The sequence below is a fragment of the Capricornis sumatraensis genome, chromosome X, assembly GCF_032405125.1.
Source record: "Capricornis sumatraensis isolate serow.1 chromosome X, serow.2, whole genome shotgun sequence".
In the NCBI taxonomy this organism is placed as follows: Eukaryota; Metazoa; Chordata; class Mammalia; order Artiodactyla; family Bovidae; genus Capricornis; species Capricornis sumatraensis.
This window is the reverse complement of record NC_091092.1, coordinates 34652449-34724537: the sequence shown is the minus strand read 5'-3', so window position 1 is coordinate 34724537 and position 72089 is coordinate 34652449. Positions and strand designations below refer to the sequence as shown.

The following is a 72089-nucleotide window of genomic DNA, read 5'->3' as shown; positions in this document are numbered from 1 at the left end:
CGTGTGGTGAGCAGAGAGAGTTTGGACTCGCTAACAGTTATACACTCCTTCCTGCCAGAAACAGCTACATAAAATTGATGGCTCCAAGGGCAAGGCTCACCCCACCTCCTTTCACTCAAGGTAATTCTCTTCTGAATCTATTTTATTTATTTGGACAATCACTTATAACTTCATTTGCAAAAAGTATTCTAGTGTTAAAGGCTTCCCTGGTGGCTCAGTGGTAAAGAATCTGACTGTCAATGAAGGAGATGTAGGTTTGATTCCAGGGTTGGGAAGATCCCCTGGAGAAGGAACTGGCAACCCACTCCAGTATTCTTGCCTGCAAGATCCCATGGACAAAGGAGTCTGGGGTGCTAAAGTCCACGGGTGCAAAGAGTTGAACATGACTGACAGCACACCTGGCACACACATTCTAGTGCTAAACCTTTGCTGTTTCCCTCAGTAGATAACTACATAGTTTACTTTCCACAGAAGCCAGCTGTCATTGAGGTATGGTGATCACTCTCAACATTCCTCTCACCTTATCTACATCTCAAGACTTGAGGCTCTTAGTATGTATCCCTTTTCCTCCTCAAGGCTAATGCCATTACTCATGGTTGATCCCATATCTTTCTCATTTCCTCTGAGTCTTCGTGCCATCAAATTTCCTCTTTCCTATTAGGTTGCTGCTGCTGCTGCTTCCAAGTCGCTTCAGTCATGTCCGACTTTGTGCGACCCCATAGATGGCAGCCCACCAGGCTCCCCTGTCCCTGGGATTCTCCAGGCAAGAACACTGGCATGGTTGCCATTTCCTTCTCCAATACATGATTAAACCATATTAAATTGCTGTTTGGGACATTTACCAATAGTGGAATATTGGCAATTTCATATGGTTCAGACTAATATAGCTTTTTTCTTTCCCTCTCTAAATTTTCCTTCTCCTCCACCAAAAACAATAACAACAACAACAAAAATCCTTGGACAGGTTAGAGTAACCTCTCCATGGATTATGGTTTTTCTAACTTCACACCTCTATGTGTCCCTAAATAGAAAACCTAGATTATCATACCCCAGATATATCTGCCTTTGGTGTTCACATCTCCCAACTGACAATGCACCCAAGTATTTGCCAAGGGTCTGGCATGTTTATGAAATTTTTGTTCACTCATTCCACAAATATTTTATGAATATCTACACTGTTGCAGACACTATTCTAAGCACTTGGAAAATCAGTGAACAAAACAAAGATCTTTGTTCTGTTAGAGCCTATATTCTAGCAGGTGTGGGAGGAAGGGAACATGCAATAAACATAATTAGTAAGATAACCAAATAGCATGTTAGAAAGTGAAAGATGCCAGAGGTAAAAAGACAAAATAGAGAAGGGAAGGGAGATGGGGAGTACTAAGTGGAAAAGTTATAATTTATTTGTTAAAGTATAGTTGATTTAGAATATTGTTAAAGTGTACAGCATAGTAATTCATTGTTTTGTTTTTTACAAATTATATTCCATTATGGGTTATAAGATTACTCAAAAGCTTCCTGTGCCATATAGTAAATTCTTGTTGCATACCTGTTTTATGTATAGTAATTTGTCCCTTCTCCCATGCCCCTAATTTGTCCCTTCTCCCCTTCCTCTCCCCTTTGGTAACCATAAATTTGTAAGTCCATTTCTGTTTTGTATATAGATTCATTTGCATTATCTTCTAGATTCCACGTATGTCATATCATATAGCATTTGTCTGGCTTACTTCACTTAGTATGATCATCTCTAGGTCCATCCATGTTACTGCAAATGGCAATATTTCATTCTTTTATTCCATTATATGTATACCACATCTTCTTAATCTAATCATCTGTTGATGGACACTTGGGTTGCTTCCATGTCCTGGTTATTGTAAATAATGCTTCTATAAACATAGGGGTGCATGTATCTTTTCAAATTAGTGTTTTTGTTTTCTCTGGATATTATCTCCAGGAGTGGAATTGCTGAATTATGCAGTTGTTGTATTTTTAGGTTTATTTTATTTTATTTTTTTGCCATGCCACATGGCTTGCGGGATTTAATTCCCTGACCAGGAATTGAACCCAGGCCACTGCAGTGAAAGTACTATGTACTAACCACTGGACCACCAGAGAGTTTCCTATTTTTAGTTTTTTAAGTAGACTCCATACTATTTTCCATAGTGGCTGCACCAATTTACATTCCCAACAATGTGTGAGGGTTCTCTTTTCTCTACATCCTCTCCAACATTTGTTATTTGTAGACTTTTTGATCATAAACACCCTGACCAGTGTGAGGTGTTAACTCATTGTGGTTTTGATTTGCACTTCTCTAATAACAAGTGATGTTGAGCATCTTTTCAGGTGCTTGCTAGCCATGTGTATGTCAAAACATTGTAATTTTTAATGTGGTGGCTATAGTAGGTCTTACTGAGAAAGTGGCTACTAAGTGAAGACTTTAACGGAGTGAAGGACAGCCATGGAGATATCAGGGGGAAGTGTTTCAGGTAGAGTAAAGAGCAAGTACAATGATCCTGAGGCAGGAAAGCTAATGGGGCAAGAGAATAAAGTAGTAGGATATGAGGAAATAAAGGTAAGAGGGATCCTAATTGTGTAGGGCTTTTGTATTTGTTATACTGTTGTTGTTCAGTCACTCAGTCATGTCTGACTCTTTGTGACCACGTGGACTGCAGCACACCAGGCTTCCCTGTCCTTCACTACACTACCTCCAGGAGTTTGCTCAAACTCATGTCCATAGAGTTGGTGATGCCATCCAACCATCTCATCCTCTGTCCCCCCTTCTCCTCTTGCCCTCAGTCTTTCCCAGCATCAGAGTCTTTTCCAATGAGTTGGCTCTTCACATCACGTGACCAAATTATTTGAGCTTCAGCTTCAGCATCAGTCCTTCCAATGAGTATTCAGGGTTGATTTCCTTTAGGATTGACTGGTTTGATCTCCTTGCTGTCCAAGGGACTCTCAAGAGTCTTTTCAGCACCACAGGTCAAAAGCATCAAACTGCCTAGAAACAAATTGTCCTAAAATTTTGTTTTTTAAAACAAAACACAGGAATTCAAGAGTGGCATGGTTGGCAGGTTCTGGCTCTGAGGTTTTGTCGTGTAGAATCCTCTTCCAAGGTGGCTTATTCATGTGGTGGATTGGGAAGTTGGTACTTGTTTTGGGTTGGAGAGGAGGAGATGAGAAGGGGAGGACTCAGTCTTTTGCCGCATGGGTCTCTCTAAATGCTGTTTGAGAATCCTTATGACATGGCAGCTGGCTTCCTCCAGAGCAACCAATCCAAGAGAGAGCAAGGCAGAAATCACAGTGCCCCTTATGACCTAGCCTTTATGATACACTGTCACTCCGACTGTATTCTATCAGTTACACAGATCAGCCCTAGTTCATTGTAGATGAGACTACCCAAGCATGTGAAGAGCAAGAGGTAAAGATTCAGTTCAGTTCAGTCACTCAGTCATGTCCAACTCTTTGCGACCCCATGAACCGCAGCACGCCAGGCCTCCCTGTACATCACCAACTCTCAGAGATCACTCAAACTCATGTCCATCGATTCGGTGATGCCATCCAGCCATATCATCCTCGGTCGTCCCCTTCTCCTCCTGCCCCCAATCCCTCCCATCATCAGAGTCTTTTCCAATGAGTCAACTCTTCGCATGAGGTGGCCAAAGTATTGGAGTTTCAGCTTTAGCATCAGTCCTTCCAAAGAACACCCAGGACTGATCTCCTTTAGAATGGACTGGTTGGATCTCTTTGCAGTCCAAGGGGCTCTCAGGAGTCTTCTCCAACACCACAGTTCAAAAGCATCAATTCTTCGGTGCTCAGCTTTCTTCACAGTCCAACTCTCACATCCATATATGACCACTGGAAAAATCATAGCCTTGACTAGTTGGACCTTTGTTGGCAAAGTAATATCTCTGCTTTTGAATATGCTATCTAGGTTGGTCATAACTTTTCTTCCAAGGAGTAAGCATCTTTTAATTTCCTGGCTGCAATCACCATCTACAGTGATTTTGGAGCTCCCCAAAATAAAGTCTGCCACTGTTTTCACTGTTTTCCCATCTATTTCCCAAGAAGTGAATAGACCAGATGCCATGATCTTAGTGTTCTGAATGTTGAGCTTTAAGCCAACTTTTTCACTCTCCTCTTTCACTTTCATCAAGAGGCTTTTTAGTTCCTCTTCACTTTCTGCCATAAGGGTGGTGTCAACTGCATATCTGAGGTTATTGCTATTTCTCCTGGCAATCTTGATTCCAGCTTGTGCTTCTTCTAGCCCAGGGTTTCTCATGATGTACTCTCCATATAAGTTAAATAAGCAGGGTGACAATATACAGCCTTGATGTACTCCTTTTCCTATTTGGAACCAGTCTGTTGTTCCATGTCCTCGATTACTGGATATCATCTTAGTGGCTGGTTACCACAGACTTTGTAGGCCATTATAAATCTGTGGTTTTTACTTTGCATGAAACAGGGAACCATTAGAGGGATGTGAGCAGAAAAATGACAATAATCTGACTTCTCAGGATGATACTTTCAAGAAAGATAAAAGGATCATTTGAGGATGCAGGTGATACTTAATGATCTTTCCCTTGACATGAAACATTTTCATTCAGAACTTCTCAACTTACTACACTAACCTGTAAGGGAGCCCATGTTTGTGAAACATGATTCATCTGAGAGTCTAATTCATCTGTCGTTCCTACAGCATATTTGTTGGTCCCTAACAGAAGCAGAAGATATTAAAAAGAGGTAGCAAGAATACACAGAAAAACTATACCAAAAAAAGATCTTAATGGCCCAGATAACCACGATGATGTGATCACTCCCCTAGAGCCAGACAACCTGGAGTGCAAAGTCAAGTGGGCCTTAGGAAGCATCACGACGAACAAAGCTAGTGGAGGTGATGGAATTCCAGCTGAGCTATTTCAAATCCTAAAAGATGATGCTGTGAAAGTGCTGTACTTAATATGCCAGCAAATTTGGAAAACTCAGCAGTGGCCACAAGACTGGAAAAGGTCACTTTTTCTTTCCATTCCTGAAGAAAAGTGATGTCAAAGAATGGTCAAACTACCACAAAATTGCACTCATCTCACTCATCTCATGCTAACAAAGTAATGCTCAAAATTCTCCAAGCCAGGCTTCAACAGTACATGAACTGAGAATTTCAGATGTTCAAGCTGGATTTAGAACAGGCAGAGGAACCAGAGATCAAATTGCCCAAATCCACTGGATCATAGAAAAGTAAGAAAATTTCAGAAGTAGATGTTTATCTACTTCTGATTCATTGACTACGCCAAAGCCTTTGACTGTGTGGATTACAACAAACTGTGGAAAATTCTGAAAGAGATGGGAATACTGTACCACCTGACCTGCCTCTTGAGAAATCTGTATGCAGGTCAAGAAGCAACAGTTAGAACCAGACATGAAACAACGGACTGGTTTCAAATTGGGAAAGGAGTATGTCAAGGCTGTATATTGTCACCTTGCTTATTTAACTTATATGCAGAGTACATCATGTGAAATGCCCGACTGGATGAGGCACAAGCTGGAATCAAGATTGCTGGGAGAAATATCAGTAACCTCAGATATGCAGATGAAGCCACCTTTGTGGCAGAAAGCGAAGAGTAACTAAACAGCCTCTTGGTGAAGGTGAAAGAGGAAATGAAAAAGCTGGCTTAAAACTCAACGTTCATGGTCCCATCACTTCATGGCAAATAGATGAGGAAACAATGGAAACAGTGGCAGACTTTATTTTCTTGGGCTCCAAAATCACTGCAGATGGTGACTGCAGCCATGAAATTAAAAGACGCTTGCTCCTTGAAAGAAAAGTTATGACAAACCTAGACAGCATATTAAAAAGCAGAGACATTACTTTGCCAACAAAGGTCCATCTAGTCAAAGCTATGGTTTTTCCAGTAGTCAAGTGTGGATGTGAGTTGGACCATAAAGAAAGCTGAGCACCGAAGAATTGATGCTTTTGAACTGTGGTGTTGGAGAAGACTCCTGAGAGTCCCTTGGGCTGCAAGGAGATCCAACCAGTCCATACTAAAGGAAATCAGTCCTGAATATTCATTGCAAGGACTGATGCTGAAGCTGAAACTGAAGCTCAGTACTTTGTCCACCTGATGTGAAGAACTGACTCATTGGAAAAGTCCTTGATATGGGGAAAAATTGAAAGCAGGAAGAGAAGAGGATGATAGAGAATGATATGGTTGGATGGCATCATCGACTCAATGGACATGAGTTTGAGCAAGCTCCTGGAGTTGGTGATGGACAGGGAAGCTTGACGTGCTGCAGTCCATGGGGTCGCAAAGCGTTGGATACGACTGAGCGACTGAACTGAACGACATATTTGCAATAAGTCTAGGCTATGATCAGGAATTTATATGCATAGATTTCTTTTGTTTTTTCATCCTTTGGCTTTCCTTCTTCCTTGTTCATTTTCCCTTCATCTCCCAATCCCTTTCTCACTCCCGTTGAAACCATTTACCTCAGACCGGGACTTGAACCCATATGCTGGTATTTAAACCCAGCCAAAACCCAAGGAACCTTGTTTCAGGACCTAATGAAACTCAGGTTCTTGATGTCTCATCGCAGAAAGAATTCCGTGCGAGATACAAGTAATAGGTAAGAAGCCGATTTATTCAGATTCAGAGAGAAGCACACTCCACGGGCAGAGTTTGGGCCATTGCAGATAGGGAGTGCAGCCACAAAATGTGTCTTGGTTAGTTTTTCTGGGCTGGGTATGTTAATGAGTGGGAAGATTATTCCAGCTATTTTGGGGAAGGGGAAGAGATTTCTAGGAATTGGGCCACGGCCCACTTCTTGGTCTCATGGAATTGTCATGGCACCTCTGGGTGTGTCATTTAGTTTGCTGATTGAGGATCAGTCTAGTTGAACTCAACAGTTCTGCCATCTTAGACCCATTTGATTCTAATCAGTTTATGTTCTCTAATCAGCCTCTTTCAAAGGCTGTGCCCTGCCCCTTTCCCTCCTGTTACACTATTGAATGTCTTTCTTTTTCTTTTCACCTTTAGTTCTTGAACACAGGTCATGTTCTACTCCCAGTTCCCTTGTTTATTAGTTGTGTGCTATTGGGGCATCTCTGGGCCTCAATTTCCTCTCTTAAAATTGGTTTACCATGAGAATGCCTACCTTAAAGGATTGTCAAAATTACAACAAAGAAGTAGTCACACGCCAAGCACGTTAAGTGGTCTCCAGCAAGAACTGGACATGTTCACTCTCTTTATCTTTTCAGTCTTTTAGCTCTGTTACTCCTTCACTCCAGGGCTCAGCAGGTAAAAACCGTGGGAAAAATACCTCGAGGCCAAAAGAGGAAACACTGGAGCTGGGGGCGGGGACTACGAGGTGTCCAGTGCGCGTGCGCGCCCTCTCTGTCAGGTTCTGGTTTCCAGGCGGTCGGGGCGGGGGGGGGGGAGGGGCAGGTGGGGTAAATAGGGCTTCGTTTGTGACGGTTGCCCCCGGTAGCCTGAGGGAGTGGCGGGACCTCGGCGGAGCCGCAGGCGGGCTGGCTCAGCGCAAATCGAGGGCTGGAGGGGTAAGTTAGAAAATGGCGGAGGGGGAAGAAGGAGGGGCTTCACTGAGCGGGAGGCTGGCCTCGCGGCGGGGGCGGAGGCCCGAAGACTTTGAGGGGCTCGGCGGCGCGGCTGGGGCGGGAGACAGACGGGCTGCGCCGCGTGCCTTGTCTCTTTGAGGCCGTGGCTTGGAGGCACTTTGGATTCCCCGACTCGTGGTTGCTCTGGGCGGTGGGCGGGCGAGTGAGGGAAAGGAAGGGACTTCCGTTTCCTTCTAGGCTGGGGCCTGGCCGCCGAGAGGAGTTGGCACTTCCAGATTGGGGCTTGGGCCGCCCCTCCTCCAGGACCCTCCCCTCAGCACCGCGCGGGGCGCCTCGGGCGATCTAGGCCGGCTCTCCTGGCGCGGTGGGTACTGCCCGGGCGGGCTTCCGCCTCCCTCCCCTTTCCTTCTCTCCCCTCCCCTCTCCTTCTCTCTTCCCTTCTCTTCTCCCCTCCTTCTCCTTGGGCCCCGCGCTGCGAGGGAGGGCAGGAGGGCAGCCCCTGCCAGGCGCGAGTGGCCCGCTCGGGGTTCGTGCCCAGGCTCCCGGGACTGGCGAAGAAAGGCATGGGTGGCTTCAGGCCGCCTGCGTGCCTCCTCAAACCCCGTGACCCCTAAGGTAAAACGAGTCGAAGAACTTTTTTAAAAAAATGATCTAAGGGGACCCCCCCGCCCCCCTCCATCTGATGCCTGTGCCAGGGTATGGAGCTGGGTGGAGTGTGTCTGGTAAGAGCATGTGAACAGAAAGAATAGAAGCCAAAGACCTTCCGGAAGAGGAAATTAGCTAGTAATTCTTTCCAACCTTTGTCACCTCCCCAGCATATTCTGTGAGTAAAACAAAATTCAGTCTAACTTTCAGTTTCATTATTTTAACTCCATAATACACTTTATTGTTTTCTCATCGGGAGGAGGGAGAGTGGTTATTGCTGACACTAAGCAATAGCCCTCTCCACCTCCAAAAAAGGAAAAACGTCAATCAAAGCTTTTAAAAAACCTATCAAATTTTAATAATCTACTATTTTTTTCAGATATAATTGCATCACTACTTATGTCACAAATGTGCTACCATGATAGTTGATGGTAGAAAAATTTACTCTTGTAAGGTCGGAGGTTTCTATAGTGTTTCTTTTTTTTCTCTCTTTTTTTACTTAACATTTGTTATATCCAGTTCAAGAGAATACTGTGACAGCCATCTTAGAATTATCACACTTTAGAACTGGAAGGGGTCTTAGTCCACCCATGATATTTACAAAAGCAAAAACTAAGGCATAGGAAGATTTCATGGCTTGCCTAATGCTAGTCGATTCCTTGCTGTTGCTCTTTCTGTGCAACTGCTCCACTTAGCCTCCAATCAAGAAAATGAAGATGTATTCAGTGAACATTTCTGAAGCATATACCACTTTGTGCCATACAACTGTGCTACCTACTTAAAGTGTATTTAACATGCTTATGAAGCCAGTGCTTGTGGTATTTTTCTTCATCATTCAAGAAGTTAAAAAGATTTATACATACACACATCTAGATGTATGTGCTCAGAAAAGTTATTGAAGGATGTACAAAACAAATGTTAACAGTGGTTACTTCTGGAGGTTGGAGGGAGGCTTTTTATTTTGCACCTCACATGTGACCTAATGTACTGTTTGAAATTCTCACCGTGAACAAGTATTGATTTTAAAGCTAAAAACAAGTTTTAAAGTTTGCACACATATATGTATATCAGTATAAACAAGTATCAATGGTATGTGTATATATATTTATATACCCATATGTATTTATGTATCAGTGATTTGTAAAATCTAGAGAGGTTCATGTCAGTCCAACTGGCAAAGCAGGCCTGATTATCTGATGCTCATATTTCATCTTTGGTTTTCTCCTATTGCTGCTAATGTAAGACGGTAACAGTGTATTTTATTAGTCTTTATATAGTTTTGGAAAATGTGCTAAGCTTTTAATTATTGAATAATTAACAAATTATAGCATTCAGGATATCAAATTTGACACAAAAAATTCTGAACTTCGAAATCTTTGTAAAAATCATATAAAAAAATTAAGACAGTAAAGGTCGCTGGTGATTAGTAGTTCAGCTCTTTTGTTTTTATTACCAGGTTAAGACACAAGAAAAAAAAAAGTGAATTGCCCAAGGTCATATATCTAATTATTAACAGAGCTTGGACTAGAGTCTAGGTCCTAGTCCAGTGTACCTTGTACTACACCTGTAATTTTATTGCTTTCTAGTGCGTTCGATGACTCCAACGAGGTGGGGGAGAAGGGAATACTGACTAAAAGTCAGGTCCATTTCACTAGATAAGAATTACTGTAATTAATGACTCAGTTAACTTGTATAGAGCTTGAAATATTTAACTAACATAAATGTTCCCCTTGTATTTGGTTGTAAACATTAACTTGTATAGTTCTTGAAATATTTTACTAACATAAATGTTCCCTTGTATTTATTTGGTTATAAACATTAACTCATTTAATAAATCGTTTGTTTATATTATAAATGCTTAGAGACTCCAAGTGTGAAATAATGATATTTTCCTGTTTTTGTTTGGTCCCATATTTAAATCTGGTAGTTGGTACTAACAGATTTTAAAAAAATGCTAATTTATTAAAAAAAAAAAAAACTTACTGAGCACCTACAATATATGCCAGGTATTGTACTATGTGGTAGAATCCTAAAGATGAATATAGCAAAATAGATGCCCTTGTTCTCTTGAGGATGGGAGATTATCATGAGCTGTCATGTCTCAAACTTTGTGGTCTAATCTGGTAATAGTATTACAGAATGTAATCTGTAGCACTGTTTAAGGTCATTGTGTGAGTAGATTTGAGGAGATTAAAAACAGTAGTGGTAAAATAAATTGATCCTGAGTTGAACAAATATTATTTTCACATCTTAGAGGTCATGTGGTACGGTGGAAAGAGCCTTAGATCGAAAGCCTGAGTTCCTATGTTGACTTTGTTTCTGATTAGCTGAAGGATTGTGAGCGAATCATTCAACCTCGTTGCCTCCATGTTTCTTTTTCATAAATTTTAAAGTATATTTGTTCCACTTAATTCAAAGCATGAAAAGAGCATTTGGAATATTATATAAGAGAAATGTATCTGCCGTAAGAACTTGAGGCCAAACTTAAGTTATATGTTTATCTACTCTGCATATACTTAATAGGTTGTCCTTTATGTGATAAAAGCATATTTATGTCCATTTTGTAGAACTTGGCATGGACTTTTATTTTTAATTATGATATAGTTGTAGCTGTGCTGTTTGATGTATTTGGGGATTTGATTTGGTATAATTGGTACCCAGTCTTTGTTATGGATACATGTGATTCACTGTCGTTCTGATCTGCTTCTATAATATGGGTTGTGGTAAAAAGTGAGGTTTACCTGCATTGACTGGGAATAGCTTGAACTCAGATGGTCAGACAGAGGTTGAACTGAGTGAGTTAAAGCTAATGTCCTAAACTGGGCAAAGCTGGTGCCACTGTGTTTTCTCTGGTATATCTGTAAATACTTATATATGGTTTGAACTTTTATGCTTATTCCTGTAATGACTTTGTTGACCTCATAACACAGACTTCTCAGCATTTATTGCTATGTGATGTGCCTTTTGTGGCTCCACCTAATTTTTCAAGCCTTGAAGGGCACAGAGCCAAACATTTTTTACCTTACTGGACTACCCTTTCTACAAATAATCCCAATAGTAATTTCCTTATACCTTTCATTATTGTTTAGTTGCTCAGTCATGTCTGACTCTTTGCAACCGGATGGACTGTAGCCTGCCAGGCTTCTCTGTCCATAAAAGTCTCCAGACAAGAATACTGGAGTTGGTGGCCATCCATTCCCTTCTTCAGGGGATCTTCCTGACCCGGTGATCGAACCCACGTCTCCTGCATTGGCAGGTGAATTCTTTACCATTGAGCCACCAGAGAAGCCTCCTTATACCTAGATTGGTCATAATCACTGGGTTTGCATTTTTTCCCTGGTGGCTCAGATGGTAAAACATCTGCGTACAATGCGGGAGACCCGGGTTCAATCCCTGGGTCGGGAAGATCCCCTGGAGAAGGAAATGGCAACCCACTCCAGAATTCTTGCCTGGAGAATCCCATGGAGGGAGGAGCCTGGTAGCTAGTCTATGGGGTCACAAAGAGTCAGACATGACTGAGCGACTTCACTTTCACTTTCACTGGCCACATGATCCTTGATGAGTAACAACCAGTCAGAAAATCACTGTTTCCCAATATTTCAAATGGGTGTAGGATGTGTAGGTTAAATTAGCTACCACACATGAAAAAACTGTAGATTGTAAAGCACATTACATATTTTAGTTATTATAGGAGGTAACATGGTAAAAGAGGATGGGCTGTGGAATCACACAAGTTCCTGGTTAAATTCTGACCTTTGAAACAAATAGGATTAGAAACTTAGTCTCAATTCAGCATGTTTTAGTAGATTAGAGAAAATGCATATAGTTAAAATGATGGGATAGAGGGAAATGAAACTTGGTCTATAGTGTTTAAAACACATAGAGCATTCATTAAATATGTTGTACTGTTTTAATGTGGCTTGTAGTCACTGTAGCAACGTTTCCTTCATTTTGTGTCCTTTTTTAACTCAATCCCAGTGGAAGACAAACCTACTAAATGTTTGCTTAGAGACAACAGTAGGTTTTAGAAAGAGTACAATATTTTTGCTGGGGAAAAAGAAAAGATGTTGCCCTTTATCAAGGACTTATTTCGGCACTTGCTTGTGATCCCAACATGATCATGGAAGAGAATACTTAATCCTGAGAAAGACTTAGGGTAGTTACTACCCATTCACCAAGTCATTTATTAAAAGAACCTCAGAACGGCATTTGTGGAACCATCTGATTTTTTCCAGTACCGCATCCTGATCACTTTATCAGCATAAGTTATCTGAGCAAGTATCAGATAGAATAAGTTCTGGTTTCTGTGGCCTTCATCAAATCATTTAATTTCCTTATGCTTTAATTTCTTTATCTGAAAATGAAAAAGTGATTTCTACTTTCCTGCTTAGCACAAATATAAGTAAATTATGTTGAATAAGTTTTGCCTTTGGATATCAACAAATATAATGATTTTACTTTTCCATGTTCTTGATTCTGAGCTGCCCTTTTGTAAAAATTATTTCAGGGAAATTTTTGGCTGAAGATCAGGGGAGACTGCTTTCTTACCAGTGCCCCAAATTATTTTCTTAAGGTATTAAGTGAACAAGTTTAGAACTCTAGCAGTAGATATCACTCAGACATTTTTCAGTGAAATCTTTTCTTTTCAACTCAAGTTAACAATAAGCAATCAGGTATCATTATTACTAATGTTTCTCAGTCTTCTCTGCTAGTAATTTACTGCTACCCAGGCAGTGGACCAAAAGACATGTGTTCATAGCCAACCACTTGTACATAACCTGGTTACTGCTTTTATCTCTGGGAGTTGACCTGTATCCTCTTTTTTTTTTTTTTTTTGGCTTTGCCACAGCATGGAGGATCTTAGTTCCCCAACCAGGGTCAAACTTTGCCATCTGCCATGGGAGCCTGGACTCTTTAACCACTGGACCACCAGGGAAGGACCCTTTTATTTTTAACTTGATAATTGACAGTAATATTACAAAGTAGCAAGTTGACAAATTCTCAGAATAGGCAAAAAGATAAGGACCTAAGAATACATTCTTCCCTCTCCTTGTTATAAGTTATAAAAATTATTTTATGTGAAAAAAGAGCCAAAACCTTGCAATAGCAGGCCCCACTAATGATAGCTTACCATGCCATTTTATTCACAGATGAAGGAAACATTGTCATATGGCAGATAGCCAAATAACACCCCCAGCCTGCTGGGCACAATTGTATAAAGGACCTTGACTAATCAAGAGTCCAACGGTTTTTTTCTTTTTTCTTTTTGCTTTTTTCTTTTAATTAGAATCTATTTGCTGGATCAAATTTAGAAAATTAAGAAAACCATAAAGAAGAAAATTAAAGTCAGTAATCCCAGTACCCAGAGATAACCACAGTAGAGTTTTAATATGTAGTTTAGCCTGCTGCTGCTGCTGCTGCTAAGTCACTTCAGTCGTGTCCAACTCTATGTGACCCCATAGACAGCAGCCCACCAGGCTCCCCCATCCCTGGGATTCTCCAGACAAGAACACTGGAGTGGGTTGCCATTTCCTTTTCCAATGCATGAAAGTGAAAAGTGAAAGTGAAGTCCAACTCTTAGCGACCCCATGGACTGCAGCCTACCGGGCTCCTCCATCCATAGGATTTTCCAGGCAAGAGTAATTTAGCCTAAATCTTTATATATTGCTCAGTCGTGTCCATCTCTTTGCGACCCCATGGACTGTAGCCTGCCAGTCTCCTCTGTCCATGGAATTCTCCAGACCAGAATACTGGAGTGGATAGCCATTCCCTTCTCCAGGGTATCTTCCCAACCCAGGGATTGAACCTAGGTCTCCCTCATTGCAGGCGAATTCTTTACTAACTGAGCCACCAGGGAAGCCCCTTATATATTGGTATTTTTTATAATTGGGATTATACTAGACAATATTGTTTTATAACCAGCTTTTTTCACTTAATACAACATCATGAACACATATTTTTGTCCTTTAGTAGTGTCAGGCGAGTGTATGCTTCTCAGTTCTTGTCTCATCACAATGATTTGGAGTGATAGACATTAAAGCCCTCGGCGCGTCACAGCTCTTGGGTGTTGAACAAACTGTGTCATAGCTCTTAGACAAAGCAGTGTTACAGCTCTATTTTATTTAGAAGATAGCAGGAGAATCCATCCTCGAAGAAGAGAGTGGAGGAGCATGCGCGTGGGGGTGGGGTAGTGAGAGAATGAGAAAGAGTGTACGCAGGTGGGGGGGCAGGAGGGGGGTGGAGCGCCAGAGAGCACTTGGCTCCTCCTTTTATATGTCTTCTTCCCCCTGGGCCTGCACTATGCAAATTGGGCTCAGCCAGGAGTGCTGTTCTACCTGAAGTCCTTACTCTGGTCCTCCTCAAACCTTTCTTTGACCTTCCTTTGTTCTATTTTCACGGGCTTTTCCCTTCCTTGTCTTTTAGCCACTGCCATTTTGGACTCCTTTTCCCTATTCTAACTACCTAACATTAGTATTCTACAACCTAAGTTTTTAAAGGTTGCCTAGTATCTATATTAACAAAGTGTTGTTCTCTTTTGTTGGAAATGAGTTTTTTTTAATTAATATTGCTGTATTGAACATCCTCATATACATATTTTTTTAAAACATCCTTGATCATTTCCTTAGTGTTAATGCTTTAGTACTAGGATGGCTGGTTCAGAAAGTAACCATATATTTAAAACTTTTAGAGTGTATTGTCAGATTGCTCTCTAGAAAAGGTGTACCAGTTTTTAGTTCCACCAACAAGAATGACTGTTGTACTTTATCTTCTCATCCACTGGATTTTTATTGTTAGTGATGGCAATCTCTGCCAGAACATACAAAAATGATATCTTTTGAAATGTTTATTTCTTTGATCACTCATGATATTTAACATTTTTGCATGTTTGTTGGCCATTAGTATTTGCTACTTGTAAATTTGTTTTCTGCTGAGATGTTCTTTTTTTTTTCCATAGGTTAATACAAGCTTTCAAGCTTTAAGACTATTCCTAGTCGAAAACAAGATAGATAAAAAACAAGTGGTGATAGGACACACTGCTGTGTGAGATCACTTTAATATTGATGTTAAAAACAAACAGGAACTTCCCTGGTGGCCCAGTGGTTAAGACTCCACAATCGCGATGCAGGGGGGCAGAGGTTCAATCCCAGGTCAGGAACCTAAGATCCTGCATGTCACACAGTATTGCCAACATTTTAAAAACTGCAAATGAACAGGAGGACATTAAGTTCAACATATTTTATAATAGTAAAAAATTGTTAGCTTTAGAAAAGCCTGGCAGTGAAGGTGCATAACTGTGTGTGTATATATTAACATTTGTGTTTTTTAAAATGCTGTAACACATCTCTGGAGGAATGTGGGAGAAACTGGTAAGAGTGATTGCTTCTAGGAAGGGAACTGGAGGTTTAAGGTACAGGCGTGGAATGGATGCAACTTTTGTACCTCTCGAATTTGATCATGTGTGTATTTTCTCTTTTTAAAAATATACATCTAAAATTCATGTTCAGCAATATGAAATTGTGAGGTTATGATACATTCATATAGTCAGATACTAGTCATCCAGTTAAAATAATGTTCTAATCTATATAAAAATTAATGTGGAGAGATGCTTATGATATATTTTTAAGTAGAAAAAAGAAAATTATAAAAATACCATATAAGTCCTCTTTAGAAATATTTATAATGTGCATTTATACATGTACACAGAAAAGGGTCTTAAAGGATAAACATATTAAAGTATTCACAGTCTGAATAATAGGCTTCTTTTTTCTCTTTTAAAAAGGAAAACCCTTGTTTGTATTAAATATTGGATTGGTATCCATCATGAGATTTTGTCTTTCTGCCTATTCTGATTTTAGCATAGATTTTTTAATCTATGAATAGACTCTGAATAAGCATAAACAGTATTAATCTATGCTGTGGATCTACAGTTTGGGCTATAGATGGTTTGTTTTTGAATCAAAGACTTGATTAACAAGCGCTATAAATTGTCTTAAGTACTGAACAGTTTTCAGAAAAATGGAAGAGGGGATACTAGTGATTTTGAACCTTCTTATGATCTTAAGTGAATTCTTGAGCCCCAAATCTGTGTATTCTTCATTCAAAAAAAAAAAACAAAAACATTCTTTGAGGGAGCACAGTCCCATGATTTATTGAAGAAAAGATGACAGAATACCTTACTGTGGGTCCATTCTGAGAGAACTATACCTGCAGAGTTAATTATTATAAACAGTTTGGCAAAGATTGGCGGTCTGGGCTCAAATTTAAGTATTACTATGACTTTCTAAAATTAAGTGTAGAACATGTAATTGATACTCCCTTTGTTGATTCTCAGCATGGCCTTTCAGGTATTTACAGAAGTAGGCTTCATGATCAAGCATATATTGTAGTCAGCAGTATTAATAAATTGATGTTATTGACTGAGCTTATGGGCTAAGTGCTCCTTAATGCCATTCAGTTATTTGAGTGGCTCAAATGGCAACGCATTCCAGTGTTCTTGCCTGGAGAATCCCAGGGATGGAGGAGCCTGGTGGGCTGCCGTCTATGGCGTCGCACAGAGTTGGACACAACTGAAGTGACTTAGCAGCAGTGCTTAATTTTAGGGAGAGAACTTTTGATTTTATTGAATGTAATTAACCTCAAAAATGTTCTGTTGACCATTTATTTAACTTAAATGAAACTATGCTTCATGGTTTGAAGAACCTAGTAATATAAATTAACACTTTGACTAAAAGTTGAATTTTTGTGTAAATGTATCATAGTATAAAAACTGAATTTTAAAAATCTGTTTTTAAAAAATATACCCCTTTTGTTGAAGGGAAGTAGATTTTTAAAATTCAGCTTTTTAATATTATGTTGTATTTATGTAGATACCTTTTTTTAGACACTACAATTTTGTAAATCAAAATGCTGTTTCTAAACAGGGAACTAATACTTTAAGATCATTATAAGAGGGATTGACCTCCACTGGGTTAGGGAGAATGTTGCTAGTTTGATGAGATCTCTATCCTGGATCTTCTATAGGAGCAAGAAACAACTGATGAAAAAAATCTTAAAATATTTCTACACATAATGAGGAAAGAGAGAATCTTAAGATAAATTTTAAATTATGATGGTGTTTTGGGTTAGCACGTATAAGATTTTTATTATATTACTATGAAAAATTTTATGAATCTTATATTTTTGAAATGTGATTTGAGTCGTACTGTTTACATAATATGCATATATTTCCTATTTTGGTCACATTTCCTGATCACAGTGGCATATTAACAATTTTTACTAACAGTGATTTCAAGAGTCCATTGGAGGTGGTGAGTAGAATGTGGAATAGTGCCAGCTGTGACCAAATAGAGGTGGTTCAACATTCATTCTTTTGCTCAACATTGATTAAGCACTACTGTGTCACTCATTGCTTTAGGAATTGGGAATACAAATGTGATAGGGCAGAGCCCTTGCCATAAAGGACCTTCATTCTAACAATATAGGTACACCTATAAACATACACACATGCAGTCATTATTCAGTCTTGTTCTAGTACAACTTGGGTCTTCAAATTATTTAGAGGATATACTGAGGGCACAAAGAGTAGTCATTCTATACTAGGGTTTTGAGTGGATGAATCAGCAAAGATGTCATAGATGAAATTCTAAAAACATATGTCTTCTGAGTTTTAAACAGGTATGTGTGTGTGTGTGCGCGCGTGTATGCACGCGGGCTCAGTTGTGTCTGTGCAACCCTATGGACTGTAGCATGTGTGTGTGTGTGTGTGTGTGTGTGCGCACGTGCACTCAGTTGTGTCTGTGCAACCCTATGGACTGTAGCGTGTGTGTGTGTGCTCGTGCGCTCAGTTGTGTCTGTGCAACCCTATGGACTGTAGCCCCCCAGGCTCCTTTGTCCATGGAGTTCTCCAGGCAAGAATACTAGAATGGGTTGCCATGCCCTCCTCCGGGAGATCTCCCCAATGCAGGGATCAAACCTGCATCTTTACGTGTCTCCTGCATTGGCAGGTGGGTTCTTTACCACTGTGCCACCTGGGAAACCCATAAACAGATGCCCTTATTTAATGACATAATGTGTTTCAGTTGGCATGGTAGTACTGCAGTGGGAGCTAATAGGGTTATATTGCTTGCTTACATTTTGTCATAACATCATTGTTTTAGTTTCTTTGGGCTGCCATAAAAAAGTACCACAAACTGAGTGACTTAAAGCAGTAGAAATTTAGGGACTTCCCTGGTGGTCCAGTGGTTAAGACTCCGAGCTTCCACTGCAGGGGGAGCTAAGTCCTTGTTTGAGGAACTAAGATCCAACATACTGTGTGACCAGAAAGAAAGAAGGAAATTTATTTTTGCACATTCTGGTAACTAGAAGTCTGAAATCAATGTGTTGGCAGGGCCATGCTATCCCTGAAGCTCTGGGGAGAACCTGTTCCATGCCTTTCTCTTAGCTTCTGGTATTGCTATTGATCCTTGATGTTTTCCTTGGCTTGTCAGTACATTAAGACTCCAGTCTCTGCCTCTGTCTTCACATGGCCATCTTCTTTGTGTTTCTTCTCCGTTTTTGACAAGAATATCAGTCGTATTGGATGATGGCACCCAAATGACCTCATCTTAACTTGATTGTATCTGCATGGACCCTGTATCCAAATAAGGTCATATTCCTAACCAGTGGCTTAGGGCTTCAAAATATCTTTGAGGGGGCACAATTCAACCCATAATAATCACTTAATTCCTTTTTACTGTGCCACATCAATATAGTTACTTAAGAAATGCTTTTTTATGATGAGGTTAACAAGGCCCTTGGTTGCAGGGATAATGGTAAGTATTTTTAGTTCATTAAATTAGCCTGTAGTGACTGAATGAATTTCTCCCAGAGACCAGAAGAGTGAAACACAGGCAGGTTGTAGAGAACTCTGAGCTCAATAAAAAAAAAAAGATGAAAGGTTTTGCTGCTTATTTGTTAAGAACAGCAAACAAACAGTGATTTGTTATTCAGGTGCTCCTTGTCTTTAAAAGATTTAATAGTTGTTTGTAATAGTTAATTTTCAGTCATCAGAGATAGTTCCCTAGTATATCATCTTAAATAATTAAATTTATGTAAATCTTCAAAACTACTTTCTTTGTTGTCTTGTACACATATGAAACTGCTTCTTAATTTTTTTCTAAGATGCTGTGGTAACTGAAACTCATGATATTATGGAATAGATTTTTTAAATTACTTTTGCCATAATAATTGCCTACCAAGTAGAATTCAGTTTAAGAAATTACTGTTAATCTTCATTTCAAGTAAGACAGATTTTTATTAGAAAGTTTAATACTTAAATACATTTTGGAGTAGTGTTCTGGTATTTAATATTACAAAAGTATTTCCCTGTGTGGGATTTTTTTTTCAATTAATAAAAAATGTATTTCATTTTTTTTACCATTTAGAGAAATTATCTTTCAGAAGGGAATCATTTGATCCTTCATTGTTTTAATAGCACACAACTGTCATAAACACGTTCATACTAGCCTTATTTTAAGATGAATTATTAAATAGCTTTAGGGGAAATTATTCATAGACCACAGGGAGCTTCATAATATTCTTAATTTCTATGTGCATGCATTATTACAGTGTTTACGCACACTGTCCAATGATAAATATCAAAGAAATCAGGCAAAGAATGAAAATTGGCAGCCTCACCCTTACTTGTCATAAGTAGGTGTGTGGAAAATAAATAGCCCAATGAAAATAATATAGGTAAACTTTACTTGTCAATGGTAAATGCCACAGCTTTCTCTTAAAGTGTAGGCAATGTTCCTAGAATAATCCCACTGAAGAAAATCCAAAATCTTTACATAAAAAAGTGAACAAGTTTGTCCTATGTGTAAAAGTCTTTAAGTGCATTTTATATCCAAAACAATTTGCACTACTTGAATATGGATCTTCCTCAACTTCTAATGAGGTTGCATCCCAAGAAAACCATCCTAAGTTGAAAGTATCATAAGCCGAAGATGCATTTTATACACCTAACTTACTAAATATAGCTTAGCCTGTCCTACCTTAAATGTGCTCAGAACACTTACATTAGCCTACAGTTGGGGAAAATCATCTAACACAAAGCCTGTTTATTTATAATAAAGTGTGGAATATCTCATGTAATTTATTAAATACTGTACTGAAAGAGAAAAATGGAATATTTGTATGGGTAGAGTTATGAGTCTATCAGTTGACCTTCGTGATTGCTTGAACTGACTGGGAGCTGCAACTTGCCCTGCTGCCCAGTATCACTAGAGAGTATCAGACTGCACTAGCACAGGAAAAGATCTGAATGCGTATCACTTTCACACCATTATAAAGTGGAAGAATCATGTCAAACCATTGTAAGTAGGGACCATCTGTATCTTAAAAAAGTTCAGAAGCCTACCAACATACATATAGTAGCACACACCCAAAACAAAAGAAATACTTTCCAGTGAGATTGGGAATGAGGATAAGAATTAAAGGAGAGCATCTCCTGTATTATCGGAGTCAATAAAATTAGCTGATTATATAATCTATAGGATAGACAAGCATCAATGTGAAAAACTCACAGAATTTCATAATTCAGGAACATAGCTTCAGTGCTTCATAATGTTGAAAGAAGCTCCTAAGAATAGCCAATTGGTTTGATTTCTTAGAAGTTAGAAAAAAATGCATTTCAGAAAATGATTTGTAACAATTAACAGCAAACTAACACAATATTGTAAAGCAATTATCCTCTAATTAAAAATATAATAACATTAGCACAAGAACAACAGTAAGAAAGAAAAATACTGGGGGAATTCCACGGTGGTCCCGTGGTTAGGACTCTGCGCTCTCACTGTCCAGGGCCCAAATTCAATCCCTGGTCAGGGAACTATGATTACCCAAGCCTGGGAAATGGCCACGCCTCCTCCCCCCCAAATACTGGGTACACAAGAACTGAGGTCCTCAGAGTACCAAAAATATCTAAAGAGAATCAGACTTCACATTAGAATTTAAACAATGTAGTTAAAGGAAAAACTAACTGGAATCTTTGTAATAGGTTAAATATTTAACTCAAACAGAAATAATCCTCTCACATAGTTCTAGAAATGTACTGTAGCATCTAGTTTTCCGTATCAAAAGCACATAATTTCATTAGCAGAGCTCCCTTTGTTTTAGACTTAAAATCACCTCTGATCCACCAAAGTTTGTACTAACAGTTACCAAACTAACATTTAAACCACTTTATTGAGATACAATTCACATACTATAATATTAATTTTGAAGTGTACAGTTCAGTGATTTTAATGATCAGAGTTGTACAACCACCATTACAGTCTCAGTTCAGTCAGTCAGTTCAGTTGCTCAGTGCAACCCCATGGACTGCAGCACACCAGGCCTCCCTGTCCATCAACAACTCCCGGAGCTTAATTAAACTCATGTGCATTGAGTCGGTGATGCCGTCCAACCATCTCATCCTCTGTTGTCCCCTTCTTCTCCTGCCTTCAATCTTTCCCAGCATCAGGGTCATTTCCAATGAGTCAGTTCTTCGCATCAGGTGGCCAAAGTATTGGAGCTTCAGCATCAGTCCTTCCAATAAATATTCAAGACTGATTTCCTTAGTATTGACTGGTTGGATCTCCTTGCAGTCCGAGAGACTCAAAAGTCTTCTCCAACACCACAGTTCAAAAGCATCAATTCTTTGGCGCTCAGCTTTCTTTATAGTCCAACTCTCACATCCATACATGACTACTGGAAAAACCATAGCTTTAACTAGATGGACCTTTGTTAGCAAAGTAATGTCCCTGCTTTTTAATATGCTGTCTAGGTTTGTCATAACTTTTCTTCCAAGGAGCAAGCGTCTTAATTTCATGGCTGCAGTCACCAACTGCAGTGATTTTGGAGCCCCCCAAAAAAAATTAATCTAATTTAGAATATTTTAATTACTCCACAAAGAAACCCAGTAACCATTTGCATATTTCTGATTCTCCTCCTCACCCAGCTGTAAGCAACCACTAATCTACTTTCTCATTCTATTTACTTTAAGAAATTTCAAACCTACAACATTATTGTTCTCATGCCTTTTCCAGGTCATTGGCTTAGAGGTCTAAATGTTCTTAAATTAGCCAAATTTACAAGTCCTCAGACATCCTCACTCAGAAAACATTCAGCATTCAAAAGGTGGTTTCATCATGATCCATGTTATAAGAGTTTTTGATCTGGAACATGTGTTTCAAATTCTGTTCGCACCACTTTCTAGGAGTACTAAACTCATTTAATTATAAGGAATAAAACCATTCTGTCCAAACTCAAAACTGAGTTTGTTCTATTTGGGTTAACCATTTCCAGGCTTTCAATAATAAGAACAGCTTTAGGACTCTAGCATGTTACACCACTATCTTCAATAATAATGTCTTCATCCTTTGGCTCAGTGTTTTGGTTCAATCTGCTGTGGATAGCCAAGAAAGCTATTACCAGTAGATTGGCCAGAGCTGCCAGAAGTCCTACTGTTCCTAATGTTGTTCTCCTGTTTACCTGTCTTGCTATTATGATGAAGTTGTGACTGTTTGCAATCATCCTGTTATTTGATCAAAACTCTTCCCTGGGGAATTCCCTTGCAGTCCAGTGGTTAGGACTCCATGCTGCCACTGCAGGGGGCACTGGTTCGATCCGTGGTCAGGGAACTAAGGTCCCGTGTACTGCACAGCCAAAAAGAAAAACAAAACTGAATCACTGTGCTGTACATCTGAAACTAACACGACATTGTAAATCAACTATACTTCAATAAAATGTAAACGAATAAAGCTCTTCCCTGAAACTTCTATACCACTAACCTAAAATGTCATTAGCAGCTGATAGTCCTGTGCTGAGAGCCAGACCTCCTGGAACAAGCCAGGGTGTAATGATCCATGGGACCCACTCTAAGCCATATAGTGTCTCCTTTAGGCTCAAACCATCCCAGCTATAGAGCCCCAGGGAGTGGTCAGTGTTGTGTTTATAAAGATGAACTAGTCCTATGATGTGTTTCTGGGGGAATATCCACATCTGTAATGGAAGATACATCTTAAGTCTTGGTGCATACCAGTGACTAGATCTGGCTTTTTTCTTTGGTTAATGGACCATCCATTAAAACATTTTCCTTCTTCATTAGCATGTCTTGCTTCTTTCTGTTTTTTGTATAAAAATCCTAAGCAGCAGGTTGGTTGTTGAAATCGCTTTGTGATAATTATCATCTTTATATATAGACGGTAAGTCTCCCTTGTATAGGCTAATAAAATGTCATCATTAGGTATCTTAAGAATATGTTGCAATAATCCATGAAACTCCACTAAATGTCCAAGTTTTGCTCTTTGTGTTGAAAACTGACAAAATTCAGTGCCAACCTGCTCCTCTCCAGGCTGCCTGGGTGGCTGCAGTCAGACTGAGTGCAGGAGCTGCAGCCCAAGAGTCTGCCACTTACCAGAGGCACCTGCATAGAAGGCTTGGGTCTCAATGCTGGGCTCCACAGGGCGGCTGGGGCCGCCTGTCTCTGTGGTGGCTGGAGGCACAACTCTGTCCTCCTTCCCTCTGCTTTAGTGGGTGCAGAGCCCTGGTGGAGGGGGATGAGGGGGCCACCAACCCATCTACCTCTTTGCTCTTGGCCACATCCCCCACAACCAGGCCTGTGGTGCCAACCAGAGAGAAGTTAGGCAAAAATATTATCAGATACATTTTGGAGAAAAAGATCACCTTAAGATATTTTACCCATATATTAAAAATTACCTCCAGGTCTTTCATGAGTGTATATTTTTGCACAGCTGCAGTCTGATATACATCCTACTTTATATCCTTTACCTGTGTAGAATAACCTTTGTTCTGTATATTTGACAACTTTAATAATAAAAACCTGAGGGAAATAGAAACTCTTGTATTGTGTGCAGATACCAGGTAGGTTTTCTGTTTTTCTCTCCCCTCCAACTCCCCAGAGTCCCACATTATTGCTAGAGTAGCAGTCAGTCTCCTCTCTTTGACGCATGCCTATGGCTATTTTTACCCAGTTGACTAGGCTAAATATATGTATGTATGTGTGTGTATAAATATGTATACATATAATATACATGTTTATGTTCGTATACATGTGTATGCACACATGTATATGTATGGGTATATGTATATTTTATGTATATACAGGTATATGTGTATTTTGTGCAAGTGTATGTATATTTTAAGCACATCTCACCATGTTGAAATCTTCCATACCCCTTGTACCACATATACCACTGCTTGCTGATTCTTTTTATGCCAGTGTTGGCTTTCAGAGTGCCATTTTTCTTAACCACTGATCCTTCAAGGTTCCTGACTGCCTAGCCCCTTCATGTCAAAGCTTTCTTGGACATCTTTCTCTCTGTGTAAGAGAAAAAGTAAGAGTGCCTTCTTACTTTCTGCTTACCCAGTTCAAAGTCAAATTTTGCTTTCACAAAGAAACCTTAAGTTATCTCAGCATACTTTATTGCACTCAGCCCTTTTCACATCCAAAAGCTTCTCATTCATACCTCACTTTCCTGTGCTCCACATATACTTATTTTCTAAATATCTTTCCCACCTTCATTTCACTTAAATCCAGTTTCTTAAAATCATCTCCCTTCACTTTCTTTTGGCACTTTTTTCTAGTCTCAAGGTTTCTGTCTTTTGTCAATCAGTTTTTCTCCCTTTTAACTCTTAACCTTTCTGGTAATGGTTTTCTCACTCTTCTACAAAAGCCCCCACTCTGATAATGTATATGCAGTGTTCAGTTGAGTGGCTCTGAATAAATACCTGCTTTTCAAACAAGAGAAATCTAAACTAAGGCATGGAAATAACCCCTGGGAAGATAAGGTCTCCACTTGAAAGCTTCAAATAGAAATTCTCCTGCTGGTGTCGAATGATGGAGCTTTATCTAATAGTATCTGAAATAGGATGACTACTTGAAACACACAAAATATTCACCATTATGAAATGAAAATAGATCATTGCTTTTACATTTCTGCCTGTTTTGACTGACCTGAGAAACAAAACTTACCACCTCAGAGAAGGTAACTTTCATATGTCTGAGATTATATTCAGCATTAATTATTCAGGATAATTACAGACTTAGAAATGCTTAATCTAAGGTCTCCTGGTCCATGCCAAAGTCCCTTCCAGTGATGAGAGGAACTCAAGATCTGCAAGGCAACCCAATCCATTTTATACTGATATTGATTGTTGTAACTATTCATCCATCCCTGTACTGGGTTAAAATGTACTGACTGTAATACATATTAATTAACTGTAATTCTGCCCTCAAGGTAAATAGAATTTGGATCCCTTTTCTACATGACAGCCTTTTAGATCTCTGAAGGTAGTTATTCTGTCCTCTCCACCGCTCTCCCTACAATTTTCTTTTCCCTTTGAGATAAATACTTGACTCTTCCAACTATTCCTCGTAGGATACCACTTTCATCATCTTGATTGATCTCTATGGACATTGTACTTTGTTAATGTCCCTTCTAAAATGTTCAGAACTAAAAATAATACTCAATATGTAGCTGAATTGAATCTGAATGTTGCACATCTGGACATGAATGCAGACGAAGTTGTTTCAAGTTTTTTAGCTGCCATGTAATGTTGGCTCTTGATGAATTTGTAATTAACTAAAATCCCAAGATTTTAATCTGGAGATTTGCCTTCACATGACTTCTTTCCAAACCAGGATTCCATCTTCCTTTAGGTGTACAACGGATTTTTAAAGTCAGAATGTAAGGCTTTACACATATCCCAATTTTATCTCATTAGCTTGTCAGCTTCCCTTGGTGTCTTTGAATTTTGATTTTTATCGTCAAGCTTATGCTGATTTGAGAGTCTTAAAGCTATCTGGGAAACAATCAAAAGTCGTGGAGACTATCTTCCAAAAATTGTTGTATGCACATATATCTCAGCTCTTGAGGTGTATATGAATTAATATAGTATCTTCCAGACCCAGGGATCAAACTCAGGTCTCCTGCATTGCAAACAGATTCTTTACCATCTGAGCTACCAGGGAAGCCCTATATGAATTAGTACCAGTATAAATTAAGTCCAGGAGGACTGAAGTCCACTGCCAGCCTGCAAGACAGAAGCCTTGTGTTGAACATTAACTCCAAGAGAGATGAAGTTCAAAACATACTGTGCCAACATAATGTCAAAAGAGCTGTTAGTTCTTCCCAAGAAATCAGTTACTATATATATGAAGTAGAGACAGTCATTGTGACCATGCCTTTATTTTGCCTTTGACAGGCATATACAGAGCACTGTATCATGAATAAAGTGAGATTCTGAAGAACCAGGTTTGCCTGGGGCAACTCTTAATTTGTACCTCTTGTCTTAACATCATCTTTCACTTTTTAAAGAGTTCAGGTTTAGAGGATAAATTATCTTGGCCACTCTTCTCATAACCCAACCAGTTCCTTTTAGCATTTATCTTGGTTAAATATTACAGAGCTGTAATTCGGCAGCTCTAATGAGGCTGCAGTTGTATTTCTTTTCCATTTGAAAAGATTGTTCCTTGTCTGTGGGCAATTGATAGCAAAAGTAATTGCAATTAAGGTCTACATGTGCTTAGTATTTTTCATGAACCACCCTCTAGAGGGCACTGTTACATACATTTGAAATGACCCAGTTCCAACAAAAGTGGACTGTTGTTTTACCTGAAAATCATAAACACTTGATGCTCTTAAAGAACACATTGGAACCAACGTTGTGAGTAAAACTTATCTTTTGCAAAGCAGTAGAGAAATATTAAAAATTAGTTCATTAACATTCTGAGCATTTTTTAAATTGTAAAAACTGAATTTTGATGCCTTGAATATACAGTGATCCATTATAACAATTATGCATAGACTTAATCTGCATATTTTATGCTTCTTTCATGTTTTTCCTAATTAATGATTTTACATGGTTAATAATTTTAACATATTCTGCATCACATAGTTTCATGTTTATATAAAATAAGCACTATAAAATGAATAGTTCTGATCTACTTGTTTAAATATTACTTTCCTTTAAAAGAGAAAACAAGAATGCTGGTTTTTACTTTATGACCTGAATCATGTGATAATGTATTCATAGAATTCTAGTATTTAGAATGTTTCTTAGAGATTGTGTGATTACTTTTAAGTCATTAGTGGATAATTTGTTAGCTCCTAATATCAAAAGTATATTGCCTGTGTTTCACATTTTAGATTTCCTAATGTAATGTTCTCTTTTTAGAAAAGGTGGACAAGTCCTATTTTCAAGAGAAGATGACTTTTAACAGTTTTGAAGGATCTAAAACTTGTGTACCTGCAGACATCGATAAGGATGAAGAATTTGTAGAAGAGCTTAATAGATTAAAAACTTTTGCCAATTTTCCAAGTAGTAGTCCTGTTTCAGCATCAGCACTAGCACGAGCTGGTTTTCTGTATACTGGGGAAGGAGACACTGTGCGGTGCTTTAGTTGTCATGCAGCAGTAGATAGATGGCGATATGGAGACTCAGCAATTGGAAGACACAGGAAAGTATCCCCAAATTGCAGATTTATCAATGGCTTTTATTTGGAAAACAATGCTGCACAGCCTACATATTCTGGTGTCCAAAATGGTCAGTACAAAGCTGAAAACTATCTGGGAAACAGAAATCATTTTGTTTTAGAAAGGCCATCTGAGACTCATGCACACTATCTTTTGAGAACTGGACAAGTTGTAGATTTATCAGACACCGTATACCCAAGGACCCCTGTCATGTGTAGTGAAGAAGCTAGATTAAAGTCATTTCACAACTGGCCAAACTATGCCCACTTAACCCCAAGAGAGTTAGCTCGTGCTGGACTCTACTACACAGGTATTGACGATCAAGTAGAGTGCTTTTGTTGTGGTGGGAAGTTGAAAAATTGGGAACCTTGTGATCGTGCATGGTCAGAACACAGGCGACACTTTCCTAATTGCTTCTTTGTTTTGGGCCGGAATATTAATATGCAAAGTGAATCCACTATCGTGAGTTCTGATAGAAATTTCCCAAATTCAACAAATGCTCCAAGAAATCCAGCCATGGCAGATTACGAAGCACGGATCATTACATTTGGGACGTGGATGTACTCAGTTAACAAGGAGCAGCTTGCAAGAGCTGGATTTTATGCTTTAGGTAAACTTTATTATAAAGCTAGTTAAATAAATAACTTTCCAACTGTCTCAGGGCTCCTAAAAAGTAAATAGATGCCATTTGCCCCCCAAACTGGTAATATTTAGGTGTAAGCTGGCACGGTTAATTTATGTTAGTAGTATTCTGTGAACCCTTTTGTTGAATCTGTAATATACCACAGGAATTATGTGGAAAAGACTGCCATATTATGAGTAATATGTATCTTTGTGTAACTGTCTTTTGGGAAAGAATGACATGCAAAAGATGATAGATATCCCTGCTAGAAGAATAGGTCTGATAGTAATACTGACTATAATTTATTGCACACCTGTATGTGCTCAGTAGATGTATTACATGCATTTTCTCTGTGCCTCACAACAACCCTGTAAGAAGAGTTAACATTAGAGAATTTACCTTGGCTGATGTTAAAATTGATACCTGCCTTTTGTACATAGACTATATACTTGAAAGCTGCCCTATATATTTGAAAGATATCTTATTGCTTAAAATGAGCACTTTTCAAATGGACTACTGTAGACATGTCAGTTGGAGAAGGAAATGGCAACCCACCCCAGTATTCTTGCCTGGAAAATTCCAGGATGGAAGAGCCTGGTGGGCTACAGTTCATGGGGTCGCAAAGAGTCAGACATGACTGAGTGACTGAGCATAGACATGTAAGTAGGGAAAGAAAGGCCATCAGTATGATGGCTTCCAGGAATATTCAGAAAAATTATACCATTATCTATCTAACCCATTTACTTTAAAATTGAATAAGGCCCCAAACCAAAATATCAATTATTTCTATATTTTATTTGCTCAGTATCATAAGACAGTCTTAAAAGTTTATTGTCATTTAGCTATAACCTTAGAGAAATTTATCCTGTAATTTCATTATACTCAACTTTATTGTTAAAGTTCTATAGTTTGAAAAAGTAAGTGTAGTATTGATGACCCCAAATGACATGTTGTTAATAAAGTAATTACAAAGTTTTCACATAAAAATTGGGAAATTTTGTTTTTGTCTCCTGTAAGTAAGTGTTAGTCTCTCAGTCATGCCCCACTCTTTGCGACCCCATGGACTGCAGCCCACCAGGCTCCTCTGTCCATGAGATTTTCCAGGCAAGGATACTGGAGTGGTTTGCCATTTCCTCCTCCAGGGGATCTTCCCAACCCAGGGATCGAACCCTGGTCTCCTGCACTGCAGGCAGATACTTTACCGACTGAGCTACAAGGGAAGCCGCCTGTAAAATACCTCAAATTGAATCAGTAAATTTAGTGTGTGTTTCCTCCTCAAATGATCTTACCTATTACTTAGATATGAATTCAGATATCTTCTTTTAAGGTCTGAGCTTTTCATGTAGTTTAGAAATGCTTAATTTTATAGTATTTAAAAGGCTATTTTGGGGTAAGGTTGTAATTGCACAAATACATGTGTTTTTACTTGGTTGTTTCTTAGGTGAAGGTGATAAAGTACAGTGTTTTCACTGTGGAGGAGGGCTAAATGATTGGAAACCCAGTGAAGACCCTTGGGAACAACATGCTAAGTGGTTTCCAGGGTAAGATATTTAAATGTTCATTCAGTGACAGGCAGTTTGGCCAGTACATATGCAGCGGAAAGACTTGAGTAGCTTTTCACCTCAACTATTTTTACCTTCACCAATGGCTTGAAATTCACACCATGTTTATAAAAATGGGGTCACCTACTTTATATACATTTAAAAAAATCAAAACACTTAAGCCTTTTCCAGTGACCAAATCATTCATCATTTATATATCATACCTGTGACATTCAGATGATGCTATTTCTAAACACCAAATTAGGAATGTATGCTTTTGTTGTTGTTGGAAGTGGGCTCTTTAATGATGGGCATGAGAATCCATGTTATCAAGGAAATTCCTTAAGAACCCATCACAACCCCTAGCAAATATTACTGAATCTCACTGATTCTAAGACATACAGTTGTTCACATTTTCAGCTCTGAAATCAGGACACATCTGGTGGTGGGTCATAATTTAATTGGCAATGGTGATACATAGTATAGTAGTATACATGTATACATACTATACATAGTATAATCATGCTGCTTACAATCAGTGGCATCTTAGAATGATGACATATTCTAAGTGTCTTTCTACCATCTTGCCTCTTTAAGGCACACAGATGTGTAGTATACAGTGATGTGAATTTTTGGCCTACATTTGGCCTACAACTGAAAACTTCAGAATGATTTGGAAGTAAGTCTTAACCTTAAACACTCTTAAAAGGAAACGCTGAAAGCCTAAAAGATTCCTTTAAAATGTACAATTGGTTAATCTCTAAATAAAACTCATTAAGATGAACTATTTAAGACTTGTTTTTAAATGTCAAGGTGCTAGTTTAATAACTTGTTTAAAAGCTGAACATTCTCAAGTTGATATTTTTCTCTACTAATATTAGCATATTAGGATAACAAAGGGAACATTTTTTAACATTAAAATGATAGTTGGATAGTGAATTGAGTAACATTTTATTTTGTGGCTCTTTAGAAATATCAAAAAGCAAGTTAATAGAATTAAGATGATTCTGTCTTAAGATGATTATACTTTACTAATTGATGAGCTAGTAAAGTTTAACCTTCTTTTATTTGTTTAGCTGTAAATATCTGTTAGAAGAGAAAGGACAAGAATATGTAAACAATATTCATTTAACCCATTCAATTGAGGAGTCTTTGGTAAGTCACATATTGTAGAATACACATTTTCAAATATTATGTAATTTGTTTTGCACATTTCTTGGTGTAAAATTCACAGTATAGTATTTTAAATTAATAAAGTATGATGAGCCTAAATGGGAGATCTTGAAGAGTGCTTGTTTTTCTTAAGCTGAAGCAAATTTGTGAAAAGCAGATCAGGATGAACCAATTTAAAGTATCACTGTAGGCGAAAATGGACTTGGAAGAACTAAAACACTTAAATTCCTCAGCCTTCTGAAATTAGACTTGTATAATGTGTTTTGTATTGATAGCTTTTAACTTTTCACAGACAGTATTTAAAATCTCAAAAACATAACCTAAATTGATAGTGTGGCCTGGGGTGGCTAAGGCATCAGTACTTTGTGGAAAGAGCCCTAGACTAGAATGGGACACAAGAGTTGCCATTATGGCCCTGCCATGAACTGTTTAATCTCCCTAAGCCTCAGCTTCTTGTCTGTAAAGTGAGTGGATTGGAATCTTTTAACTTCGAGCTTCATCAGGCTATGCCTCTTATGAATATTCATATATTGAATTGGAATAAAGCTAATTTATAAATTCACGATAAACATAATTTTTCAAATTGAGGTAATTGCCTTCTACCAAAAAGAATTCTAACCTACAATTCTTATTTGTATTTTAGGCGAGAACTGCTGAAAAAGCACCATGGTTAACTGAAAGAATTGGTAAATATACCTTTTAAAATATTTTAATTTCATTGCCAATTTATTACAGTTGTTATTTATAGAGTAGAAAGGTAAGCCAATTATTTCAAGGTATTTTTCTTTGAAATAAGATTGCTATAAACTTAAGAATTAATGAAGCGCCTGTACATTTAAGTTGGGTATTTATGTATTGGGAACATTCGTTCAGAGGTTGAACAGATTTTCCGAGTTCGAGAGGAACAGCTGTAGGCTGTACATTTTCATTTCTGTTAAAATCCCCCAAAAAAGAGTTAAGTGAATTTTTTGTCAACAGAGTTTCTTTAGTTAGCCAAGATCATGAATCCAGTGTCCTATTGATGTGCTATTACCATGATCAGCCTTGACCTACCTGTTTCCTTATTGGATGCCTCTTTTTGCCTCCCCCAGCTACTTCATAAAGGGATGTGGTTTGGTTTGTTTATATCCTATTGCCTTTTAGAAAGGTAGAGATTTTTTTTTAATCACAGAGATTATTTACTCATCATAGACAAGAATGATATTATTATCCGACTTTGCAGAGAGGTTAAGTGACCAGCCCACAGTTGCATTACAAAGCATTAGTGGTCTTCAGAATCCTACATCACACTACAGATCTCATTCTCAACCTAGTCATCGTGTTTTAAATATAATAAAGTTTAGTTTAAAATATGTCTGGTGATTCCCTATTCCCTATACTCATGTGTTGTTGTTAATCACTAAGTTGTGTCTGACTGTTTTGCAACCCCATGGACTGTAGCCCACCAGGCCCCTCTGTCCATGGGATTTCCCAGGCAAGGGTAGTGGAGTGGGTTGCCATTTCCTTCAGGGGATCTTCCTGACCCAGAGATCAAATCCACATCTCCTGCATTGGCAGGCATGTTCTTTACCACTGAGCCACCAGGGAAGCCTTCCCTATACTTAAAGCATCATCTATTTAGTATCTTAAAGATTAGAAGACAAGAGAATACTGTATATATACATATATATGCTTTTGACTGAGATTCTTGCTCTGGTTTAGGATTAGTGTTTTTAGTTGATTTGCATTTCCCTGATATCTAACAATGTTGGGCATTTTTTTCATATGCTTTTGGGCCATTTCTATATCTTCTTTGGAAAAATGTTCATGTCCTTTGCCTTGTTTTTAGTTGGATTACTTGATTTTTTGTTATGGACTTGTAATAGTTCTTTATATATTTTAGTTCTTTATACATATAAGTCCCATGTCAAGTATATGATTTGCAAATATTTTCTCCCATCCCTTGGGTTGTCTTTTCACTTTCTTTTTAGTGTCCTTAAGAGTTTTATGCTTTTAGCTCTTACATTCAGGTCTGTGATCCATTTTGAGTTAGTTTTTATATATGGTATGAGGGAGAGGTTCATCTAACCATCACCCAGATCAAGATACAGAACATCTCTACCACCCTGGAAAGCTCCTTCAGGCCCCTTCACAATCGATATTTACCCCCAAGTTATATCCTGACTTCTGTTACCATAGATTAGATTTGAACATCTTAAAAATGTAATCATACAATATGTACTCTGTTGCCTCTGGTTCATTATTATGTTGATGTTTTACTTATCATGTCTATGTGATTGATCCATGTTGTCTATGGAAGCAGTTCATTCTTCTTCCTTGCTGTTTAGTACTTGAATATACCACAATTTACTTATCCATTCACCTGATAATGGACACTTGAGTTGTTTCCAGTTTGGGGCTGTTATAAATAACAGTGCTATGAATATTCTTGTGTATGTCTTTGGTGGGTATATGTACTCATCTTTAATACTGAAGAGTGGGGAATTCCTGGAGGCCTAGTGGTTAGGACTTGGCACTTTCACTGCTGGGGGATGGAGGAGGGAGGGGAGCATGTTCAATCCCTGGTCAGGAAACTAAGATCCCTCAAGCTGCACAGCTTGGAAAAGAAAAAAGGGGAAAAAAATACCCAAGAGTGGAAGTGATGAGTCAGAGGATAGAAGTCTATCTTAGCACATCACTACACAATCTGGTAAGATTAGTATTCGTCAGGCTAACAAAAGAATAAGAGCTTTGCCCAGGGAGGAGAGTGAACAAAGGCATGAAGTCAAAGCAGAGACACTGTCTCCTCCTGGAACTAGAAGTAGTTCCTTTGATTTACAACTAGAAATTGGAAGGCCGAGAGCTCTAGTAAGCTCTTCCCAGATGGCTCAATTGGTAAAGAATCCACCTGCCAATGCAGGAGATGTAGGTTGGATCCCTGGGTCAGGAAGGTCCCCTGGAGAAGGGCATGGCAACCCACTCCAGTATTCTTGCCTGGAAAATCCCATAGACAGAGGAGCCTGGCAGGCTGCTGTCCATGGAGTCACAAAGAGTGGACACGACTTAGCGACTAAACACCACCACCACCACCGCCACCGCCACAATCTGTAGTCCTACCTTGAGTGTCATTAATGTGAGTTTGTATTAGGTTTCTTGCCTTATCTAGTCCACCCCACTCAACTGCAGAAACTAAGTCTGAGAGAGAGGAAACTGATACATTGAAGGTCACAGACTGGAACTTCTTCTATTTCCCATGATTTTTTCAAAATAATTGTGGCGATTTGGTAAAGACGTCCACAGTTTCAGAATTTTTGAAGCACTTAACACTTTTCGTACCTGTTTTACCTTATCTTGTACTGTTTATCATAGTCTTTAAAGCACCTAATCTCAATTCCTAATACTACAAATACATACTCATTGTACTTTCAACTATTTTAAGATTCTGAAAGTGATTCTTCAGTGCCTAAATATTTCTAAATCCTCTTCCCAAAGCAGCTTTGGTTTGCTGATTTGGTTTTGATTTTTTGCTTGTTGCTTAAATTTTTCTTTTTAATGATACTCTGCTATTGAGTTGTGTTAATGAAAATAATTAAAGTCTGTGATTTTTTTCCTCACCAATTTTCATTTCAGATGATAAAATAGTCCAAAATCCTATGGTACAAGAAGCTATACGAATGGGATTCAGTTTCAAGGACATTAAGAAAACAATGGAGGGGAAAATTCAGACATCTGGGAGCAACTACAAATCACTTGAGGTTCTGGTTGCAGATCTAGTGAATGCTCAGAAAGACAATACACAAGGTGAATCAAGTCAGACTTCATTACAGAAAGGTATGCATGCCTGTGTTTTAAAAGCAAGATACACCTAGTATTTCATTATGGATAGTATCTTATATGACTATGTGGCCCATGCATTTTTCTCCTCTCATATTTCCCTTAGGATAAATTTTTTTTAAACTTTTTATTATGAAAGATGTCAAACATACTCAAAAGTGGAGAGAACAGTATAATGAACCCTCAGATATCCATCAGCCAGCTTCAATAATTGTCAACACTTTTTCAATCTCACTTCCTTTCTTCCTCCAACTTTGTTTTTTGCTGTAGTTTTTCAGAGTAAATCCCAGACATCCTATATACCACTTGCCTATAAATACTTCAATAACTATCTAGGGACTTTTTTTTTTTTAACATGACCTTAATACTGTGTGTTAATCTGCTCAGACTGTTATAACAGTACCATAGACTGGGTGGCTTAGACAGCAGACATTTGTTTTTCATACTTCTGGAGGCTGGGAAGTCCAAGGTTCAGGCAGATTTGGTTGGTTCCTGGTGAAGTCTCTCTTCTAGGCTGGCAGATGGCTGCCTTCTCTATGTCCTCACTTGGCCAAGAGAGATAGCATTCTGCTTTCTATTCCTCTTCTTATAAGAACATTGATCCCATCATGGAGTCCCATCATCATGACCCCATGTAAACCAAATCACCTTTCAAAGGCCCCACCTCTAAGCACCATCACATAGGGTGTGAGGGCTTCAACGTGAGTTTTGGAGAGAAAGATATTTAGCCCATAATATACTATTGTCACACTTAACAGAATTAACAGTAATTCCATAATATCATCTGAAATTCAGTTGATTTTCATTTTCCTCATCATCTTAATATGTTTTTACAGTTGATTTGTTCTGATCAGGATCCAAGTAAGATCTACTATTAATTAATATCTATCTATTAATTTTTAAAAGTGTAAGTTTATACTCTATTTTAGGTAAAGAACAACAAAGGCTAACTTTTATCGTTGTGTGTAGACTCTCTAAGTTTTTTAGTTGAAACTGCTTGGATTTAGAGTATTTTGCAACTTTCCACATGATATAAATATGTAAAAGGGTCATATTGCTAAATAGGGCTTGAATTAAATGCATTTTAATACTGTGATTCATATACAAAGTGTATTGAATAATGTAGAAGAGAAGTATATGATCATTCTCTAAGCTTTTGACCACCTCTACCAAAAGATGAGAATTCTCCAAGTACTAATGAACTTAAAAGTTCACTTATTTTGTTTTTTACATTCAAGACCCTTTGATCTTTAAGTTATTTCAGATGCTTTTGAAACATTATTCAGATAATCAAATAAGTCTTAAAGCAGTGTAACATTGATGAGTTTTATACTACTCTAGTTGGTGTAGAAGATTCAGCAGAAAGCAGACTACTCTTTTCCTTAAAGACACATTTATTTAAAGCCTATAATAGCTCCTCTTGTCTTGGTGATGGTGAAACAAATCATTTACTTTGTGATACAAGTGACTATGTCATTTTCCCCTGCATCTTCACCACAACTCAAACTTAATTAAGTTTGACAGTAAGGTGTTAGTTTTTATACCTGAAGGTGTTTACAGCAGAAAGATTTAGTGGGTTGCAGTAGGAAGAGAACAAAGGACAGAGTGCATTGGGGGGTGTCTCTATTCAACAGGAGTTTGTGGGAGGTTCTCATCATTACCGAGATTACAAGCTGGGGTTGTGTGGGAAAAAGGGCCTAAGTTAATGCCAGTTCTCAAGGGCACATGTTAGAATTCGTCAGTTGATGTCTCCTTAGTCTCACAAAATTGAGAGGCAGGTAATTGATACAGGCAAGCTTTTCATGAGGGGGCTGCTGTCTGTTTCTCCTCCCAAAAGCTGATGAGGAAACACTGGCACGAAGAATCTTAATTCTGTACAAAATAGAGGGTGGGCCTAATTGAAGTAAAAGCAGATAAAATTTATTAGAAAAAAATATAATATTATTGTTACTCACTAAGAAATCCTAGATTCAATACTAGCTTTTATACCATTGTCTCTGTAACAGAGAATACCCCAGTCTTCTAAAGATAGTACCAAATTAGTATCTTTTTCCTTTTTTTAAAAAAAATGACATTGTATGAAGCCCTTTACTTCATGTCTGTGGTAAGATACTTATTTTAATCCTTATATATATGATAGAATGTAATGTAAAAATCAAATAACCCGTACACATTTCTTATCAGTCTGTCTTTCCACATAGATCTGCTCTGATTGGAACATGAATAACATCAGTTAATTCTAGAAGTATCTTCTAGAAGTGGTTTATAATAATGCAGTAAAAATATTAGCAGATACCATGAAAAATGATCTAGCTATTGCCTTTATTGCTATGTGCCAGGTACCTCCCAACCTAGAAGAGGGCTTTGTGGCAAGTAGAAGGGGAAAGGTGGCTCAGGAAAGGATGTAGAACCCAGTGGTTATTCTTTAGGCTAGAGTGAAGTAATTCACACTTTTAGTACCAAGGATGCAGCTTCAATCCCTGGTCCCGGAGGTAAGATCCCACAAGTCACGTGGTGTGGCCAAAAAAAAAACTCAGTCTGGAAAAAAATGCCCAGAGCATCACCATCTCAAGTAAGTGTATGCACTGTAATATGGAACTGTAAACAATCAGAACCAAAGGAACTTTAAAGATCCTGTGATAATTTTCATTACTTTCAGAGAAAACTGAGGTGCTAATGAACTGTTACTCAAGATCACACAGATAGTTGGGAGTAAAATTCCAGTTTCCTGACTTCTGGTCCAGTGTTTATTTATTTTTTTAATTGTGGGGAATTCCCTGGTGGTCCTATAGTTAGGACTTGACACTTTTAGTACCAAGGACCCAGGTTCAGTCTCTGGTCCCGGAGGTAAGATCCCACAAGTCACGTGGTGTGGCCAAAAAAAAAGTAAATACACATAAAATTTACCCTCTTAGCTATTTTTAAGTGTACAGTTCAGTAGTTTTTGTTGTGCGGTCAATCTCCAGAGCTCTTTTCATCTACAAAACTGAAATTCTTTATCTGTTGAACAGCTTCCATTTTCCCATTCCCCTGGCAGCCACCATTCTGCTTTCTGTCTCTGTAAATTTGACTACTGTAGGTATCTGATCCAGTGTCCTTTTTTATTCATTGTAGCATCACATGCAAAAGTAATGTGTAAATTAATTGTTTTCCTCTTCATGATTTTTTAGGGGATACAAAGGTACTTTTAAAAAACACTTCGAAGGGGTAGTCCCCTCACCCCCAGGACTGGCCTGGGGAAGAGAGACTACCTGAGAGCAGGGAACCCCAAAAGAGACCTGCTGTGGACTCCAGGCAAAAGGAATGCCTGGGTACTGGGAGCTGTAAGCATGACGGGAGGAAGTGTAGTGGGACAGGCTCCAGGCACACAGGCGAAGCGCAAGAAGATTGGACAAAAAGCCACAAAGTTACTTGTGTTCCTTCTTTTCATTTGCCTTTTTCAGCTTCTAGTGCATGATCTCCGAGTCGTTCTGCTTGTGGACCACAGCAGAAAGCTTGTCATCTCAGTGTTTTCTCTCAACCAAGTCACTCTGCTTTTCCGTATTCCGCTGGCAGGCTGGCTTTTGCTGGTTGCCACAGTCTTGGTGATGGCAGGAATATACACTATTCTTTTTTGGTCAGGTGCATCCATATAATATAAATCAGTTTATAATGCCATCCCTTTACTTTTGTTGTTTGCTATGCCCCAAATGCCTTTTTCCTGTTTGTATAGCTCATCTCATTCCCCACTGCACCCCCGATTTGATTCCCTAAACCCATTTCTTGAACTTGTCCTTCAAGGCTCAGCTCAAAGGTCACTCTTTGAAGTTTCCCCGAAGACCCATAGCACACTTTGCAGCTTCCTCTACTCTCTCTGTTAAAGCATTTGTAACGTTGTTTTGGAACTTTTTCTGTCCCCTTCTATCTGTTAGGCTTCTTGAGGACAGACAGTTTATCTTTCTTATCTCTGTGTTCCATATTTGAGTTTTGAATTATGCCCAGGAGGTTGCCTTTTAAGAAAAAAAAGGATCAAATAATCCTTTTCTCCATGGCTAGCTAGGAAAACCTTACTGAAGCAATTCTGGTATCTTTTTCCAGGTTAAAACCTTTCACTGGCTCTGGAGCCCTTGGTGTTAAGTCCAAACTCCTTCATATGGGTTACCAGATCCTTCATGATCAGGCTCCTGCTAACCTTCTATAGCCTCATGCTATTTCCCCTTCACATTCTCTTCCCAAACCTTACCTGTGCACTTGCAGGCCTCATTCTGTTTCTCACCTTGGAGCCTGCCTATATCATTTCCTCTGCCCGGAGCCCTCTTCTCCCACTGCTCTTGTTCTCCAAGGTCTAAGGCCTTCTCCCTCTTCTAGTTTACTCGTACTTATCCTTTAGGACCCAATTTAGGTATAATATTTTCTGGAAGGCCTTCCCTCTGTGTATACATGTATACACAGTCTTCCTATGTTCTTCATAACACATTGTCATAACTTTAATCATTACATTGTATTATAATTTCCTGCCTGCTTGTGTTCCTAACTTGTCTATGAATGATTAGGAGCCCAGGATCTATATATTTGTTAATCTGTCTCTAATGCCTAGAACCTAGCTAAGTCTTCCATAAGCATTTGTTGAATACAATTAAACCACTGTTTCCCAAACTTGTTTTCAAAATAGTGTTCCCCAGAATGTTAAGAGATGTCATGAAAAAGGAGCTCTGTAGTTAAATAGGGAATGCATTTTGAATTTCTAAGAGGGCATATATGCTTTATTATACTGTCCTCAACTTGATAGTCATGGTTCAGAAATGCCAGTATGCTCAACCCCAGAAATATTAGATTGAGTGAATGGGGCCCAGGAATCTATTGTGGTTTTTTTTGTTTGTTTTTTGTTTTTTAATGCCCCTAGTGATTCTCATGTGAAGCTAAATTTGGAAACCACTGGCATACAGTGATCACAAAGATTGTTAAAATATGTAATACATTTGGAATAGTGCCTAGCACATAGTAGAAGTGCTGTATTACTTTTAACTGCTGCTATTGCTGATGTTGTTGTCATAGTTATATACGATTGTGAAACATATTTTTGTGCCACATTTGTTAACATTTCTCAAAACTAAGTTTGACAAAGGCTGAATTAAACAAGAACTTCAGTGCCACCTGTATATTGATGAGGCCCAGGTTTCTATCTTTAGCCCTGATTTCTTCTGACCTTAAGACTTAACTCTCCAATTACCTACTGGACATTTTTATATGGATGCTCTGCAAACACCTCAGAAATATCTTAAAAATCCCAAACCTGTACCTCCATTTTTATTTCCTATTGGCACTGCCATCCCCTTGTCAGCCATGCTAGAAATCTTGAAATCAACTTTATTTCCTCTTTCTTCCTCATCCTTCACATCCAGTCACTAGATCCTACTTGTCCCATTTCATAAGTGGCCCTCCACTTCCATCTCTCCATTTCTGGAATAAGCCATGCCCTTTCAATATGCTGCTACTTTTACCTAACCCTTGCTTCTCTGCTTAGCAAATTTCTGTTTTTAAATGTCACTCTTCCACCTCCCCACTTCCCCACCTAACAGCCACCAACCCGTGAAACCTTCCCCACCTAACCTGAACAGAAGAACTTGTTCTGTTACCTTGTCCCAGAGCACTTTGTAACTTTATTACAGAACTTATCACTGTGTACTTTGTGCTTACTTCTGTAGCCTCAGCTCAGGTCCTTCTCTCCCACTAGCCTGTGAACTGCTTAAGAGTAGATGCCATGTGTGAGTTGCCCCATCTCCTGACACTTGATCAGCGTCCGGCACATAGTCCGGCACATAAATTCACTGTTTCAGTGAATTTAACCAACTCAGAAAGTCTAAAATTAACACATTTTTTTCTCTTTGTACAGACATTAGTACTGAAGAGCAGCTAAGGCTTCTACGAGAGGAGAAGCTTTGCAAAATCTGTATGGATAGAAATATTGCTGTCGTCTTTATTCCTTGTGGACATCTGGTCACTTGTAAACAGTGTGCTGAAGCAGTTGACAAGTGTCCCATGTGCTACACAGTCATTACTTTCAAGCAAAAAATTTTCATGTCGTAATCTAACTACAGTAGGCGTCTTATGTTCTTATTACCCTGATTGAATGTGTGATGTGAACCAACTTGAAGAAATCAGCATTGAATTCCATTAGCATTTGCTGCCAAGTAGGAAGAAAGTGTAAACTGCGATGTTATAGTTGGCAGTCTAAAATTTGAATTTCTGGATTTTTCAGGATGTTAACTGTATTAGCTGTTCTATTTTTCTCCCACTGTTATTTAATTGAAACCCTAGACTAAGAAGCATCATATTGTAACTGATCACAATATGTGTTTTATAGTACACTGACTTAGTTTTCTAAATGTAAGTGAATTAATCAATTGAATTTTTCATTCATTTTGGATAGGCTTAACAAATAGAGCATTCTGTATGAATGGAGATTAGAGTTAATCTCCCCAATCACATAATTTGTTTTGTGTGAAAAAGGAATGAACTGTTCCACATTGGTGGAAAGATGGAGATGATTTTTAGATGTTTGTGTTTTAGGATTTTGTCCATTTTCTTTTAAATTACACACATGTACTTGGGTGGATGATTTTTTTTTAATGATTTTGCCATTGTTAAAAGGGTATTTAATGATTGAATACCATTTAGCCTACATGTACTGACATAAAAAGACATCAGAGGTATATTAAGTGTAAAATCAAATGGCAGAACACTATGTGTAGAATGAGCCAAGTGAAGGTGTGTGTATTTTATATACGTGTAGAATAGAAGATTGGAAAGCTAGGCACCAAACTGTTAAATGTGGTTTCTCTTGAAAGGGGGTGGGGGGATGGGTCCCAGAGGGGCTTTATAGGGGCCTTTCACTTTCTACTTTTTTCATTTTGTTCTGTTTGAATTTTTTATAAGTATTATTACTTTTGTAATCAAAATTTTTAGAAAGTATTTTACTGATTTAAAGGCTTAGGCATGTTCAAACGCCTGCAAAACTACTTATTGCTCAGCTTTAGTTTTCCTAATCCAAGAAGGCAGGGCAGTTAACCTTTTTGGTGCCAATGTGAAATTTAAATGTTTATATGTTTTTCCTGCTTTGTGAATGAAAAATATTTCTGAGTGGTAGTTTTCTGACAGGTAGACCATGTCTTCTCTTGTTTAAAAATAATATTCCTGATTTTGTAAAATGAAATATAAAATATGTCTCAGATCTTCCAATTAATTAGTAAGGATTCATCTTTAATCCTTGCTAGTTTAAGCCTGCCTAAGTCACTTTACTAAAAGATCTTTGTTAACCCAGTATTTTAAACATGTCAGCTTATGTAGGTAAAAGTAGAAGCATGTTTGTACACTGCTCGTAGTTATAGTAACAGCTTTCCATGTTGAGATTCTCATATCTTGTATCTTAAAGTTTCATGTGAATTTTTACCGTTAGGATGCTTAAGATGTATATAGGATAAAATGTCAAGTCTTCACCTAAGTTTTTTGTTTTCTTGTCTAGTAATAATAGCAGATACTTCTGGAATGTTCTCCCAAGATCCTTAAAAACTTCTTGGAAATTATAAAATACTGACAAGAAAAGAAGAATAGTTTTTTGAATATTAAAGAGGGTAAGAATCAATATAGGTTAAAAAGATAAAAGTTTAAAAATGCTTCATAGAACACCCAGGCAAAGATCCTCACAACAACCTGTTGTAGAGGTGAGTGAGGCATTTTACTGTACAGAAAAGGTTGAGAGTAAAACTGTCAGAAGTTATATTTTTGTTGTATTTTCTAAGAGAAAGAGTATTGTTATGTTCTCTTAACCTCTATTAATTACTACTTTGATATTCATTTAAAGCATTGCAAATTTAAATGAGAATTTTTAAAGTCAAATAATGACCACCCTGTTTTTGTTGTACAATGTAAATCCTCAGTTCTTTACTTTTGCACTTTCTTCCACTTAGATTTAGTTATATATTCATTAAAAGTTAAATTTTATATGTATAAGCTAAGCTTTAAATTTAAACTTAAATTACAAGGGGAGAAAAGTGTTAAAGGTTTAAAAATGTGTTTTCCAGGACACGTCAGCTCCAAGTCAGGTAGTTGGTTCAATCTAGTTGTCCAAGGACTGAATTGTTTTAACATAAGGTTTTCCAGTTCTGGGAGCCTCAGTTCTTTAAAACTCTTAAAACTTGTATGTTTAGACTTAGGTAAGACCTTTTTTCTCCCCATCAGTTGTGAAATTTAATGTATGAAGCTGATGTGGCTAACAAGTTTATTTTAAGAATTGTTTAGAAATGCTGTTGCTTCAGGTTCTTAAATCACTCAGCACTCCAACTTCTAATCAAATTTTTAAAGACTTACTTACCAATGTTTGCCTGTGTTTGCACTAAAAACCTCCAATTAAAATAAATAAATTTATATTTAAAAAATCTAACAAAAAAAAATAACTCCAGATGATCCCTGCTGCTACTGCTGCTGCTAAGTCGCTTCAGTCGTGTCCGACTCTGTGCGACTCCATAGACGGCAGCCCACCAGGCTCCGCCATCCCTGGGATTCTCCAGGCAAGAACACTGGAGTGGGTTGCCATTTCCTTCTCCAGTGCATGAAAGTGAAAAGGGAAAGTGAAGTCACTGAGTCGTGTCTAACTCTCAGCGACCCCATGGACTGCAGCCTACCAGGCTTCTCCGTCCATGGGATTTTCCAAATGATCCCTAGCCTTGAAAAATAAAGCACGAGGGAGAGAGACTAAAAAAAAAAAAAAAAAAAAAAGCACTGGATCCTTCTCATCTATTTGTGCAAAGAATGATCACTTGCAAGGTCAAAAATATAGCCAGATCCAAATCTCTGCCTCCCCCTTCCCAAAATAGTTCTCAGTATCTCCATGTAGACTTCCTTTTCTGTATAAAGTTCACTCTAAGATTTCAAAGGCACTGCCTATTTTACTACATTTTAGTCATGTGAAGAGTTAAGTTGTTTTGTAATAAATAATTGTCTTTTTTCATAATAATCTGGTATGCTAATCAAAAGCCTTGTCTTAATTTTTGAGAAATGAGTTTAGTGTTTATAAAGTAAATTCCAGTTTATTAAGTAATGGCTTTGTATTACCTTTCCTGCTAGATTTTTGTTTATTTTCCCTTGTGTTAGGGGCTAAGATGGAGTAGGGTGTAGTGAATGTATGTGATGTGATTTGGCCCTGTGTATTAGAATCTTTTGTTGTTTTTTCACTTAAATGTTGGTAGTTTTCTTCCTGGTTTTCATTTTAGTGGATAAAATTGGTATTTTGAACTCTGAATGGAGACTACCACCACAGCATTAGTTCCACGTATTGTATCCTTTAGACTGAAATCATTGTTTTATTTCCTGATTACCCAGTTGGTTGAATATGGGGAAAAGGGGTGGAGGGGTTGGAGAAATAGGATAGGTTGTATATCGTTTCCATTAGAGAAAGAAGAAAATGGGACTGAATATTTGACAGATATAGTTTTTAGCTACATCTGGTTTAGAAAAGAGGTAACCATTTCTTCATCTATGAAATGCAAATAGTACCTGTCTTACAAAATTATAAGAGTTGAGGTGACCGTATGTGTAAAATACTTGTTATAAATGTTAATTCCCTTCCTAACACTTTTTTGCTTCCATGGATTAGCCTTGACTCTGGAAATTAGGGCTAAAACTTAGATAATAACTCTTTCACTGACTCTTAATTCATCTTTCTCGTTGTTTGTCATAGTTAAGATGCAAAGTACAGTACACAAGTAGGTCAAATCCTTAAAAATATTTAAATTCCTTTTTTAAAAGCTTGAAACAATATTCTTACCAAATTTAGTTGAGCTTTTCTAATAGAAACAATTGGCTTAGTCCCACTTTTATAATCAGTTTCAGTTTGACTTATAAACTTAGCACAATGTGAATTTCACTTGCAGCACAACAGAGTCATAGGATGTCAGAGCTAGAAGTGACCTTAGAGAGTATCTAATTCATCCCCCTTGTTTTAAGATGAACCATCTGAGGCTCAATGGTGAAATGATGTGTTCAAAGCTATATAACTAATTAGTGATAGCCCAGACTGGGACATAGTTTGATGGTGAAAAACTTCAAGCTACCCCTCTAGGGAGGTCTCAAATGTTTATTTTTTCAACTATTCTTTATTCTATACCATAACATTCACTACATATTAAATGACACTTTATAACTAATACAGTAGGACAATCTTAAATACATATGGCTTCAAATTGTACAATACTACATTGTTTCAGTGCTAAGATTCTATTTTGAAGTCTAAAGTTTGCAGAAATGCATATAGATTTTTTTGCATTTACTACATTCTTCTTGTGTATCATGTAAAATGACTATGTAAGTATATTTTGTCTTCTGTTTATACTTAGCAACAAATTTGCATTTTCATTTGATGTAACAAAGGCTTTAATGTAATTTTTGTTAGAAGATTTTGCATTACCTTTATACTTTATATCTAACCGGACAGAATGACTGATTCTTATGTCATTGTAATAGTGTTGTAAATAATCACGTGAAATGTGTGAGATAGAGTACTATATTTGTGAATATAATTTTATGGCTGTTTTCATTTAGTAGAAACCTTTCCATCATTATGGAAAACTAAGAAAATTGCTTTCTACTGTATAATCTGGCAGTCATCATAGATTAAAGCTTATTTTTCTGTGACTAAAAACTTATCCAATAAAGCACTATTCTTTAAAATGATATCTTATTACTTTGTTTTACTTTCTCAGAAAAAAATAAAATAGCCCTCTTAAAAATATTAATACTAAAATGTAACCTCCCAAATATATCCTATGCCATTATGGGGCCAGACATTATGGTACACATCAAGTCATGTGATATTAAAAAAAAAAAGACATGTGCTTTCACATTGCTGCTGCTGCTGCTGCTAAGTCACTTCAGTCATGTTCGACTCTGTGCGACCCCAGAGATGGCAGCCCACCAGGCTCCCCCGTCCCTGGGATTCTCCAGGCAAGAACACTGGAGTGGGTTGCCATTGCCTTCTCCAATGCATGAAAGTGAAAAGGGAAGGTGAAGTCGCTCAGTCGTGTCTGACTCCTAGCGACCCCATGGACTGCAGCCCACCAGGCTCCTCCGTCCATGGGATTTTCCAGGCAAGTGTACTGGAGTGGGTCCCATTGTCTTCTCCAGCTTTCACATTAGTTTATATAATTCTATAAGTACATGAAAAGTTTAGTTTTGTGTAAAAATATGAAACTCCCTCTCCACAAAGATTGGCCTGGTTGACTCAAGAGATATTATAGTCACCTTAACAAGGCTTGAATAAGCAAGAGACCTAAAAAGCCACTGCCCCTTTGAGGCAGGCAGCAGAGAAGGATTTTTGTGAGTCTACAGAAGCAGCTGCCCAGTTTCAGAAACTGCAAGCAAATCTGGTGGGATAAAAAGTAAGGGAATTGCAGTTATCCTTCAATAAAAAATTAATTAGAAAAAAGTGAGGAAATAAAGGCTTCTCAAGGGGAGAGGGAAATTTAGAAAAGGGCGTTTCAAGTGCTATTTCCCCTACCCCTTCCTGCCCACAATGGAGGTTCCTAAATTGAGAGTTGTATTTCAGGCCTAGTCTATTGTTTAGTTGCTAAGCTGTGTCTGACTCTTTCTTACAGACCCTGTGGACTATAGCCCACCAGGCTTCTGTCCATGGGATTTCCCAGGTGAGAATACTGCAGTGAGTTGCCATTTCCTTCTCCATGGGATCTTCCCAACCCAGGGATCGAACCCATGTCTCCTCAATTGGCAGGTGGATTCTTTACCACTGAGCCACCAGGGAAGCCCCATCTGTATAGTGACTGATTATCAAATTCTTGACTGTTACCACTGTTAACTGAGATATACCATAGGACTGTTGTAAATACAGTCCACATTTCTTACATGTCAACTATACTTTCAATGAATATTGATGAAGATGTGAATTTTCAAAGCTTTCTCTTACAAAAACTTTCAAACTTACATAAAAGTAGAAACAAAAATATAATGAACCTCGTAATCATCATTCAGCTTCAACAAATAACATTTTGGCAGTCTTGTTTCATCTAGGACTCTCCATCCCTTTATTTTTAAAATTTATTTATTGTTGATATATTTTAAAGTAAATCCTAGACATTATGTTATTTCTCCTATAGTTACTTTGTTATATACCTATACAGGATTAGCGTATTTTTTAAATTGTGAATTTTTAACTTGCCACTGTTACTGCTAAATTTTAAAGGACATCTAAATAAGAATTAAGATCAACTTTATTCCCCTGTTTCCCCTATTTGAAGATTAAGGTAAATAAACATGCTCAAAACTGATACTATAATTTAAAAAATACTTTTAGGGAGTTCCATGGTGATCCAGTGGTTAGGGCTCTGTGCTTTCATTGCCATGGCCAGGGTGCAGTCCCTGGTTGGGGAGCTAAGATCCCACAAGCCACGTAGCGTGACCAAACAAAAAAAAAGAAAATTTTTTAATGATGTTCTCACTATTTCATTTGTAGTTTGCTTATAGATTATAGAATAAATGTGGTACTTATTAGAAGTTGGTAGGCTAATTTGCAACAATGTAGATGGACCTAGAGAGTATTATACTTAGTGACATAAGTCGAGAAAGAAAAACACTGGATGATATCACTTACACGTAGAACCTAAAAAACAATATGAATGTATATAATGACAGAAACAGAAAGATAGAGAACAAACTAGGGGAGAGGGAGGGTGTAGAGGGTAAGATGGGGGTATGGGATTAAGAGATACAAACTAGTATGTATAAAATAGGCAGCAAGGAATATTATACAGCACAGGGAAATATAGCCATTGTTTGTTAATAACTTTAAATGGAGTATAATCTATGAAAATATTGAATCATGCTATTGTACACTTGAAACTAATATTGTAAGTCAACTACTATTTAAACATTTTAAAATTATAATTACAATAAAGGTAGGCTAACTATGGTATATGGATACCTCAGTTCAGTTCAGTTCAGTTCAGTCGCTCAGTCTTGTCCGACTCTGCGACCCCATGAATCGCAGCATGCCAGGCCTCCCTGTCCATCACCAACTCCTGGAGTTCACTCAAACTCATGTCCATCGAGTTGGTGATGCCATCCAGCCATCTCATCCTCTGTCGTCCTTCTCCTCCTGCCCCCAATCCCTCCCAGCATCAGAGTCTTTTCCAATGAGTCAGCTCTTTGCAATGCATCATTCCTTCCAAAGAACACCCAGGACTGATTTCCTTTAGAATGGACTGGTTGGATCTCCTTGCAGTCCAAGGGACTCTCAAGAGTCTTCTCCAGCACCACAGTTCAAAAGCATCAATTCTTCAGCGCTCAGCTTTCTTCACAGTCCAACTCTCACATCCATACATGACCACAGGAAAAACCATAGCCTTGACTAGACAGACCTTTGTTGGCAAAGTAATGTCTCTGCTTTTGAATATGCTGTCTAGGTTGGTCATAACTTTCCTTGCAAGGAGTAAGCATCTTTTAATTTCATGGCTGCAGTCACCATCTGCAGTGATTTTGGAGCCCCAAAAAACTAGTGGTTCTCAAAGTGTGGTCTGGGGACCAGCAGCATCTGCATCGCCTAGGAACTTGTTAGAAATACAAATTATTGGGACTTCCCTGGCTGTTAACACTCTGCACTTCCAATGCAGGAGGTGTGGGTTCAATCCTCAGTTGGGTGAATAAGATTCCACATGCTGTGTGGCATGGCCAAAAAAGGGAAAAGAATAAAAAAAGTGAATTAATCGGCTCCAGCCTGAACCTAGTGTATCTGAAACTCTGGGGTACAACCCAGCAATCAGTGTTTTAAAAAACCCTCTAGGTGGTTCTGATAAGGCTACAGTTTGCAAATGACTGGGATGTGGTATGGGGTCCAAATCCAGAAATAATTAAATGGCTGAAACCTGTAAATCAAACTGCTCTGTGCAGATGACTGTAATCATCACCTTTTTTCTCCTTATAACTCTTTGTGGATCCAGTCCTGTATTTTCTCCTGCTACCAAAATGTGAAGACATAAGATGTAACATCATGAAAGTCCCTTCTGATCCGACTTTTCAACAAAATTTCCTTGCATGTAGTACTCTTTTGAATTTGATAATGAAAATCATTCTTCAGCCCTTAGACTGCCAAGTTCAGAATACAATAGGGACACATTGATCACACTAAACTATCCTCCAATCAAACAGTGAAAGGGTTAAGTATTTCAAGTCTCACTTATAAGCACTAGTGTGACAGCAGTCAGTTGAAGTTGCACAGAACAGACCGGCACTTCTAGAAAGAGCCAAATCTTCAGTGAAATGTGAGCAGTTAATCTACAACTGATAGAGTTGGAAGTGGTCAGCGTAATTCATAATAACTAGCAGTTCTGAATTCTTTTTTAGGTCTGAAGATTTTAAAGTAACTGGCACAAAAGGACTGAAGAAAATTCTTGTGATGGCCTTAGGTCTCTAAAGGTTTTCAGAGTTGCATAAATTCACACTAAGGTCAATATTGGCCTCTCAGTTCAGTTCAGTCGCTCAGTCGTGTCCAACTCTTTGCGACCCCCTGAATCGCAGCATGCCAGGCCTCCCTGTCCATTACCAACTCCTGGAGTTCACTCAGACTCACGTCCATCGAGTCAGTGATGCCATCTAGCCATCTCATCCTCTGTCATCCCCTTCTCCTCCTGCCCCCAATCCCTCCCAGCATCAGAATCTTTTCCAATGAGTCAACTCTTCGCATGAGGTGGCCAAAGTACTGGAGATTCAGCTTTAGCATCATTCCTTCCAAAGAAATCCCAGAGCTGATCTCTTTCAGAATGGATTGGTTGGATCTCCTTGCAATCCAAGGGACTCTCAAGAGGCTTCTCCAACACCACAGTTCAAAAGCATCAATTCTTTGGCGCTCAGCTTTCTTCACAGTCCAACTCTCACATCCATACATGACCACTGGAAAAACCATAGCCTTGACTAGATGGACCTTTGTTGGCAAAGTAATGTCTCTGCTTTTCAATATGCTATCTAGATTGGTCATAACTTTTCTTCCAAGGAGTAAGCATCTTTTAATTTCTGGCTGCAACCACCATCTACAGTGATTTTGGAGCCCCCCAAAATAAAGTCTGACGCTGTTTCCACTGTTTCCCCATCTATTTCCCATGAAGTGATGGGACCAGATGCCATGATCTTCATTTTCTGAATGTTGAACGTTAAGCCAACTTTTTCACTCTTCTCTTTCACGTCCATCAAGAGGCTTTTTAGTTCCTCTTCACCTTCTGACATAAGGGTGGTGTTATCTGCATATCTGAGGTTATTGATATTTCTCCCGGCAATCTTGATTCCAGCTTGTGCTTCTTCCAGCCCAGAGTTTCTCATGAGGTACTCTGCATATAAGTTAAATAAACAAGGTGACAATATACAGCCTTGATGTACTCCTGTTCCTATTTGGAACCAGTCTGTTGTTCCATGTCCAGTACGAACTGTTGCTTCCTGATCTGCATATAGGTTTCTCAAGAGGCAGGTCAGGTGGTCTGGTATTCCCATCTCTTTCAGAATTTTCCACAGTGTATTGTGATCCACACAGTCAAAGGCTTTGGCATAGTCAATAAAGCAAAAATAGACCATAACCAAAATAAAAATCTTAAGGTAGGTAAGGCTAGATGAAAGTCAGACTTAGTTTTCTTTTCCTACAAACTACTAATTTGCTTATAACAAATACTTCCATAACCTAGCCATTTAGCTTTGTATAGGATTTGGTCTATTTAGATTTTTTCCTTCCGATCTTATTCTGTTTAATTTTATATTTCCAAGACCCTATATGCACCATAACTAATGACTATAGCATAAGAAACCTTTTGCATGGCCTCTGCTTATTAACAATAATGCTTATTAACTTTAGGTTTATGAATAAATATTAGAAGAATACTGGTCAAAACAAGGAATAAGAACCCAAGATAAACCAAACTTTAAAATACCCCCCTTTTATCTTCCCAGAAGAATTTAAATTTTCAAAAAACAACTAATGTATAACTAATTGAAGTAATAACATTTAAGGGCTTCCCTGGTGGTTCAGCGGCAAAGAATCCAGCTGCCAATGCAAGAGACGTTGGTTCAATCCCTGGGTTGAAAAGATCCCCCAGAGAAGGATATGGCAATCCACTCCAGTATTCTTGCCAGGGAAATCTATGGACAGAGGAGCCTGGTGGGTTACAGTCCATGGGATCACAAAAGAATCGGACAAGACTTAGTGACCAAACAACAACAAATAGTATTTAAACAATGATTTTGCTTCAAAATCTGATTCTTGTTTCTAATTTATATTCCAAAAATATTTTTTACATACAAAATTATAAATGTCATTTGTTACAAAAACTTTTATATTGAGAGGTTTTTTTTTTTTTTAAGTCTGTGCATTATGTTTCTTTAACTTTATTCCGTTACTAGGTACTAGAGACTTATTTTTAATTCCATTAGCTTAAATAAGGGGCTTTGCATTTTTGGCTAAAGCATCAAGAATGTATTTTCTCATTAAATATTGGAATTTTGTTTGGCAGTGGTTAGGCTCTCCTTCTGCCAGATTACTGACTATTGGATTGAGGAAAAGAAAACACATGAGTAGGTTCATGAACAATTACTGCTGTTTCAGAGAAACTTAAAAACAGAGACCCTAAATCTCTCCCACAAAATTAATCTCAAGTAGAGAAAAATTTGCTGAAAATATATTTCATTAAATTAACATTTTGTAGGGATTTCCTAGCAGGAATTTAACAAAGGCCCATTATTAATCATTAAGAGAATGACCTAACTTACCTGAAAAAACTTGTTTTTCTTTCAACTAGATTTTTGTTTATTATTTGACTACTAAAAAGAATGTACTCTACTGTACTTATGGCTTTCTTGGTCTACTGTAAATATTTCAGATACATTATATTCTTACGTGAGCTATAAGAATTAAGTAAAAAGACCTATACTTAGTTATAGGTCTTTTATATGAGTTATAAATCAATATTTGGTCATTTGTACAGAATGAAATGTAACAAAAATATTAACACATGGGGATAAGAATTCCTACTCTGCCTACCTCAGAGGATTGCTGCAAGGATTATATGAGTAAATGTACATGAAAGAGCTTCAAAAAGTATAAACTATATAAGCTCAAGGAATCATTCCTCTAATTAGAGTTTATTGGACTAATTATGGGTTGTTGTTGTTTAGTCACTCAGGCATGTCTGACTCTTTTGTGACCCCATGGACTGTAACCCACCAGGCTCTGTCCATGGGATTTCCCAGGCAAGAGTATTGGAGTGGGTTATCATTTCCTTCTCCAGGGGATCTTCGCAACCCAGAGATCAAACCCAAGTCTCCTGTATTGGCAGGTCAGTTCTTTACCACTGAGCCACCGGAAAGCCCAATTATGGATTAGTTTCACACAAAATGAAACAGCTGTGAAATAGTATCTGATTAATCAAGGATGTATAGTGATGAAATTCATTTATACAGTTTCTTGGCCATTTCCATGGCCTATTATCTGTTTACTTTCCACTCTCTACATGGTTAGTCCTGTGTTTAAATTAGAAGTGTATAGGTAAGTGCAGAGATAATTGGACAAATTGTTGCTATGTACAGTTGTGGAAATTGTGTTCATAATTCCTGCCATTCAAGTGGCCCTTAAATAGATTTACCTGGGCAATCAGGTCAGCTCTGTTTTCTAATATATGAAAATAAAACTATATAAAACAGACAAATTCAGGGAGGATGAAATAATTGGTCTGGTACTGTTGCACTATGCCATTGTGTCTCTCATTTGTTATATTCAGAACATCTCTATAATTTACATCTGAAGAACCCCAGACATAGAGGTTACATGACTCACCTAAATCATATGGTGAATCACCAGTCGAGCTGTGCTTATAGGCAATGAAAATGTTTCTGGGTAATTTTTGACATGAATTAGCTAAATTGGCTGCCTCACTGTCTGAACATTGAGTGTATATATCCAAATCCAGGCTCTCTTTTTTTTTTTTTTTTGTACAGCAAGACCTGGCTGGCCATAGGACACCAAACCACAAAGCCCAATAGAAGTAATAAATAGGTATATGTGGTTCTTAGCATGTCTACTCAACTAGAATTTTAAAATTAAAGTAATTCTAAAACACAAAATTGATAACTATGTTTCTGCTGTTAAGAATTTGGAAAGGAGGAAGAGAACTTTTCACTATGTTCCCAAGGCCAAACTTGGAGGTCAGGAACCATGTCTCCCTAATCACTATGTTCCCAATGACTAGTAGCATGCTATCTGGTCCATTAATAAGCAGAGTTAATTTCTTCAGTGCATAGATGTGTGAGTGAAGGAATGAATGAGCAAATTTATAAATGAACAGTGTGGGAAAGCCTCCTCATCTGAAAACTGAGCATTGACAAATATAATGCAATTTGGAATCAGTACTGATTTTCTACAGCTTTCATTTTTTTAATGCACCAACATTTAACACTTGCTATTAAATTCAGTGAACAACATTAAACACAATATTAAGTCACTTACCACCAGGGACTTCCCTGGTGGCACACTGGGTAAGAATCCACCTGCCAATGCAGGGGACACAGGTTTGATCCATGGGTGAAGACGATCCCACACGCCATGGAGCAACTAAGCCCATATGCCGTAACTACTGAGCCCATGCTCTAGAGCCTGTGAGCTGCAAATACTGAGCCTGTTTGCCTCAACTACTGAAGTCCGTGCATGAGAGCAGGTGCCTGACAACAAGAGAAGCCACCACAATGAAAAGCCTGCACACCTCAACAAAGAGTACCCCCCACTCACCACAAATAGAGAAAGCCCATGTAAAAGCAATGAAGACCCAGCACAGCCAAAAATAAATACATTTTAAAAACACCTACTATGTGCCAGGCTCTGTGCTAGATGCTAGGGAATCCATTCTATCACTGAAGGGCAATCAGTTCAGACACTCAGTTGTGTCCAACTCTTTGCGACCCCATGAACTGCAGCACGCCAGGCTTCCCTGTCCATCACCAACTCCCAGAGCTTGCTCAACACACGTCCATCAAATCAGTGATGTGATCGAACCATCTCATCCTCTGTCGTCCCCTTCTCCTCCTGCCTTCAATCTTTCCCAGCATCAGAGTCTTTTCCAATGAGTCAGTTCTTTGCATCAGGTGGCCAAAGTATTGGAGTTTCAGCTTCAGCATTAGTCCTTCCAATGAATATTCAGGACCTTAGGGTTGACTGGTTTGATCTCCTTGCAGTCCAAGGGACTCTCAAAGAGTCTTCTCCAATACCACAGTTCAAAAAAGGATCCATTCTTCAGCACTCAGCGTTCTTTATGGTCAATTCGCACATCCATACACGACCACTGGAAAAACCATAGCTTTGACTAGATGGACCTTTATCAGCAAACTAAAGTCTCTGCTTTTTAATATTCTGTCTAGGTTTGTCATAGCTTTCCTTCCAAGGAGCAAGCATCTTTTAATTCCATGGCTGCAGTCACCATCTGCAGTGATTTTGGGGCCCCCCAAAATAAAGTCTGTCACTGTTTCCATTATTTCCCCATCTATCTGCCATGAAGTGATGGGACAGGATGCCATGATCTTTGTTTTTTGAATGTTGAGTTTTAAGTGAACTTTTTCACTCTCCTCTTTCACTTTCATCAAGAAGCTCTTCCTCTTTACTTTCTGCCATAACGGTGGTATCATCTGCATATCTGTGGTTATTGATACTTCTCCCAGCAATCTTGATTCCAGCTTGTGCTTCATTTAGCACAAGGAGTACGTCAAGGCTGTATATTGTCACCTTGCTTATATGCAGAATACATTATGTGAAATGCCGGGCTGGATGAAGAAGGGCAATAGGAACTATATTTTTTTGTATTAATTCAAACTGTTTGGGCTGGATAATGGGGGGGCAGTTTTCTGGAAGAGGGGACCCTTTGTCCAGGAGGTGGTGAAAGAGATTTCTGCCTTGGAAAGAAGCATGTGCAGAGCACAGAATCAAGAAAATCTGACATGTCTGAAGACTAAAAATGGAGGTTTTGAGTGAAAGGTCTATAGGCATTTACTGGGACTCCTCAAGGTCATCTTATGTGCACTAAATCTCCTTGAGTACACATTTAGGGTAAATTTGGTTTCTCCTACCCAGACATCCTGGAATGTGAAGTCAAGTGGGTCTTAGAAAGCATCACTATGAACAAAGCTAGTGGAGGTGATGGAATTCCAGTTGAGCTATTTCAAATCCTGAAAGATGATGCTGTGAAAGTGCTGCACTCAATATGCCAGCAAATCTGGAAAACTCATCAGTGGCCACAGGACTGGAAAAGGTCAGTTTTCATTCCAATCCCAAAGAAAGGCAATGCCAAAGAACGCTCAAACTACCACACAATTGCACTCATCTCACATGCTAGTAAAGTAATGCTCAAAATTCTCCAAGCCAGGCTTCAGCAATATGTGAACCGTGAACTTCCTGATGTTCAGGCTGGTTTTAGGAAAGGCAGAGGAACCAGAGATCAAATTGCCAACATCTACTGGATCATGGAAAAAGCAAGAGAGTTCCAGAAAACATCTATTTCTACTTTATTGACTATGCCAAAGCCTTTGACTGTGTGGATCACAATAAACTGTGGAAAATTCTGAAAGAGATGGGAATACCAGACCACCTGACCTGCCTCTTGAGAAACCTGTATGCAGGTCAGGAAGCAACAGTTAGAACTGGACATGGAACAACAGATTGGTTCCAAAAGGCTGTATATTGTCACCCTGCTTATTTAACTTCTATGCAGAGTACATCATGAGAAACGCTGGACTGGAAGAAACACAAGCTGGAATCAAGATTGCCAGGAGAAATATCAATAACCTCAGATACGCAGATGACACCATCATTATGGCAGAAAGTGAAGAGGAACTAAAAAACCTCTTGATGGACGTGAAAGAGGAGAGTGAAAAAGTTGGCTTAATGCTCAACATTCAGAAAACTAAGATTATGGCATCTGGTCCCATCACTTCATGGGAAATAGATGGGGAAACAGTAGAAACAGTGTCAGGCTTTATTTTGGGGGGCTCCAAAATCACTGCAGATGGTGACTGCAGCCATGAAATTAAAAGACGCTTACTCCTTGGAAGAAAAGTTATGACCAATCTAGATAGCATGTTCAAAAGCAGAGACATTACTTTGCTGACTAAGGTCTGTCTAGTCAAGGCTATGGTTTTTCCAGTAGTCATGTATGGATGTGAGAGTTGGACAGTGAAGAAAGATGAGCGCCAAAGAATTGATGCTTTTGAACTGTGGTGTTGGAGAAGACTCTTGAGAGTCCCTTGGACTGCGAGGAGATCTAACCAGTCCATTCTGAAGGAGATCAGCCCTGGGATTTCTTTGGAAGGAATGATGCTAAAGCTGAAACTCCAGTACTTTGGGCACCTCATGCGAAGAGCTGACTCACTGGAAAAGACTTTGATGCTGGGAGGGATTGGGGGCAGGAGGAAAAGGGGAAGACAGAGGATGAGATGGCTGGATGGCATCACTGACTCAATGGACGTGAACTCCAGGAGTTGGTGATGGACAGGGAGGCCTGGCGTGCTGCGATTCATGGGGTCGCAAACAGTTGGACACGACTGAGCGACTGTACTGAACTGAACTGAACTGACCCCTTACAAGAATGTTCAAACTACCACACAATTGCACTCATCTCATTTATATAATTTTCATAGTGTAACTGAATATTTCTTAATGATGGTGAACTCTGCAATGCCTTTGACCTAACAGAAGCAGAAGATATTAAGAAGAGGTGGCAAGAATACACAGAAGAACTATACAAAAAAGATCTTCACGACCCAGATAATCATGATGGTGTGATCACTCACCTAAAGCCAGACATCCTGGAGTGCAAAGTCAAGCGAGCCTTAGGAAGCATAACTACTAAGAAAGCTAGGGAGGTGATGGAATTCCAGTTGAGCTGTTTCAAATTCTAAAAGATGATGCTGTGAAAGTGCTGTACTCAATATGCCAGCAAATTTGGAACACTCAGCAGTGGCCACAGGACTGGAGAAAGTCCATTTTCATCCCAATCCCAAAGAAAGGCAATGCCAAAGAATGCTTAAACTACCACACAATTGCACTCATCTCACACATTGGCAAAGTAATGCTCAAAATTCTCCAAGCCAGGGTTCAAGAGTATGTGAACCGTGAACTTCCAGATGTTCAATCTGGATTTAGAAAAGGCAGAGGAATCAGAGATCAAATTGCCAACATCCACTGGATCGTGGAAAAAGCAAGAGAGTTCCAGAAAAACATCTATTTCTGCTGTATTGACTATGCCAAAGCCTTTGACTGTGTGGATCACAACAAACTGTGCAAAATTCTGAAAGAGATGGGAATACCAGACCACCTGACCTGCTTCTTGAGAAATCTGTATACAGGTCAAGAAACAACAGTTAAAACTGGACATGGAACAACAGACTGGTTCCAAATTGGGAAAGGAGTATGTTAAGGCTGTATATTGTCACCCTGTTTATTTAACTTCTATGCAGAGTACATCATGAGAAATGCTGGGCTGGATGAAGCACAAGCTGGAATCAAGATTGCCAGGAGAAATATAAATAACCTCAGATACGCAGATGACACCATCATTATGGCAGAAAGCAAAGAAGAACTAAAGAGACTCTTGATGAAAATGAAAGAGGAGAGTGAAAAAATTGGCTTAAAATTCAACATCCAGAAAACTAAGATCATGACGTCCAGTCCCATCATTTCATGGCAGATAGATGGGGAAACAATGGAAACAGTGTCAGAGTTTATTTTGGGGGGCTCCAAAATCACTGCAGACGGTGACTGCAGCCATGAAATTAAAAGACGCTTGCTCCTTGAAAGAAAATTTATGACCAACCTAGATAGCATATTAAAAAGCAGAGACATTACTTTGCCAACAAAGGTCTGTCTAGTCAAGGCTATGATTTTTCCAGTAGTCAGGTATGAATGTGAGAGTTGGACCATAAAGAAAGCTGAATGCTAAAGAATTGGTGCCTTTGAACTGTGGTGTTGGAGAAGATTCTTGAGAGTCCCTTGGACTGAAAGGAGATCCAGCCAGTCCATCCTAAAGGAAATCAGTTGTGAATATTCATTGGAAGGCCTGATACTGAAGCTGAAGCTCCAATACTTTGGCCACCTGATGTGCAAAACTGACTCATTTGAAAAGACACTGATGTTGGGAAAGATTGAAGGCAGTAGGAGAAGGGGACATCAGAGGATGAGATGGTTGGACGGCACCACCAACTTGATGGACATGAGTTTGAGTAAGCTCTGGCAGTTGGCGATGGACGGGAAGCCTGGCGTGCTGCAGTCCATGGGGTCGCAAAGAGTCGTACACGGCTGAGCGACTGAACTGAAGTGAACTTATCCCTGACAAATTAGAGAAATTTAAGATAGTCTGATGGGTTTTGAATTTCTGAAGCAGGAAACCAGTAAGTTATTTTCTACAGCAGTTTGTGAATCTGTTGGGGGATTAGGGAAAGGCTATTCATTCGCCAGGGAATCTTTTCTAAGCCTTTGCTGGGGCTGGGTGGTATATACAAGGTTCACACAAGTTTCTTTTTATTTGAAATATATATTCAAATTAAGCCACCTTTTAAAATGAAAGGTGTATTAATTACTTGCAGTGTACACAAATTCTAGGAGAAAGTGACAGAATAAAATAAGATCCTCTGGGTCCTCCTGGAGTTTATAGTCTTGGTAGTAGAAAGAGATTTACATTCGTCATTCACAAGGTATTCCCCCGCCCCAAACATAATGCAGGAACCATTGGTAACCACAGTCTTGTTTAACTCAAAGCAAATCAAAGGAACAAAAGAGTGTAAATATAGTGTGATAGAGAGCTAGATTGCTAGACTAACGATATTACAGGAACAAAGAAGGACAAATGAGGGTGTGGCCCAATAATTGGAGCAGGTTTCATCAAAGTGGTGCAACCAAAGCTATAGGATCTGAGATGGCTGAAGACTGTTCAGATACTAAAACTTTATGACTGTATATGATGTATTTATTGCTGTTTTGTTTTTCTATCCAAGGCTGAGGGAAGACAACAGAACCCACTTGGGCTGTTATGCTATAGACTTCTGTGTGTGTTCTGGCGTGTATCTTGAATATTATTTTAATATATTTCCATACACATTCAAGTAGATAATGATCCTTTGAACAGCATTTTATCTTAAAAGGAATTTGGCCTCCTTTGCTTCCAAACAAAAATTAAAAGCCAAAATTCCCCCAAAGCCCCACTCAAGCATTCCCTCTTCATTTGGAAATAGTCAATTAATTCAAATGACAAATCAGGAACTGGAGCAAGTCATCAGGTGACTCATGGTGTGATTGGAAGGGCCTGGTACCCTTTCTATCTCAATTTCTTCATCTGTCTGTAGGAAATAATAGTCTCCCAGAGGTGTTGTGAAAAATAATTAAAGTTGGTAGTGTGCTTTGAGATCCATGAATGAACTGCACTTTCAAAGGGGATAATTACACACTGCAGTGATTCTCTCAGACTGGCTTCCTCTACTATTTCATAGGTATTAATATTAGTAATGACCCAGTTAGGTAGGTTTTCCTTGTTCTCAAGTTCCTAATACATTTTTTGGCCACTGATACCAGTTGCCTTTAAAATGAATGCAACCCAGAGTAGTAGTAAAAACCACTAATTCTTTGGCTTTAGTAGTCTTAAAGTCTTTGGGGGAGTTTAGTTTTCCAGATCACTCTCTACCTTCATTCTCAATCTTTCCACTTCAGTTGGCTCACTTATTGCCTCTCTCTCTGATGCCAATCCCAAAAGGTTGTAGAAGATCAATTCAATAGCTTCACTGAAACCAAACAGGAGGTCCCTCTGCTTTGGTTAATACTTAATAATTTCTTCTTCGCTGTTCTTATTCCTCTTCCTTCCCTCCTCCCCTCTCCCCCATTTTAATTGGCCTGTTGGAAACACCCAGCAGGTGAAATTCTTCAGATGATTCCAGAACAGAAAACAAGGGGGGAGATGGAGATGAGAGTAAGATGTTGGGACAACATCTGAGTCTAACTGGGTAGTAAGGGGAAACCTAGAACAACAAAGCCAGCTGAGAACACATGAGAAAAGAGCCATCAGCCCCTAACTTGGGCAGCCTTTCCACAAACTCCTTTTGCCATTTTGTCATTTGAGAGAAGGAAGCAAGAGAATGTAGCACCTCTCCGCATCACAGGAAAAACAACGTCAAGCTTATATTTCGTAATGACCTTGGATTCACGATGACATCATGTTCAAAGGAAAGCACACTTCTGAACACGTGGTTCCAAGATGGAATATGAAATGGAGTATCAGAACTTTTAGTATAAATCAACCTTTTTTCTTAAGCTCCTTTTGAATTCTGCCATTTTTCAATATATGTGGCTATTTCAACTTATGGATCTCAGGCAAAAGCTTTCTTTCATTCCCCCAACCCTAAAGTTCTGTCTGTACTACCCAGCGTGTGGGGTGGGCGGAAGGATAGGCAGAGTTTCCTTTAATACAAACCATGACTTGAAGCAGTGCCCATACTGAAAAGCTTCAGCTACCCTCAGTAAATTAGAACTTTACGAGAGTAAAATATCTAGAGAGTGGGTCGATTCTACTCTTTTACTTTTCCGGTAGAAAATATTTTCCTTCAAACGGAGTGAAAAACACAAGGAGGGCTTTTACTGTTCTTGCAATACTGTAGCACTGCTTACGTTTCTCACTGTAAGTGCAGAAAACTTTTGAAAAGTATTTATATAACATTTTGGAAGTGACAAAATGTAAGAAATGGAGGACAGATTAGTGGTTGCCACTAATCTGACCACCTAGCCAGTGCTTTTCCAAAAAAGGAAGTATAAGAAACAATATGTAAAGGTCATTGAATTAAAAATCAAAAGGAATAGATTTTATTAGTAGCTCTGACATTGTATGTTTTGAAAAGATGCTAGATACAGACATTTTTTACATGATGAGGAAGGGAGCTCACAGGGAAGTGAGTATAGTTATAAAATGGTAACCCCAGGAACCCTTGTGGTATTGAACTTTCTGTATCTTGACTGAGGTGGTAGATACATGAATCTACATGGTGATAAAACTGTATATAAATTAATACAAATGTGCATGCATGCATACCCACACATATATACCAATTAGTACAGTTAAAACTGGAGAAATCAGAATAAGACCAGCGGATCATATCAACATCAGTATTCAGATTGTGATGTAATACTACAGTTCTATGTTACCATTGTGAGGACCTGGGCAAAATGTAAAAGGGGTCTCTCTGTATTATTTCATACAATTGTAGCAAGTATACAATTATCTCAATAACATTTTCAATTTTAAAAAAGCTACTAGGACTTTTCTAGGCCCCACTCAAATAGCATAGGCAAGGAGACAAACTACCCCTGGCTGAGACCAAGAGAAGAAAGTTGGACCCTAAAGACTGAGTGACCCCAGAACCAGAGTTTGATAAATCAGAAAAGAAGAAAAAAAGATTTTTGACGGCAACTGAATTAACATTCCATGTAAAGGATTTAGGCTACAAATTAAAAAAAAAAAAGATGCTGAATTGTTCAATATTTGTTTGTTTTGAAAGTTGATCTAAGATATGAACTTTAAAAGACAATTGTAGACAAGTATCTACTGTATAGCACAGGGAACTATACTCAATATATTGTAGTAGCCTATAATGGAAAATAACCTGATAAAATATATTTTTATATGTATAGTATACATACATATGGGGGCTTCCCTGGTAGGTCAGATGGTAAAAGCGTCTGCCTACAATGAGGGAGACCTGGGTTTGATCCCTGGGTCGGGAAGATCCCCTGGAGAAGGAAATGGAAACCCACTTCAGTACTCTTGCCTGGAAAATCCCATGGACCGAGGAGCCTGGTAGGCTACAGTCCATGGGGTCGCAAAGAGTTCGACATGACTGAGCGACTTCACTTCTTCACTTCATACATACATATGTATAACTGAATCACTTTGCTATATACCTGAAACATTATAAATCAAATATATTTCAATTAAAAAAAACAAATGACCATACTTCCTAATGCCTATTTAATTTTTTTTATTTTCTAATTGTGTTTTTATGAAAAAGGGTGAGGAAATCATGCTGATGTTTAGGCAGAAATTTGTCTTAATCCAGGTGCCATCACTGTGAAATGACTGCTTCAGATTTGCTTGGAGAAATGAATAAACCTTATAAAGGTTAAATCTTCACACTAAGCATATCAAGTGTCAGTAAATGTTGTAGATACAGATTTTTGGGGGGGGGAAATGAAGAAAAATATTAAGTCTAGGTTTTATATATATATTTGAACCAAAAAGGTGGCAGTAGACAACACTAAAGTGAGACAAAGAAGACTCTAGTTGTAGCCATTGATATTCTCTGTTAGATAATTATCCTGAGGGAATAAAAGAGGAAAAACTGGCTTAGCCCATCTGTTTAAGTATTAAAGGCTTCTCCAATTAAATGATCCTGTGTGAGTCAATAATGAGGTAATTCAGATAGAATCAAACTAATAAACACCTTGATATAGAACTGAAAAGAATTCTGGGTCAAGGTCAAATCTCTACCCAGTATCCTATTGGTATAAATATACAAGACTAGGTATGGCTGAATAATAATGAATAATGTATATGCTGGAAGTTCAGCTACTGTGCAGATATTTCTGGCAAATAACAGCATTCTTTCAAACAATGTCCTGAAAGCTCAATGGGATGATATTTTCCATCCCCACAAAGACTTGAAGGATATCATCCAAGCAAAAAGGAAAATAATTTCCTGGAGGCTGAGTTAGGGATCTCAGTGCCAGCGTGGAACAGGAGAGAGCTCATAACTTAGCAGACACAAGATCAAGATTACCACGTTGGGGAAAACATGGGAGAAAGGAAAGGGTTGCTCTCCCAGAGGTTTGCAAAGACACGTGAGCAAATGGAACTGTGAGCGAGGTACATGATCAAAGAATTAAAGGGCTATCCAGTGAATTTTAATGAGACCAGAAGAAAAACTGGGTGGAAGGAATTGAAAACCAAAAAAGTATTCTGAAGAGTTCCAGATCCAGAGGCTGCAAATATTACCACAGAAGTGATTCCAAGACCTCCAAATGGCTGAGAAATCATACAGGAATGAACTGGTCCTCAGCCATAAGAAGAAAGTGAAAGAAAAATAATAAGGGCTTAAAAATGAGGATTTCAGAAAGGTATTACATATTAACTCCAAGGGAATCTGGACATATGCAATTTGGCTTTTTCTGGAGCAAAGTTTACTTTGACATTCAAGTATTCCAGGTGGTATCTTACCAAATCTGATGGCATAAAGCCAATCACAGTTTCATGGCTACTTAAAGATCTAGAGTCTATTATTTCAGAAACAAATAAAGGATCTCGATGGCAACTGTTTCTGTAAATTCAGTATTGTCTTAGATCATAATAATTATATGAAAACCTCTGCTTGTCTGAGCTAAGCATGCTATATTGTAATTTCCTACTGCCCATCAATTTCACCCAATAGACTATAGGCTTCTTGATGTAAGAACTGCAGCTTATTTTTTTCTGAATCCCAAGTGCCTGGCATATTTCAGAAACTCAATAAATGTTTGCTTCTTTAATAAATGAACAGAAAAGCGAATTTAGCAAAAATGAAAGGTAATGTTAAGCTAACCACTGGGTAGGCAGCTAAATTCTGAAAGTGCTTCTTAATAAACTCTCCATGATGACATTGAAGAAAGTAGATAACAACCTAACAATTTCTTGGAGGAGGTTGGGAAGAAAACAGTTCACAAAAGAAGGGAACGATACAAGAGAAGCCCAATTCCCGAGTGATGTTCGAAGATGTGATAACATTAAACTGCAACTGATAACAAGACTTTTCGCTTCCAGACATATCCAGCTTCCCCCTTTCATGAGCTACTCCCTGCCATGCACTGCCTGTCTTCCTTTAACCACACAATAGCACTTGCCCTTCCTGAGACAGGCTGTGCACTTTGACTCCTCTGTGCCTTTGCTCATTATATTCACTCTGCCCAGAAAGCTACTCTTTCCTCCATTATCTTCCTGGAGGATTCCTGTTCACGTTTCCATTGCCACTGTGTCACACTTACCTATTGCTGTATAACATTAAACTGCGTGGCTTAAAACAACCTGATTTATTATTTCTTGAAATTCTTTGGGTTGGCTGGGCAGTTCTGTTGGTCCCTTTCAGGCTCATTTGTCTGGCCACAGTCAGCTGGTGGGTCATCTGGGGACTGGGCTCAGCTGGGACATGCTCACACCTGGTCCTCCATCTCCATCTGGTATCTCATCCCCCACTGCCTCTCTCCACATAGCCTCTTTCCAGCAGAATAGCCTGGGCTTTTTTTCCATGGCAACTGGGTTTCAACAGCAAAAGCAGAAACTGCTAGTTCTCTTAAGGCCTGCCTAGGCTCAGAAATCCCAGAATGTCACTTCTGCTGCATTTCATTGGTCAAAACAAGTTACACGGTCAGCCCAGATGCAATGAGGAAAGGAAATAGACTTCACCTCTTGACAGGAGGTATTATAGCATCACATTGTGAAGGGACGTGAGCACAGGGAGGTATAATTCATTGGAAGCCATTTTAAACTGTCATACAGCTGAAATGTCACCTCTTCATCCATCATTTTGAAATATATATATTTCTCTACATCTATCTATATAGATAGACACAAATAATGAGATACTGCGATTTCTCTACAGTGTCTCATTATTTGTGTCTATGTCTGTTTGAAAGAGGCAGGGGTTTAGGAAAACAGTGGTTGGAATGGACCACTTTGTTTAATCTGACTAGGAAAAGTTATGCTTGTGAGATACAGTTGGAAATATAATTTGGAGCCAGATCATAAGGGACCTTGAATGCGGTACTAAGGAATTTAGATTTTATTTTGCAAGCACTCAGAACTACAGTCAAGAAAATCTCTCCTCAAACTGCTTCTCCTGTATTTCCTAGCTGAGTGAATGGTAGAAAGAAGGACTCACATTTTCTACCTGTCTTATCCATGTGGCATCTAAGTGCTGCTACTTCTTACGATTCCTGAACATCTCTTGACTCTGTCCCATGCTCTCATTTACATTGCCATAGCTTAGTCCAGGGCCTCCCTCACCATTTCTCCTTTGAAATACTGTCACAGCCTATAACAAGTTTCCCTGATACTAGTCTTGCCCCCTTGTCCATCCTTCATGATTCTACCAAAATCATCTGCTCATTTTACCCCCTCATTATAAGCCTTCATGGATTTCTTTAGCTCTCAAGATAAAGTTCAAAGTCTTGGGCACTGATTACAAGCCCCCCTACCCCGATTCGGTTCCTGTCTAATTTCACTCTACTACCCCATGCCCTTGCGCTTTATATTCAGCAACACCAAACTTCTTGACTTATGCCAGATTCCCTTATGTCTTGGTGCTTTTGTCCATGCTATACTCTGTCAAAAACCATTGTCCCCTTCTCTGCTTGGGTAACTCCCAGTTTTCTTTCAAGACTCAATCTCTAGGACTACTGCCCAAACCCCTCCCCTATCTGGGTTAGAAGCCACTTTTCTATGTTGCGATAATACCCAGTGCTTATGGCTACCAGAATAACACTATTTATTGATCATTCATGTGGCGTTAGTAGTAAAGAATCCGTCTGACAATGCAGGAGACATAATGAGATGTGGGTTTGATCCCTGGGTCGGTAAGATCCCCTGGAGGAGGACATCACAACCCACTCCAGTATTCTTGCCTGGAGAATCCCATGGACAGAGGTGCCTGGCAGGTTACAGTCCATGGAGTCGCAAGAGTTGGACACGACTGAAGCTACTTAGCAAAGGAAAGCAAGCATATGAAAAACTCAGTTCTCATACCAACTGCATGAAGTAGTGACAGTATATGACAGACTTGAGATATGAACCCTGATGGCCCAAGGACCTACTGTTGAAACCACTAGACTATTTTCTTGTTCAGGCACAATACTCATCCCTCTGTCCTGTAACTGTCAATTTACCTGTAGGTCTCCCCCACCAATTGTGAGTTTCTTGAGAACAGAAACTATGTCACATTTATCTTTTTATCCTCAGAAACTAACATAGTGCCTGCTGCACAGTAGGCACTCTAAAAATATGTGTTGGATGGATGGATAGACAAATGAACAAATGAATGACTCCTGAGATTTATGAGTGCTTCCTCTTGCTCTGCTGTTTTAGCCATTTTTTAAAAGATTAAAACATTGCTTATAGAACTAGAAAAATACTTCAAGAAAAACCCAAATTATATTAAGAAAAGATCAGAGAACTGCTCATAGGTGACAAATTTTCTGTGTACTAATGTTCTGTCAGCAGTTTAAAAAAACGCAAGCAAAATCACTTGATTAAGAGAAAATAGTTGAATAAAAAAGGTGCTAGATAACAATTAGATTTTAATTCTCCCTTCAACTCCTCCCCATTAAGGTAAAACATGAAATGTTAACTAGAGAGGGACACAAAGTCTGCCTAAAATGATATAAGCTTGACCAGAATGAAGGTATTAATAATACATAGACATATAATAAAATAATATACTGAAAGGTCTTGGTTGTAGTGGAAAGTACATACATTTTGCATCCTACAGATATGAGCTTGAATCCTGCCCTGGCACTCTCTGTGAAAGTCACTTAAACTCTCTGAACCTCAGTTTTCTCATCTGTAATATGGAGATGATAATTTCTACCTTAGAGGGATGTTATGAGGTTTTACAGAAAAGGTATCATGCCTAGCCCAGTGCTTGACATAGAATGAAAGTGAAAGCTTCTCAGTCGTGTCCAACTCTTTGTGACCCCATGGACTATACAGTCCAAGGAATTCTCGAGGCCAGAATACTGGAGTGGGTAGCCTTTCCCTTCTCCAGGGGATCTTCCCAACACAGGGATCAAAGCCAGGTCTCTTGCATTGCAGGTGGATTCTTTACCAGCTGAGCCACCAGGGAAGCCCAACATAGAATGGGTGGTCAATAAATGGTAGTTTTTCTTATTATTTATTTGGTCTTTTATATGCCTCAAATACATACATACTGTTGCAAAGTGAGTTAGGGACAGAGAAAGAAAATGTGTCCTGACAGCCTGCAGTATACTATGGAAAAAGCACTGGCCTTGAAGTCAAACAGACTTGGGGTTGAATCCTGGCTTGTCCATTTCAGAGTTTTGTGACATGGGGCAAATTCCTCTGAGTCTCAGTTTCCATAGCTGTAAAATAGGGATAATAGTACCTACTTATAGAATGAGGGATTTGGTTCACTTATGCGTGTGTGCTAAGTCACTTCAGTTGCGTCTCACTCTTTGCAACCCCATGAACTGTAGCCTGCCAGGCCTCTCTGTTCACGAGGATTCTCCAGGCAACAGTACTAGAGTGGGTTGCCATTCCCTTCTCCAAGAAATCTTCCCAACTCAGAGACTGAACCCCGGTCTCCCGCATTGTAGGCAGACTCTTTACTGCTGAACCACCGAGGAAGCCCTGGTTCCTTTATACCCAGGACTAAAAACCAATTTAAAAATTAGTATTTCAGTTCATGAACTCTGAAAAAACAAAGCTCATACTGATGAGTGACAACCCAACTTAGGAGTCACAGGCATCAAAAGGCTCAAATAGTCTGGTGTGATCCCAAGACTTTAAGAAGAAATTTTTGTAAAAAGAATATGAAATAATCTGGAAAATGTAAAATAAGAATCTACCTACTTCTTCCTAGGGTGACTTCAACAGTGCCTGGATACTGAAAACATGGTCTCTTGATGAGTTCACTGAAAAAATTAGGTCCTAGACTTGCAGAAGTAAGTTCTGGATCCTGAATTAAGGTGATTCTCTCTAAAGTACAGCTACTCTGAAAAACCCTGTTTTGCTGGAGAGCTGGCCTTCTGCCATAGTATATCTCAAGAATCTTTATCAAAAAGCAACAATTCATAAGATTACACACAAACCAAAAAGACTAGCTTAAAACTTTACAATCAGTTTTCATTACATTAGTCAAGTTTTCTCCCATCAAGAGAATTACATGCATTACTCTTCTAGGCAGAGAAATACACCCACATGTCCGCAAAGACGTTTACTATAAAACTGTTAATAGTGACAAATCAGGAACAACCTCAATGTACATCAATAGAAGAATGACTCAATGAAACATAGTTTATTCATTCAATTGCACAGTAGGCAGATGTTAAAATCATGAACCAGCATGTATCAACAAGGACAAATCTCAAAAACATATGTGAATGAAAACCACAAGTCACCAAAGGATATGTACAATCTGATACCATTTATGTCATATACTACAGTACAATACTACATATTTTTTTCTACTTATTAAGGTAAAAAACTATTTAAACTATTTATCTGGAAGAATGAGCTTCAAACGCAAAAATGGTTATCTATGAGAAGAAGGGAAGAGAACAAGTTGGGGAGGTGGCCAAGGGGACTGAGACAACCAATTTTATGTGTCAACTTAACAAGGCCATGGGGTTCCCAGTAACTTGTCTAAGATTATTCTGGGTATGTCTGTGAGGATGTTTTGATATGAGATTAACATTTGAATCAGTTAAACTGAGCCAAGCAGATTGTCTTCTCTAATGTGGGTGGTCTTGACCAAATCAGTTGAAGTCCTGAATAGAATAAAAAGGCAGACCCTCCCTCCTGCCTCATTGTTTGAGCTGCTCAAACTGAAACATCAGCTCTTCTTGGGTCTCCAAGCTTATTTGCTCTCAGATTGGAACCAGATGGTTGGCCAGCTTTCCCACGGCAGATCTTGGGTTTCTCAGCCTCTCTAACTCTGTTTGAGTCAATTCCTTATAATCAATCTTTCTTTCTCCACACATGCAAATACATATAGATACGGATACAGATATGGATTCTGTAGATTCTGTTTCTCTGGAGAACACTGACTAATGCAAGCATTTTACCTTTATCTTTTTAAAAAAATAATTTTATTTATAAATTTATTTATTTTTGGCAGTGTTGGGTCTTCATTGCTCCACGGGCTTTCTCTAGTTGCAGGGAGCAGGGCCTACTCTCTAGTTGTGGTGTGAGGGCTTCTCATTGCAGTGGCTTCTCTTGCTGTGGAGCACGGGCTCTAGGGAGCCTGGGCTTCAGTAGTTGTGGTGAGTGGGCTCTGTAGTTGCAGCTTCCGGGCTCTAGAGTTCAGGCTCAGTAGTTGCGGAGCACGGGGCTTAGCTGCTCCGAGGCAGGTGGGATCTTCACAGACCAGGAACCCGTGTTTCCTCCATTGGCAGGTGGATTCTTTACCATTAAGCCACTAGGGAAGTCCTTACCTTTATCTTTTTAATTTTCTGATTTTTTAAAAGGAGAATAGATTCATGTATTACGTTTATTATGAACTTTATCTTCAAAGAACCAAAGTATGTCAAGCCTGTACTATTATTCCTAGTTAACAGATAATGAAACTGAAAGGTTAAATGATGGGCAGTCATTCCCTTTAGCTCCCCAACTCCCCTCCCCACAGTTCGCACTTGCAAAGACAGATGCAACATTATAAAATAATAGTATTTGGAGCTCTTTGTTAGAAATTGAAGGTATTATCATTTCTTGATTTTTCCTTCTCACTTTCTTTTCTCACATCTTCCACACCAAAGGGGTGAGCTCACACACATAAAGGAAGAGAGAGGAGGCAACAAATGTCTCATACACATGATAATTAAACTCATGTTACTTTTAAGTTTTGAGGAAGTGTCAAGAGTTGTCTGACCCCCAGGGTGTAGAGTGAATATTGCTTTGGAAATCACTGACAAACAGTGCTTCAGAAACATAATTCATGGGCACAGTAGGTAGACAACAGCAATCGCAGTGGAAAATTCCTCTCACTCCCAGGTTAAAGGACGAGGATGACTTCTCTGGACAGGAAAAGTGTGCTTTGAAATATGTAAATAAGAGGAAGGCAGAAAAAAACTACAAAGGGGAAAAGACTACACGAATATTTATAAAATATCTGCTCTCTTGACCTTCTTGTCTGTGTTTCTAGGGGACAATATATTGACATGAAATCTGTGGGATTTTCTGTTTTACTAAAAAGGGGAAAATAGGAATAAAGGTGTTTCTTTCTATTGTCAACACAGAAATCTTTCCACCAAATTAAGAAAAAGTTACCTCATCTTAGATCTTAGGAGGTCTCGTGTAATTACTTGAATGTGTATAAACAGGGAGACAGAACTGCCTCTCTGCTCTGCCTTGAGCCAAATCAATGACTTGACCTTTAAATTAAACTGTGGGATTAGCTGTTACACAAATAAAATGTCCTATTATTCAAATAGAGTTATGCACTTTTTCAAACGTGATCTTTTATCAGGATACTTCTGAAAGCTGTTTTCAGCATTCTTCCTTTTCCTTCATTAAGTATAACTTTCTTTAAACAACATAATTTAAATGTATAAACAATGGTACTGCATTCCAAAATGGTTATGTGGACTTCTGGTTTGAATTTGGACATGGTCTCTCAAGAGGTTGTATATGTTGTGCTTATATGAATCTATGCAAAAAGTATTTTGTTGTGAAGTTTTCACTACTTTTATTTGTAAAAACTAACCTTTTAAAGATTGCATTGCTGAGCTTTTATTAAACATCCAAGTGCATCTCAACTGAAATGAAAAAGGGCTTCTGAATTTCACAAAATCTTTATTTCACATTATTTGTGTAAATATTTAAAATTACAATCAGGATTGTTTATTACATTGGAGATCTAAGACACATACTCCAGCTTCATAATATACCTTTTCATTTGTTTTTAAAAATCTGTTTTAAAAATTGTGAAATGTTTTACAAATAAAGGTAATAGAGAATAAAATTATAAGCCTCATAGAGAATAATATGATAAGCTCCATTGTACTCACAGCCCAGCATTGTCAAATCTTATATGTTTCCTGTATTTACTAAATATCTTTTTTTTTCTAGAAATAAGACTTTATGGATATAGCTAAAATTTTCTGTTTCCATTCATTTCCCCGTCTCCCTTTCTCAGAAGGAGCCAAATTCATGTATTTGATGCCTTTCATTTCCATGCATGTTTTCACATTTTTATCACATATGTGTCTATCCATAAACTGCATAGAACATTACTTTGCATATTTTAAGTTTTATAAAATGGTATCATATAATCAATGGTAGTGCAGTGAGTAAGAGCACAAACTGTGGAGCCAAAGGTGGACTAGAATATCTGCTGTGTTTGTGACTTTCTAAACATTTCCAGCTATTCTCCTTAGCATTGAATCACAATTTGGTTGAAATAATGATATCACAACAGCAAATACTGGTCGCATTAATTTTTGATTGACTTTTATTTTTAACATAGTTCTATCTACAAACTGAAGGCTAAAACCTGAGTTCAGATCAAACAGCACGTCATTTTTTTTTACTATGTATAAAAAATCTGATCAATATACTTCACAGGTCTTGAGGTCTATATCACAACAGTTGCAACTAATGAATATCTCTTCAAACTCTGACTGTTCTGTTATTTCTTCTTGGGATATGGCTGAATTGGTCAAGTGGGTGTTTTATTGGTCTTAACTTACTGAATGGTAGGTTGTAAACCTTAAAAATGTTTCAACAACTCATAAAGGGATAAATACCCCAGTTAAAAGTCTCTGATGATTGGGATCTTAGACTACTAACCTCATTAAGTTTCATCTGGTAGTCCTTTTGAAAAAATATTCAAATTTTATCATTTTGTCTTTCTGAAAATTGCAAGAAAGTATTATTTTTTAAAAATAGGGACAAACAACTTCACCATTAGTTTTTGCATTTTCTTGTGCTACTAATTAATACACTTTTCCTTCAAGAATATCTAAATGGCTATACAGTTTTGCCCTGCAAAGTGACTTTAAATGGATTCTCAAAGTGTTCTATAAACCATATTGAAATCTGAAAGAATAAAACCTCAGTAAAGACTCCAAGGCTGATCTCATTTTATAATTTGGCACCTAGACATTTGGATGTCCCACCCACTGGGAAACAAGTCATCTACTTTCATTGTTGGTAGCCAGCTCTTCATTTATAGCACTAAGAAAACACATGTCAGGTTTTATGGCTTTGTAAATAAATCAAAAGGCATCTTTGAAATGAAAAAAGAGTATATGAAAGGCATTCCAAACTAATGGATATATAGAGTGCTTATTGAGTACCAAATTTTATTTATCAAGGATCTACCGTGCTAGATAGATGTTCCTACTCTGTGAGGCAGTA

At 38.4% G+C, this 72089-nt stretch overlaps 1 protein-coding gene and 1 pseudogene across 1 annotated transcript; one reads left to right on the top strand and one right to left on the bottom strand.

Annotated features, from left to right (window-relative positions):
• Positions 1-22965: 22965 nt before the first annotated feature.
• On the bottom strand, positions 22966-24428 carry LOC138071628 (partitioning defective 6 homolog beta pseudogene; annotated as a pseudogene).
• Positions 24429-27465: 3037 nt separating this feature from the next.
• XIAP (X-linked inhibitor of apoptosis) lies at positions 27466-40947 on the top strand. The gene is made up of 6 exons (XM_068962663.1): positions 27466-28342; positions 29796-29895; positions 30972-31050; positions 31712-31754; positions 34678-34878; positions 40754-40947. The coding sequence occupies exons 1-6, from the start codon at positions 27466-27468 to the stop codon at positions 40945-40947; spliced, it is 1494 nt and encodes a 497-aa protein (XP_068818764.1).
• The last annotated feature ends 31142 nt before the right edge of the window (positions 40948-72089 follow it).

Bases quoted from the DNA above. Each gene is read 5' to 3' on its own strand.
- XIAP (XM_068962663.1), top strand. From the start codon at position 27,466: ATGACTTTTAACAGTTTTGAAGGATCTAAAACTTGTGTACCTGCAGAC. The intron at 29,896-30,971 runs GTAAGATATTTA...TTATTTGTTTAG, and splicing joins CATGCTAAGTGGTTTCCAGG to CTGTAAATATCTGTTAGAAG. The intron at 31,051-31,711 runs GTAAGTCACATA...TTTGTATTTTAG, and splicing joins ATTCAATTGAGGAGTCTTTG to GCGAGAACTGCTGAAAAAGC.